The sequence below is a fragment of the Dreissena polymorpha genome, chromosome 13 (genome assembly GCF_020536995.1).
Source record: "Dreissena polymorpha isolate Duluth1 chromosome 13, UMN_Dpol_1.0, whole genome shotgun sequence".
Taxonomy (NCBI): Eukaryota; Metazoa; Mollusca; class Bivalvia; order Myida; family Dreissenidae; genus Dreissena; species Dreissena polymorpha.
Window position 1 is genome coordinate 23785687 of NC_068367.1, and position 72089 is coordinate 23857775.

General features: G+C 33.8%; 3 protein-coding genes, 1 long non-coding RNA gene and 1 other non-coding gene across 5 annotated transcripts in view; 3 read left to right on the forward strand and 2 right to left on the reverse strand.

The window, feature by feature from the left end:
• The window catches only part of LOC127854517 (QRFP-like peptide receptor), an 8721-nt gene extending 4338 nt beyond the window's left edge, over positions 1–4383 (forward strand). The window contains exons 2-4 of the mRNA XM_052389582.1: positions 2905–3353; positions 3729–3833; positions 4109–4383. Of these exons, the coding sequence (XP_052245542.1) occupies positions 2905–3353; positions 3729–3833; positions 4109–4282 (728 nt within the window). The 3' untranslated portion in view covers positions 4283–4383. The remainder of the gene's footprint in view (positions 1–2904; positions 3354–3728; positions 3834–4108) is intronic.
• Positions 4384–22175: 17792 nt separating this feature from the next.
• LOC127854518 (uncharacterized) lies at positions 22176–43095 on the forward strand. The gene is made up of 7 exons (XM_052389583.1): positions 22176–22476; positions 25081–25122; positions 27514–27575; positions 28642–28695; positions 30529–30735; positions 31107–36933; positions 42003–43095. Exons 6-7 carry the CDS (start codon positions 35987–35989, stop codon positions 43093–43095), a joined length of 2040 nt encoding a protein of 679 aa, XP_052245543.1. The 5' UTR covers positions 22176–22476; positions 25081–25122; positions 27514–27575; positions 28642–28695; positions 30529–30735; positions 31107–35986.
• Positions 43096–52107: 9012 nt separating this feature from the next.
• LOC127854488 (uncharacterized) lies at positions 52108–59326 on the forward strand. The gene is made up of 4 exons (XR_008037090.1): positions 52108–52235; positions 56633–56843; positions 58892–58954; positions 59174–59326. It is a non-coding gene; the product is annotated as an uncharacterized LOC127854488 (long non-coding RNA).
• A 1438-nt stretch (positions 59327–60764) lies between these two features.
• Trnal-aag (transfer RNA leucine (anticodon AAG)) lies at positions 60765–60853 on the reverse strand. Its single transcript is given in 2 exon segments — positions 60765–60800; positions 60817–60853. It is a non-coding gene; the product is annotated as a tRNA-Leu (tRNA).
• A 10307-nt stretch (positions 60854–71160) lies between these two features.
• Positions 71161–72089, reverse strand: part of LOC127856333 (perlucin-like protein) — a 2315-nt gene continuing 1386 nt past the window's right edge. The window contains exons 4-5 of the mRNA XM_052392470.1: positions 71671–71893; positions 71161–71352 (exon numbers count right to left, since the gene is read on the reverse strand). Of these exons, the coding sequence (XP_052248430.1) occupies positions 71313–71352; positions 71671–71893 (263 nt within the window). The 3' untranslated portion in view covers positions 71161–71312. The remainder of the gene's footprint in view (positions 71353–71670; positions 71894–72089) is intronic.

A 72089-nucleotide genomic window follows, 5' to 3' on the forward strand; every position in this document is an offset into this window, starting at 1 on the left:
TTTTTGCAGTTCTTAATTGTCTAATAAAACCCCCAAAATATAAAGACGTACACTTAACAATTATAACAGGTACCAGTTTTTGAGTGCAATAATCAATTATTATAAAATGTTATTGAATATACTTATCAGTATGTGGTTCATAATTTGGTGTATACTTATTTGATATTGTTGAAAAATCTAGTCTTTGTTAATGGCGTTTGAACAATCACTTTGATAAAATAATCCTGTATATTCAATACATGATTTTGGAACATTATCTTTTGCCCTTCACTGCCATGACAAATAAAGGGAGCTTATTGATCCATTTGAACCGTCCGTTTCCACTGTAATGTCGTAATATAGCTGTTTATTAATGATTATGACATAGTATTTTAATCTAAACAACCGTTGTTTGTTCTAACACGCAGCGATTGGTCAGTGACTTTGCAGGGGTTACGACAACGCCGCTATACTATTGACAACCGATTCGGAACAAGGAATCCCTTACTGAAAGCATTTTGTCGTTCTGATTGGACTAGACCGTCAGTGGGCACATCTTTGAAGTGAAACTTATGGGAAATTTCATTAATATTAAGTGCACTCAATTATGATAAATACATTTATTTTATATCACATATACAAGCTTGTTACTGCAGAACATGGTTTTTGAGTGTTTTACAGTTCAATATTTTGTAGAATTTATGTGGCTAATCATATGCCATTAATATATAACAGGTGAAACTATAGGTGGAACTGAAATAACAAGTTTGTTGGAATACGTGACAATCATGTTTACATATTCACGATATAACTCGATTCTTTTACTTATCGCAATAGTTGGAAATCGTGTTGATTTCGCGGAACAAACCAATACACACAACTCACTTTTTTCTCGTCAACCTTGCTGTGTCTGACCTTTTAGTTACTGTATTTTGATATTAAGGGGGGGGGGGGGGGGGGTTCTACTTGTGGATGATCGTACCGAGGGATGGGTATTCGGAACGACTTCTCTAATGTCAACTCATTTGGTGAAGATAAAAAGGTTATTATAATTTAATCGTAAGCAAATAATAAATAATTTTCAAACCTAAACAGCACGTTATCTTCATATTAATTGTTAACACGAATAGTTCCTACAGAGGAGCTTTTCACATTGGCATCTATAAATACACAGGATTATATAGGTTCGTTATATAATAATATGGAATGATTTATAAGATTATCACGAAACTCAAGTTTTCATAGTATTTTTCTTAATTGAAAAGTGTATAATACAAAGGATTATAAAATGGTTCATATTAAGGTTAATGTAAAAAAATATGTGAAAGATAATGTCTAAACTTTTGACATTGACAGGGGTATAAGGGTTAAATAATGAAATATCCAAAGTCTCATCTTATATAACAAAGCATAGAGGCAATTATCATTTTACCTAATGAACATATTTATGTCTCGTTTGTTATGGTTTATGTATTGTAATTTCAGATAAGCTTTTAAATATTACAACTATATTTGCTAATAAGGTGACTTATGTGTCCGTTGTTCTTTTTTTTTATATATGTTACTGCTAATTTACATGTAACTGTAGTACACGATTCACGGTTATAAATATGTACTTACTTACTTACTTACTTACTTACTTACTTACTTACTTACTTACTTACTAATAACTTAATTAAAGTACATGTATATAACTTAATTCAATTATGAAGCTGATGTTTCTATATTACACAATTTGCAAGAAGAGTTATTTATCGGTATTTTTAGTAGTTAGTAGCATAACATTATCATAGAATTAAGCACATTTTACGAAAACGATGACCATGCAAAGTTTCAATCATTTTTTAAATTTGCACGTTATTCTATGTTTTGATGAGGCACCTCGACAAGATTAAAGGGACTTCCCCTGTTTTTGAAAAAGAACTTATGTTAATCTGTTTACTGAAACAATCTTTAATATTTCGTAAATTCTAAATTCTATAATAAGAATGAAAAATAAAACCTTGTTCCTTTAGAAGCAAAACCATGTAGTACTACGCTAACATTTAACATCTATTGTGTTTGAAATGAACAGTGTATTTTAAAAGTTATGTCATAAGTACACGTATTTTCTAAAGTATCGATTAAACAAATGTTACATACGTTTAAAAAATAATTTCATAGTAATCATTATTATAAATAAAATAATAATTTATAATAAATACATTATAATAATTAATAATAATAATGATTATGAACATTATAAACGAACCGATAGTAAAATTTATCTTTCTCAACATTGTTTTTATCTGCCCTTATATCATGAGAAGTTTGAATATGATTGCAATTCATGTATGAAAACCTGGGTTGTTCAGCCAACTATATACTTGCTTAAAACCATCAAATAAATTTAGAAGTGTTTTCCAAGATTTATATTTCATATTATTTGAATGCCTTTTTCATCATGTAATCTTAATCTCCAAGAATATATTAACATGAAGTGTTGATGATATTAATATCACACCGAACTGAAAATTATGTCTAGACCAGGGTAGACATTTACAATCTTACACTTGTACACTTATCCGCATTGAATTATAATTAAAAAACATACATTCATGTATTTCGTTTCGATAATATCAGACATCATTAATTCTAGCACATTATAAGTATCATAATTGAATCATGATTAATCCCTACTTTGTATTTATCCAGAAATATGGTTCATATCGAAATACTTCATTTTTCAAATATTCACTAGTTTGATACTGAGCTGCGATTTAACTTCTTGGGACAACGAGTCTTGCACAGCATTATACTCATAACAAAAACATGCAATTAAAACAAAGAAATATAAAAATCAGGTTTATGCCTACGAAAGGCCAATTTAAACATCGAACTTAAGTATCAATATATCATGTTTATCATGATATATTTTTCTTTCAGTAACTTCAATGGTAGCCGGGATATTTTCACTCGTGCTGATCGCCTGTGACCGATTCTTCGGCATCGTGTTTGTCATGAAAGCACACATCATCGAGAGGCGAGCCAGCTACGCTATAGTCATCATATGGATCTGCGCAATTGCCGTGGCATCACCTCTTCTGTTTGTCCGTCAAGAAGAGTCTAGGATCTGGGCCAATCACGTTGAGATTTGGTGTGGTGACACATGGCCAACGACGGAGGAAATGGAACCGGCGACAGGATTTATATCGATGTCATTTCCGGGACGCAAAGCATACTACACGTTTGTGACTGTGGCTCTGTATTTTATCCCCATAATAACAATGACAGTCATTTATTTCCTGATCATTCACACTGTGTGGTTCACTCGGACGCCGGGAGAAAGAATTTCCTTTAAAGAAATAAAGGTTCAAAGGAAGGTGAAACGAAGGGTAAATTGCATTCACATGTTTGGTATTCTTCCTAGTAGTTCCTTTAATACTTAAACTGTTTATTAATTATATGCTTAAAAACTTATTTTAGTTACATATTTGTCCTTAAAATCCCATAGCAAATCAAGATTGACGGACGATTTTAAATTTAAAAGTAACAACTATTGAAACTAATAAAAACACCATTGTAAAAGAACACATACTTTTATTTCACGGAGGGTAAAGTTGTGCATTAAATATATTTTATTTTAAGTGATGGACACGCTTCACCATCGTATAATTTGAAATGGCAACACATACGAATAAAACATTGTTCATGTTGAGTTTAGTTGAGAACAATTAAACTAACGTATACATATGGTTTTTATATTTAAGGTTGTTATTATGCTGGTAATAATGTTGGCCACATTTGGACTGTGTTGGCTGCCCCTTGAAATTGTGATATTATACTCAGAGTATCGACCACACCAGGACGAACAGGTACGTTGTCACAGTTTAGAGGACATGCACCAATTCCAATTTGTTGTATACAGCGTTCGAAACTTTCAGCAAGGTGCGAAATTCGAAAAAAATAGCAATCAATTAAACTATACATTTACACCTTAAATATATTCGATGTAATATGTTAATTGATCTTGTATATGTAACAATATACGATGCATATAAAACATGTGTTTTTCATAAGCTGTTGAATACATACTATCTTTAAGTTACAAATTTATAAATCTTTTGCAGTGTAGATTTGTGTGTTTCAGCTGCCGCATTGGTACAGCATTCTGGAGTTTGTATCCTACACGCTTGCTTTCGCCAACAGCGCCCTCAACCCACTCATATATGCGGGTTATAACGAGAACTTTAGAATAGGTACATGGAGGAAACAACGTATGTTTACCGTTTCAAGCTCTGTCAGGAAAATAACGATAAATTGAAGATAATTATTAACAATTTTAGCACTTGTATGTTAATTGATGTGTTGTCTATTGTATCATTTATTGTATAGATAATAGGTAACTTGCCTTGTTTGCATGACTAACCGTTGGTAACACAAATGTGTCTTGTTCTGATAATACTGGGCTTAATACATGTGCGTCAGGTGTCGTCCCAGATTAGCCTGTGTAGTCCGCACAGGCTTATCAGGGACGACACTTTCCGCTTTTAATGTATTTTTAATTTCACGGAAGTCCCTCCTTACCGAAAATCAAGTTTAGGCGGAAAGTGTCGTCCCTGATTAGCCTTGCGGACTACACAGGCTAATCTGGGATGACACTTTCCGCACATGCATTAAGCACAGTTTTCTCAGAACGCGACTCAAATGTTCTTTGTGATATAATGTTTCTGGAGTGTTATTAAGTCAGTCCTTGCTTATATCAACATCTTTGCAGGATTTTTGGCGTCATTTGGAAACGAAAGAAAATTATACACCGGTAAATATCGGGCATATTAAATGTAAATCACTTCGCGTGATGATGACCAAGCATAATAAACTGTGACAATCAATCGCTAAAAACACTAAATAATGATTTTTTTGAAGTGGTATTGTTTGTGTAAAGGTAGCATCCAATCATCCAAAGAGCTGTGATGACCCTTTATAACATAAGGAAGTGTTTGAAAAGAATTATATACTCGAAATGGGAGAATGTCTAAGTAAAACAAATCCGTTCGATGCGAACAAAACCACAACGATAGTAAATGGTTCAATGTTTCACAGAGGAACAGAATTCATTGCAACTTGCAGATGCTAAGTGTAATGAAGTAAACAGACGTATTAGATTGATACGTACTTATGCCAAGATTTCAAAACACAGTTTGAATGACAGATCTTCGTCCTGTACATAAGAAGTAACAGTAATACGAAATGAAAAGTGTCAGTTAGCTTGGGGTTATGGGCTAAATATTCACAACTGAAATGATTGGCATTGTAAATTCAATATTAAACTGAAAATCAAGCCATTTGATAGACAAATTCCACAACAGAGATTATTTTTATTGGGCATTGACTAAATGTTTAACCATCAATTATTTATGCAGTTAAATCGTATACAATAAAACTTTATACCATCTATATTTTTACTAATTATTTATTTAATTTATATTTTTGAACATTGAGCATATCATCGTGACTTCAATCGAAATCACGACATCTGCAGTAGACGTAACCCGCCCGATGTAACTAGCAGAAACTCTTAAAGCATAGCTCTCATGCATATTATCGACATATGTTCATGTCGTTAACGTGATGTATACCAATTAAAAAAGCATCATGGGACACAAACTACTAGGTGCTTTCAATAGTGCAGATAATCTTGTTTTGCACGAACCATTTTAACTCTTCGTACTAATATCTTCCTCGCATGATGATGAACTTATATTTTATTTTCTAAATTCGGATACAAACCTGTTTATGTTCTATTGTGAATGGAATACAGTTTGCAATTTTGTAAAATCTTTTGAAAATCTTTTTTGAAACCAGAAATGTCTTCACAAGCGACAATCGGCATAGAAATTGATATGAAGAAAAGCCACACATAAAGACCAACAATACTTATATTATCGGTAACACGATTTCTCAGCCCCAATGATATGCTAAATACAAATAGAACTTGTCACAATAGTGACAACACTATTATCAACACCGCTTGTCGAAATACCTAGCAACTTGATACGAAAATATAAGCCCTTAGGCGTGAAAGTTTTGACAATAGTTACAGGGTATACAAACATTTTGTAGATGACCAGTTCACTATGTTTTGTACAATTATACATTGCGTTTTCAGAGCAAAATACGTTTTGAAGTTATGAGTATGTATACGTTTATATAAATCTTGTGACTCTCGGGATGAGACCAATTGTGACCCTAAGGCACGATTTTAACGAATAGTATAGAGGGAAAACACATTAAACATCTGGGCCTTTTGGATTGTATTACCACCAGGATTTTGCCAGTTTTCAAACCAGGGACATTATTTTGGATACTTTTATATTGGACTGCTTTACATTATTACACACCAAATTTAAGATAAATCTAAAGCTTAAATTTAAAACATATGCACACAGTTAATAAACACTTGATAGAGCTTAATTTTGTCGGAGTGAATTTATATTCTAGAAACTTGTTAATGAAAAGTATATATTTTATCAGAACTGATATCAACTTCATATATACGATAACCGTAATAACGCTAAGGTTTCGGACACTTTAAAAAATATTTTGTTTCGTGTCCGAAAATTTTGATACGAAAAATATTAAAAAATTACAGGGGTCCGAAAATTAAGAGACAAAAATTAAGGTATCCGAAATTTACAATTTTATTGAAATCAATGCAATAAATCAATGAACAATACTTGTCTTCTGCTTAAAAAATAAATACAACTTTACAGCTTTGCTATATCTTGCCTGAAATGATATAGAACAAAAAAGTAAAAACAAAAAACAATTTGTTTCCTTAATAGTACAACACTGTTTCGAATGCGGTTGGGTGATCAATTATTTTCTTCCGGTTTACATCGTTATACAAAATGACGCGACTGTTATGGTAAATTGCCCTCAGGCATGCATCTGTCAGGTTTTATGACCATAATCCGGTTGTAAAAATCCATGATCGAAGTGTCACCAGATAAGCGAAAAAATAACCAAAGTCTGTAGAATAGCGCGTTAAAGTATTCTGTCCGAAAATTTAGAGACATTAATAATGGAGGAAACACCGTATGTCCGAAAATTAAGAGTCACGAAAACTAATTATTTCTGCTAAAAAAGAGTATTCCGAAAACTTAGTGTGTCCGAAAACTTAGAGTAATAACGGTAAATCGATAAATCGAATTGTGATATACATGTACTCTCAAGGTAAACTATCTGATAAACGTCTACATTATCGAAACATATAAATATATATATATATATATATATATATATATATATATATATATATATATATATATATATATATATATATATATATATATATATATATATATATATATATCGGAGGTTGCAAGAGTACAAATACTATAACATTCCATGTAACAGTCATATAGAATCCACCCGAGCGTTCATGGGTTGTTTACACAGGTCATAATGTAAATAAAATATAAAATTGACACTAACCAGTATGCCTGTATAATCGCTTAAACTTGCTCTTTCGGCGTCTTTTGCAGAAATGTCCAAACCATACAAAATAAGTTCAACAGTGATGGGTCTGCATTCACAGCCATTGGAAAACTATTTTACCCCAGCATCCCAGTCAAAAAAATACACTCAGACATTGACATTGACTTAGACTACATAGGAGCTGTAGGTGTTTAGGGCTCACACTTTGTTCTTGCTTTGCCAAGACCCAGTCAAAATTCTGGAAACAAGAGAATATCTAAACGTAAAATATATATTAAATATAATCTGGCGAAAATATGGCAATCCTAATTGTTAATGAAGATTTCTACTTAAAAGAATATATTGAAAAAAGCTGACTTAATGTATATAGAAACTGTCGACTAGTTAAAAGACAGTGCAGACTTTTAATGAAATTACATGTCTGTTATAATGGTGTGATGTTGTTTTATGTACATGTAGATAGCGGGATTTGTTTATAGTGTATGCGGTGAAATAAATGTGATCAATATGTATTACTCTATTGATCTATTTTGATTAACATGTGCTTAATGTGATTTAACTGTAGTGATGTGAATTATAACATGAATGATGTTCTAACATGTATTTATTTAATGAAGTCTTATACTTTGACATGTACAATTGTTACGAGTTTCTATATTAAAAAACTAAGCTGTATATGAAATTATGATGCGTGGTTTGTGCTTTCTTATAATTAAATGCAATTTTAAAAGGCAATATTTAATATATTTTCAATAACAATTGCTTGAAGGCTACACAAATGAACGTCCAGTTACGTAGCGCAGTGTACGTAGTTGAAAATTAAAAATATCAAAATGTACAGTAAAAAGCATATGTTATTTGTTAGTATTTATTAAAATTATTTTTTTCTTTTTTTAATGATATAAAAATAAAATAAAAAAAATAATAATACAATAATACTATTTTTTTTCTGCACCATGTATTTTCAAGTTTCACTCTCAGTAATAAAAAAATTGAACAAACTACACTGTTTAGTATGTATTAAAAGATAAATGCATACTTTATACACATATGATTGTTTATAATATGTGAGAAAATGAATAAAGAAAATATAAACACACAAGTGATGTCATCATCCTTCGAAAAACGAGAAAAATCACAATCTCTATTCACAAGTCTTTTTAAAAATAAATTTTCAAACAAACATGGCCAAAGCAAATTACAATATTTGAACATAGAACTCTTCTACAATGTATGCTTGAATAAATCAAAGCGCTGAAGCACCGAAGTTGTTCTCTATTGCTTAATCTTAGACGCAACTCATTTGTCAAAATTAGGTTTTAGCTTTTTAAATCGCATGTTTGAAATGAACACAACCCATTCAAATTGATTCAGAATGTGTCTTAACGGACGAGATGTGTGTGCACTGTTTATCCTCATATTTATGTAGTAAAGATAACTTATAAAAAATAACAACATGTCTCTTTTTGACGTTCTGAAAGCATGAAAAATATGATGAAAATGGTAAAATGATAATCAGTTAATATAAAATAAAATTTGCACTCGCCATCATATTAAATGAATATTGTTGGAATATCGAATACCTAGCACTCTAAGAATATAATTTCATGATGGAAATTCCCTTTACAAACATTTTGATATCATATTCCATTCAAAATATAAAATAAGATACTTGATAAAAATAAAAATAAATAAATCTGCGAACGGTAGTTTTAACTTACGAATTAGGTAGTCATAAAGACAGCGCCGTATGTTGGTTTGTTCAGAGAGACCTATACAATAGGCGCAGTGCATAATGGAATCAAACATTGGTGCGTTGAATAAATTAACGCGATGGCAAGATGTGAGTTTCATTTAAGCACAAAGCAACATAAAAGCATGCATGATACAACACAAAATTGACCGTCGTTCAAAAATGCCATGGATGACAACGGAAATAAACGGCTTATAACGAACATGTTATATTATGGCATAAGTTGCGCCCCTTAAGACATAACTAGTTGGTCCTTATTTTGCAAGGTAAATTAGATAACTGAAGTTAAGTAGGGAAACATTTCAGCACTATCGCCTGGTTTCTTATTTTATTACTTATTTTGTTCTGTGTTTAATTTAACTTTGAGATTTAACCTATGATTTGTTGTTTCCATCTGTATGTATCTAAATTTCGATTGTTTTCCCTAACGAAGGCGGATTGAAATTATTGACCGTTCGTCCCTCTGCCCGTGCTTGTTAGGTGCTTTTTCCCGGTAACATGCATGGAATATAATTAAACTAAAAAATAAATGTGTATTATCGCCCCCGCGAGTCTCCCGTGATTCGACTTTGTGTTCGCACGTGAGTCTGGTCACGATCGCCGCGTTCGTTCCGCCGAGAGAACGCGGGGCCAGCCGGTCGGCCGACCGACTCACCCACCCATTGGGGAGCTGCTATGTTAGAGGCGGTCGATTCTTCGCAACCGCTGCTCGTGCTCCCTCGTATGATTGACTGGTCGCCGCCCGTCTTCGATTAAAAGACCGCGCCGAGCTCGCATGACACGTCAAGGCTCTCCATATCGAAGGCACGGAAGCCTGACTGAGCGTCTCGGGACCGACTAGTTTGAGTTTGGCACCGCCGAGGGCAGTCCTGTGGTTTCTTCCGCTGGCTGTGTATGCGACCGGGACCACTGCGAGTCGCTTCGGCCGCCGTGCTTCTTGCTTTTGCTAAGTGGTTTTTCAGGCTGCCCCCGCTGGGAGGGATTTGGCCAGGTTTGTACGGAATACCGTTAAAGCAATCGTGGTTACACTTTAAAATCCAGAGGGCGACAATGTGATAGTGCGATAGTACGATGGTGACAATGCGCAAGTACGATGACGACAGTGCGTCAATACACTGGCGACAATACGATAGTACGATGGCGACAATGCGATTTTTTTCGTATCCGAAAATTTAGCTACGGATTATATTCAAAAATTACAGGTGTCCAAAAATTAAGAGACATAAATTTATGTCCGTCCGAAAAGTATAATTATATTGAAAAAAAAATCAATAACTCGATGCAAAATAGTGTTACTACTTTGGAATAAATACAGCTTTACAGTTTTGCTAGCTCTTGCCTGAAATGATACAGAACACAAAAAGTATAAATCATTTAACGTAATGCTTCCTTAATTTGTATCATTTAAAATGCTGTTGGTTGAAGCAATTGTTTTCTACCGGTATACATGATTATTTACGCTCGATTGGTCGTTGTCGGCTCGGGTACTACCTACATTTACCCCGGGTACACTTAAGTATGCTTACATGTACCCCGGGTACGGTAAATATACTTTAACGTACCCTGTCGATATAAGACTGTACCCGAGTTGTGTTCCCGCCCCAAATCCGATTTCGTAAAACGCGCAACCGATTACCGTAAACGATATTGTTTATCTAAAACAAACTTCTCTTAAAAAAAACTGCATCAACATGTTTTTAGTATATGAGTTTCGATACTATAGTGGACGTTTAAAAGAAAATTTGACATAAATGTGCACATCATTAATACAAAAAAAATAGCCGACAACGACCGATTTAGCGTTAAAATTCCCGGGTACGTTTAAGTATATTTACCTCACTCGGGGTACATGTAAGTATACTTAAGAGTACCTGGGGTACATGTAAGTAGTAACCGAGCCGACAATGACAAATCGAGCGTTTTTTACCCAATTAATAAAATGTAAAGGTCCATCGCCCTCAGGCATGCGTCCCCCAGGTTTAACGACCTTCATCCGTTTGTAAAAATCCATGATCGAAGTGTCACAAGATAAGCAAATACAGTGCCGAAATCTGGTAAAATAGCGCTGAAAATATATCGTCCGAAAAATTAGAGTCATTAATAATAGACGTAAACGCACATGCCCTAAAATTAAGAGTCACGAAAATAATTATTTTGGCCAAAAAGGGAGTGTCCTAAAACGTAGAGTAATTACGGTAATAAGCCTGTGTTCTTGTTGAAAAATTCCATGTATAATGCACGATTCTGCTTCACGTAACTTGAAATTTTGTCAGCAATTTCAGACGTATTCCATGATTATTCTTATAAAGTATAAATACTTTAAGATATCGGCACACACTGTAAGAAAACTGTTTTTTATTCACTAAAGATTTTTGAAAATATATATCAATAATGTGAGATATTTGCAAAAATAAAGCTCTTAACGATCTGTCCAGCCCGTGTGTAAATCCATGAAAACCCCGTTGATACTGCACCCTGCTGTTACTAACTGCCGATGTTATTATGACACTTAATGGCAAAATCATGACTGGTTTCAGAGTACAGTTTCAGCCCGTTTGTTTGCGTTTAAAAATACATATTTATGCCAGCAAAACTATATTTAATCACCAAGCATGTTGCATCAATCATCAAGTATAAACGAATAGACAACAATCATTTTGTAATCGTCAGGAAGCATATTAAAATCAACATCAATAATAAAGTAAATATTCACCAGAAATGGTGTAAATTTTACATAAATATCCTGCCATATAATTAAATGAATACCGTTTTCATTTGTGCTTGTTGCCGAGATTTCAAAACCAATCACACAGTGTGTTTCATAATATGTGATACACTTTCAAAGTATTACACCGGGTTCAATAAAACTGATATATACACAAACATTGTTTCTTAATGACAAATAATATTCACCATTTTATATAAGACATAATGTACGGGAAAATGTTGACGTCATGACGTCACATGTGATGTCATTAAAAGTTGTTATTTTCAAGATGGTGCTTTCCACAGAAAAAAGTCAAAACATAATAAAATTATATTATGAGAGACAATCAGTAATTTTTGTCATAAGAGGAATGCGAAAGCTATATCCTTTGGATAAACCTATTACCAGATTACAAGTAAACAGAGTTGTGAAACGGTTTGGGCAGTATGGAGGGATATCAGACCAGAGAAAGAACAACACGGGGAGACCAAAAAGCAGCCGCAGCAGTGAAAATGTTGAGCAGGTGAAGCGAAATATTGACGAAACACCAGAGAGGTCGGTACGAAAGGTATTTTCTGGCATTAACCATTCTTCCAGTGCCACCAGTGTATACAGAGTCTTAAAAATTAACTTAAAACTAACACCCTACAAAGTTCCGGTCCTCCAACAGCTGAAAGAACGTGATGTAAACCAACGTCTTGACTTTGCCACTTGGATGATAGAACACGTTCATCTTCTTCAAAAGCTGGTGTTCAGCGACGAATCTCATTTCTACACTGACCAACATTTAAACAAACAGAACCATCGTTACTGGTCACACACTAAGCCTAACATTTTTATAGAAAAATCATGCCATGACAATGTGGGCTTCTCTTAGCGCTGAAGGTTTAATTGGACCGTTCTTTTTCGAAGATAGTGAAGGCAATACCGAGATCATCAACAGTGAACGATACCTAGTTGATATTAGGAATAATCTGTCAATTGTAATTGGTTTTTTTTCGGGAAGAGGACAAATACAGCGAGCGATGCATGGTATAGGGGAGATAACCCTGGGTTATGGTAAGGTTAGGTATAGGGTTAGGGTCGGGTTATGGTTAGGGTAAGGGTTAAGGCTAACCCTAACCCGAACCCGACCCCTAACCCTTACTCTTACCGTTACCCTCTACCCCCCCCCCCCATGCGCATTACAATACCATGCCTCGCTCGTTGTCGTTGTCCGCTTCCCGTTTTTTCCGGGGGACATATTATTAACTTTGAACCAATAGAGAATGTCACAGTGGTGACGAACTACCCGCCAAACCGTTAGTGGTAGTAAATTGCTACAAACGTGCTTTAGACCAAAGCGACACGGTACTAAATCATTCTAAAGACGATTACATTTGCATTTTACAATATTTGATACCAAAGTCTACAGTTTGGTCTCGGTGATAAAAGAAGTTTTTACTTTATTTTGAATATAAATCTAAATGAATCATGTTAACAAAGGGATATTGCCATTTTTGACCATACTATGATATGAAAAGATCTAAAATTATTTTATAGAAGACAATAAAACGAAGTAAACATCTGGGTCTTTTGGAATGTATAATGTATCGTTATTGATTTAACCATTCGGTACCCCTCGCAGATTATCATAATCGGACTCGGGAGAAATACGGGTTGAAAGTAGTCCGCCCAAGTGATACCATTCTAACAATGTTACAACAACAAAAACAATAAAAACGATGGCGTCCATAATTCCTGTAGAGTTTGTACTTGCTCTGGCTTCAGAGCATAGAAAATCCCCATGTTCATCTTTGCAAAATGTAAACAACTCGCAAAACCGGCCATGTTTGTTTTTACTATGTAATTTTGATTCGCGTAGGCCCGCGTAGGTAGACCGCAATACCGCTTCCGAAATGTGTATTCATACTATCTCCTTCGAGGTACTTATCCGATGTTTGACGGAAAGGGCCGAGAATGTGCGATTGTGATTTAACAAGACAAATTCTACTCGAACATTTTTTCATTGAAATGTAATATGTTGGTTTATACTTATTTCTAAACAGATAAATGGTACGGACGGGACCCCAATAGATACAAAGGATCTCGTAACTGTAAGAAACTACTCTAATAAAATAACAACGGTCTGAATCCTATACATAACTTAATGCACACATTTTGTTTACTTTTAATAACGTGTAGTCAATACAGTTCTTCCCGAAAATCTGTGAGCAAGTACATTGGGTAAGTGCACGCTTGTTAACTCTATAGGAAGCTAAACTTGATCTTCACATGTTATTGAAGACAGGTTATGCAAACGTTAAATTATGACTTACTCATTCCATAATATTATTGAATTCTCGGCTGGTTGGTTTGTTCGAAGTATGATTGTATACAATAAATATTAAATTATATATTTCATAAAATTACAATAACCCATTTTGGCATATGATATACAGATGTACGACTACGTCACAGTGAACCAGTTTTTACCTCCAGGTTACGCCAGCATTTTTATTTTATTTGTTTTACGGGAAATTAAAAAAAATTGAGTCGGGGGGGGGGATAAATAAAAATAAAAATAAAATTATGAAAAGTGCGCAGTCTACCAAAAAAATAAAAATAAAACTGTCTAAACTGATTATTTATTTTATTTTTGAAAATTTAAAATTGAGCCAATTTAACCTTATGTATACTTGCATTAACCTTTAAGTGTTTTATATATCTTATTACACTGTTGTAGAAGCTTTTTATAATAATAGTCAACATATTTATATATATACTAATATGTAAAAGCACCTTTCGCATGTATTATACTATATTGCTTCAATAGAGACCATTAACCACGCCAGGTGTGTAGTGTATTATAGTGATCGTTAAACTTTTGTTGAGTGTTAATCATATGTATGTTTATAACAAATATAGCATGCATTGACTTAAATAAAAAAGAATTGAAAACTTTTTAAATTTTTTAATAGCTTTAAATAACAACCAACTTTGTAACTTTCATCCATGGAAGGAATATGCACACTAAAAATACTATTTAATATACAACAGACTTGATTTATATCATGATAATTTGTATCAATCATGAGAAAAAATGAGCCAAATAACAGGAAATTGGACCTTAGGGCGATTGCGACCAGTTTGGTTCCAAAAGAGCAGTCTGATCAGGATCCAAACTGTTCAACATAATTGTCATTCAGTCAGTACTTCTAAAGATGTTAAGCGAACACTTTGGATCCTGATAAGACTGCGCTTGAATTGATCTTGATCCAAACTTTGTGTAGTGAAAGTTCTAGTACATAAAATGTGAATATTTTATTTAAGAAACCGTGAGTTATAGACTTATAAAAATATGTGCTGCATTTCAATTTATATTCAAAGAGAGTTATAGTGTTTATATATGTAAAGTGAACACAAGAGGCATGACTACAATATTTGGTGTGTAACATCGTTATGAGGTTCTCTTTGAAGTTTGTTCAAATCATGCAGAAAATTTGCCCTCCCTAGTGGTTACTGTTTTGCTTATAAATATAAATAATATAATCATCCTCTAAAACCGCAAGGCCCTTTGGTTTGTTGCATGCCAACCATATAGTGGTTCTTTGCTAAGTTTCCTCAAAGCATGTCTCCGTGGTCAAAACTGTTTGCGCTTCAGGGGTCAACTGATTTATATAGATTAATGTCTTTGATAATCCCTAACAACACAGATACCGCAAGGGTCAGGGGTTCAATATTTGGTGTGTAACATGTTAGTGTTTTCTTCTTCTAGGTGTGATCAAATCATACATTTGGAGTTAAAAATAACCCGTCATTGTTTCGCATGCGTAATATTTACTTATATAATAAAGAGTTAAACAATATTATTCTCTCAAAACGCATGGGTTAGGTGTTAATTATTTTGTATGTGACATTGTATGGCGGTAATCTTCGTAGGTTTTGTATCAAATCCATTGGCTTCACATTAGCCCCAACAAAATATCGAGGTAAAAGACACAATATACCTAGAAACCTAGATTTATTTCATTGACCATTTTCTTAAGTATAAAGAATTAAATAGCACATGTACCAAGGATTTAAATTGTTCAAGTAGAATTACTCTGCTGACTTATATAACTTACTCGCAAGATTAATTATATATAGAACACAACTTTTGAACTATGTAATTGTATATTTTAAAATAGTATTTGATTTTAATAATTTCGTAAAAGACTCACAGTATTGTCAGAAAAAAAATGGTGTAAACGTTTGCACATATTATTTTGTTCCTCTCTTATTCACAGTTTAAGTTCAAATGAAAATTTCTATGGAATGTGTTGTCTGTATTATTTTAAGGAGAAACAGCTTTAACATGTTTTGGATATATAATAAACAGAGAGAGCTGTATAAATGTGAAGATAATTATAACCCTTGGAACAAATACATAGAGCCGATTGATTACCAGGGCCCTTGCTACACTTTGGGGGATTGGGGCCGGGGCCCTTAGAGGTGGGAATTTTACGTCGTTTTCGGCGAAAAGGTGAATTTTACAAGATCTTTTCACCAATCATTCATAATATTGCTCTATTTTAATGTAATTTACATAAATATACATTAATCAAAGGTTTATAGCAAGATACCAGCTGGCAACATATGTATAAAGGTAAAAAAAATATATTTTTTGTTTTGGAGGGGGGCAATTTTAGGTGAAATAGGGAAAAAAGTATACTATTTTAAGCTGGGAATGGGGCCGACTTTCGGCCCCCAAAACGGCCAAACGAGGGCACTGAGCACATTTATCAACAGAGCGTGAGGTGTGATAAATTTATTTGCATTCCTTGCAGTACAAATCTTGCAGTATGTAAACATTATCTACAGTTGATAGAACATCATATTTCGGCTAAATAATAACTCATTTTTGAAAAATAATGTCAAGAAAAAAATAAATAAAACTTTCTTGTGACTTTGACGGACATACGAACATCTGGACCTAATGTTATTTTCTTCAGAAGCTGTGTTGCATACTTTTTTTTTAAGTAAAGAATATATATATGGGTGGGTGGGGAATGGGATTATTGATGCAAGTACCTGTTGTTCAGTCCTCATGTTCATTATAAAGAAACGTAAAGTAGTACTTCTTGGACATTTTCGGGATGTTGATTTTTATCTATAAAAATATTACAGGATATGCATTTTAATAAATACGCATATTTATTAAACCTACCCAAAACTTTTTAACACACAGAAAGTTATCGATGGTGACACCTCTACATCATCTGCCAAAACTCATTATTATTTTGAATTTCGTATCACATAATATGACATGATGTCAACAATGGTGTTCTGAAGATTATCTTTTCTAATTGAAATTGTTTTTGCTCCGTTTTTAATTAATTTGATTTTAAAATATGCTACATTTGTCTCGTTGATGTTATTGTCCGCCATTTCGGAAATGCAATATGAAAATCATTTGTTAAATACTCACCGATTGGCTAATAGCTTGTGGTATTGGCTGCAATAGCCAATGAAAATCGCTGACGCTTTACAAGTCGAATTGGCACAACGAAATAACCCGTATTATAAACAAATGTTGATCAACACTTTAGGCAATCTGCGCAATTTTTTTCTAGTATTGGATAAAATACTAGGTCGGCGGGTGAAATGTTAATAAAAAAAAAAGAAAGTGACTTTTATTTTTATTTGTATTTGTCAAAAAATAGGGTCGGTCGCTCCCGTAAAACAGATAATTAAAAAATGCTGGCCGGATATACTTTTGTACTTTTGAACAAGACTGCTTAACGATATTTTTCCTTGCTTTGAACACTGTCAATATAAAAAATGTCTCAATAGAAAAAGGCTTATAGCTTTTATAACTTTTAAAGATTGATGATAACCATCGCAAATGCACTACTTTATGTCATTTGGATTTAAGCTTGCACGTTTGAATATTTTACGCTACAGTGAACAACGACTTCGGAAAAGTGTCTGCGGCCAGACGCTCATGGTGTTTCTAGTATACGGATTGTATTTTGTTGAGGGTGATATAACTAAAATACGTGCAATTTGATGTAAATAGTTATTTCATGTTCGCAAATGAAGGATTGCAGCACTATTAAACGTATAACACATGCGCCAGTAAACGCATCAATGTCGGAATAAAAATAATAAACCCAAGAATTTCAATAAAAGATGTTAAAAATGGTGTGATAAATGTTGTAACCTTTCTATAAATATTCATTTATTTTGGAAATATGACGGTATATTATTACGGTTCTTTTATGTCGTTTTTGCCAGTAGATATAATTCCATGTGTCAAGAGGTTGTTAACTTTTTTAATTAATAATACAAAGTTGTCTCAAAATACATGTATAATTACAATGCGATGTTTTAAAAATGATTAATGGCATCCGCAACGGTTAGAGCGGGGAACTTGCTATACGAATTTCATACACGTAAACAATAAAATATTAAATATCAGATCCATCGTTTTTGCTAGTAACTTTCGAATTTTCAAAAAAAAACAAAACATTCTAAACTAAAACACCACCAAAGTGTGTCAAACAACAGCAACTATAAAATGCTGCTGATAGGCAATCCTGAGCTAGCCGCGCAAAGAAACCGCAATGTTCGACTCGAACACGCTTCGTGCTTGCTCTAGCGCGATCACACAGGTCAAATAGTTTAGTATTTTCATTCTGTGAATGCATATTTTATCATGTTTATAACGTAACATGTGGGAAATTATCATCAGGTCAAGAGTTTATGTGTTGGCCACCCATATAAGTTTACTTTCACAGCTTTGTTGAAATAAATGTTTTAATTGTAATCTCTCGGAAGAATACAAAAGCTATTCGTAAAGCTAAAACAATTGCAGTACGTTTGCATTCCCTTTATTTAGAGCATGTGTCTAATTCGATTGGCGTTCGATGTTGGCGCTATATAATTCAACGCAAGTAATCTTAGTAGTCAAAACTATTCCTCGATAAATACTTCTCAATCACACACAAATACATTCCCTGCGCGAATATAAACGGTTAGTGCTTAGTTGCAATTCACAAAACAAAGGACGCGTGAGTTGCTAATAATGGAGCTCTTATAATGTGTTTATTCTTTCGTTGCTTAACCGAGATCCTGCTTCTGTATCGAATAAACTGTTTTAACTGTTTTCTTACATAACCGATAATATTTTATGAACACATACATTTCGTTATGTCACTGAGAGCCTTAAAAAAATAATTACGGCGAGCATGTCTCTGCCACTTTTTCAGATAAAATGTTGGCATGATTATTTGAAAATGTGTTGTTTTAAGAAATTAAATCCGAAGTTTTCACGCAAATTTCCATTGTATGCCGGCTTTCAAGATTTCGCGTCTATGACGTTGGGGACCCAACGCGTATCTAAAGCACAATTTGGCTACACAAACACACCGTCTCATACCCACAACGTCATTTCATCTTCAGTCATAATTTGCATAGACATAGAGAATAATAGGTTAGTGTTGATTATAGATCAGGTTTATCATGCGAGGCTTAGAAAACAAAAAGCACGAGCCTTGGCGAGTGCTTTTTCGTTTTCGTGCCGAGCATGATAAACCTGATCTATAATCAACACTGACCTATTATTCTATTTATCCCACTTTTTATTCAGTAAACTTTTTTTATTTAAACAAAATAAGTTTTCATGAGTGTTTGTCGTACTTTGATAATGACTGTAGTGTAACCAAGGCGAGTGTATTACTCCGCGTTCCAAAAATAACCGCTGATCAAATAATCTTTTTTTAAATCAGAATATCGTTCTGTAACAAAGTGTCGAGGGTTATTAATTACAAGTTTAATCATATTGAATTGCAAATCTTAAAGTTTTATGATATCAATATGACATTAAGTTGTTATATACAAGGAACTACATTTGTTTACAACGTAGCCTAACACCACACACAATTCACTTTCGATAACAAACCATCAAGTCGATCACGAGGTGCACAATATTTGCTTCTTTGTTATAATATTGGTTATTTCGTGACGAAATAACAAAGATTACTTGGATTTAAGCTTATTATATACATTTTGAATGTTGAAAGTGGCACCAAAGAATTGTGAGGCAAAGTTGTTCGAACTAGAGAAAGACATTTGCTGGTGAAGTGACTGGGTGGGGCGAACATCAAGATCAACTTGTTCGACGGTAGACAGTGGTTGTCTAGGCTGCATTTCGGCCATAGTTTCGGTGCATGAAGGTGAACAAGAGGAATCTGTTGGATTGTTACATTTACTGGACTGAGCAAGAATGAACACTTTTGCTGCTGTTCAACAGATATGTTGGAATAATTGGTTATGGACTGGACATTTTTTGCCCTGTTATGGCCATGGTTTCAGTGGGTGGAATGTTTGCATTTCGATGTTTTTTGACCAGGAATTTGCGAACTGAGTGGTTCGTTATTCTCTTGTGCTTGAGAAAGCCGGCGTCTTTTGCCATGGCCTTCAGCATCTGACCTAGCTTGTTGACACCCAATTGTTGACGCAAGAACCACTGGGATGCAGTGTCATTTGTGCGTATTGCCAGGTTGGAAAGATGCTTTGAAGAAAAATCAGATGGACACATATCCGAGTACAGCTTGTAAATTAACACAGGATTTCTTGGTCCAGACGATTGTTTTCTACGGTCAAAGGGGAGCAACTCGAACTGACTTCTTCAAAGGGGAGCTACAACAACAGAACCTATTTGCATAGTGTTAAATTTACCTAATACTAGGTTTTAATGACAATAAATGACAAAAAACTCGTTTTTTTGCTACTTTCCTTTGTTTTAAGGTCATTAAGATTGACAAACATTTGAGATTGTTTTTATTATTGATGCACTTGGCAAATACAGGTGACAAGGTGCGTGGGAAAAAGTAGTCCCGGTTCGGCAGTTGATGACGTCATTTCGTGCCATTGATTATAGCCTTGCCGTTGATTATAGATGAAATTTAATCAACGGGGCTTTAATCAACCGATTTCGCTGTAAAAGTGGGATAAAGAGATATTTGTTACATTTGGAATGAATTATACATTTAAGGCTGCAGGTAGTAATCCATCTTTAAATCGGTACCTGTGATTTGTGCCAATATTTGTTGGTGTCTTACGGTTTAAGGCCGAATCTCCATTGTTTTTGTGCATGATTGCTTGGAAAGTGTATCGGTACAGTTTTATTTTACTTGTGTTTTATTGCTTGACATGTTTATGTTAACCTGACAGTTAAAAGCAACATGTACCTTTTCACCTGTTTACCAGCGCCTTTACTTTAGGCCAATATATGTTGTATATATCTCTATTGTATGACGGTTTAAGTCCGCAGCTCCTTTGCTTAACTTGAAGTCGGACTTTGTCACCTGAGAACTCTGTTCATTTTTCACGGCAGGTTTCATAACTCTTTATGACATCCCTTTAACAGTATTACGAAACATTAATTTTAAAGTAGTATTCAATGACATGTAAAATATTTTAGACCTTTTTCTAGTCTGACAGTTTGATGGTGTTAGGCCATATACAGTCTAATGAATCATGTATTCGTTTATGCTAGGCTCACAACTTGAGATTTCTATTCAGCTAACAATTTCTTTTTTTGTTCTGTAATACCTTTTTGTTATTGTAAGGCTACGTAAATATCCATTCAGGGTACTTTACCTTTTTTTGAAAGTTCTGTTGTCTCCCTTACCCTATGGGAGGCGGGTTTACCGTTTCGGTTCCCCTTTTGGCGTGTTTTGAAACCCATTATGTCATTGAAGAAAGTTAAGAAAGAATATGGCCTATGTGTATCTTTACTGTAGCATTGAATACAAATGCTCTTTTTGAATCAACAATTATATTGCAATTGTTCTTTCCTTTACGACATACAAGTTCGTCCGATCCATTACCTTTTCATTACCAGAAAACATACATATATACATAATTTTTGTATTAGGAACAAACGTCCCACACATTGAATGATATTTAAATACTTAAAACACAACTATCGACATTTTTCGCTCAGCTGAATAGCTTTCAAGTGATTTTATCGACTTGCTCAGATAACTGAGTGCAAATATCAGTTAAACGACCCGTTTTGGTACGAGTTGACTGTGCATGTTGCAATTATCGCTGTCGTAGATCACTGGCATGTTATAAATGTTTTACATTGAACGCCGTTTATTATCGCATTTACAAGACACAAGCTCGTTTTGATAAATTGTAAATATCACCTGAAAACTAAGAAATAGGTACTAAATTGGTACTTCAATTCATTATGACGTTAAATTGAAAGTAATGCTGATTTGGATAGTGGTGGTGTTAACGGCCGGGGAAAAAATTAGGGAAAGTTTATTCAAGCGTACTAGTAATACGGTGAAAACGAATACATAACGCGTTCGCATTTTTTTCATTCTCAGTCTTACATTGATAAAATGAATCCTTTTCATGGAGAAAAACTACATTTATTTACTTAATGTGTGACAAAAGATAAGAACTGGATCAATAGACAAAAAAGGAACTTGCCAAATAAGTTAATTGTTTAGATCGGACACATTTATATTAACGAAATACGGATGTACATAGTAGTTTATACGAGTGCTAGTGTAATGTATGTTTTCTACGCAACCGTTAACTTCTGATTACATGTCACTTTTCAAATAAAGTCGAATGACATTGTCGATTCGTTTGACATAGAGATATTGCCGCCTAAACAAAAATTCTGACAACGACTAAGAGCTGTGATGCGAAAGCATTTACAAACGCACTACATAAAGTTTTTTAATTAGGCGATAACAAAAACAAAATCTATAACGTGAACATGATTTCGATATTTATCTTTTTGATAAATTTTTGAATGGAGATCATGTATGTTTGAAATTGTGTTTCGCTGTTATTTAGGACTTCTCTTGCCTTATGCATTGTTATTGAATAGGATTACATCGATTAATGTGTCATTTGTCTGTTGACAAAGCGAGAATGAACACTTGGGTAACCTTATAGTGGGCCGGAATTGTATGTTGATTACTTCTGAGTCGATCCAGTCGTAGGTATACATGGAAAACCATATTAACTGATAAGGTGGGAATTCAGTTATCTTTTTAAATACCTCAGTCGCACAGAAGTGCTTTTCAATGAACTCAAGCGGTTCGCTGAATTAAATCATGTGATATTTATCAAGCATCTTATCAGTATTCGCAAATTTAAATATGTAAGATATTTGCGTGAGTAGAGAAAATAAGACCTGAAAGTGCTCCTTACTAAGAACAGTTAATAAATATATAAACTTGTTTATTAGGAATATTAACGAGGGATGTTGTAGATAATATTGTCCTCATAATTAAGATATATTGCTGAAATCCTTTCTAACAAATTAAGTGTTTCAAAGTGCATTATAACGAACTTTTTATTGTAATATGACAGTTAATGAACAAACTTGGGAAAACCCATTACTCAATTTAGGCGGAATACAATTGTTATAGGACCGAGATTTATTATTACTAATCAGGAACATATGTAAATATTAAGAAACTGCGGAAAGCTTCGAGTACAATAAAGTACAATTTGTAAGTTTTTAAGTTGCATCATGAGTTTAACGTGTACGGTTTTACGTTTTAAGATAATATCATGATACTTTTTCCAATTTAAAAAAAAACATAAATCAAGAAACTTGTCGTTATAATTAAACGTAAGCATACTTTATACAGATACTGCGGAAACCCTCGAGCAGTTTTTACAAATAAGCATGCATAAATATCTTTTAATTAACTTTAACAAATAACGTTAACACTTTGCATTAGTCATGCACTACGGAATCCTTAGGCACAAAAAAACTTGGTATCAGACATACATTATGTCTTTATCAATTCTTGTTATGGTATGTGTTTTATGTCTTTTGATGCTTCGTGAATGAGACGTCTTTTTGCGACGAAATATAGGCGTCTTTTTATGATTGCTTTTTGGATTTTTTTTCACGTCCTTTTCAATCATGAATATGACTTTGTTTTTATTTTATTGTTTGCGATGCAATTTATATAAATTATTTTAAATTAATTATTTCTTTATTAATATTTTTAGTGGGAGTTGAAGGGTCGTTACATCTTTTTCGAGAAGTAAGATGCAACGTCCTTTTTGTCAACTGAAACACTGCCCATTATGGTTCCATAACCATTTCGACACGTTTGCGCGCGTTATACCTGTTTTGTTTTGTTTACAGTAAAGCAACTGAATTCACGTAATATATGTCATAATAATGCAACATGTCTTTCTCAATCAGATATATATTCGCCAATTTTATATGGCCAAAACTGTGTGAAAAAATAGCAGTATAGATAGTGTAGACTATTGTCAAGTTGAGCAGGAATCTGCCCAAGTATAGTAAACATAACAGAAGCCCATTGGTTCATATAAATTCAAATAAGTATGTCACCACGCTTTGTTATTTAACATAAAGCTTATAAAATGATGGAAGTTTTAATAACGAACATACATCACATATCACGCATGTTGAAGCGGAAATAAACCGTGTGATTCACACCATTAAGTCTTTTCTGATTGTTCATTGTTTAGTTTGTTATTCTTGAATCAGGTGACTTTGTGCCAAATTAATATAATAGTATAACAACAAATGTTCACGTAACAGCCTCATAGTTCGCCAGACTGCTTATTTTATCAACGGTTGCAAAGGCGCATGCTTGTACTAGCACAATCGTAATAATTTTTTTTACATAATATGACTAGTGACTCTTAAAAATCTAGTGTTAATACATGCTAAACGGAATAAATTCTTTACAAAAGCAACATTCTATTTGATTACTTTAGTAAAATAGTTCTTCGTGAATGCAAACCAATTACATCAAAACTGTTTTAGGGGAATCTATTCCTGCTTTACGTAATTTACAAGGTGATTGTGTCGTATTGTGTTGCTTCCCTTGAAAATTAATATTACAATACTATACACATGTGTTTTGATCACAGTCTGTGTCTTGTTTACGACGAACAAATTATTCTTAATGAACAATAAACATTTTTAAAGATCTTGACAGACCTGATTATAACGTTGAAACGACGTATTTCAAAGTCGCTTATAAACGTTTAAAAGGCGTTGCTCTGTGTTGACGATGTCGCGACCGTTCCACAACAAATTACAAACGTCTTCATGGTGTTTTTTTCTTGTTAGGATGTTGTACTCTTTTTTATTGTTGTTTCATTGCAGACAAAAAACAAACAAAAAGAACTACAACATGAGTACAGACAGGTAGGTGATTCAGAAACATGTTTTGCACGATTTCTTTTAAATCATGGTGGTGTTAAAATATAATTTTGACTATAAGGAAGCTAGCAATTAATGTTGATAATGAGAACATCTATCAATCTAAGATAATGCATTCCCTTATTGTTGTCAATTAAACCGTCGTTCCGCCGGATTCTCGTCTTCCATCGAACAAAAAACAGTATTAGTAATTTTAGTAAAAGCCAAAACCTTTATATAAAAATCATGCATTTGTCACAAATATAACCAAAACCGTCAAACAACGCGGTTGGTCCTGTAATATATTTTCTTCGCGCGGACGCTGCGTTCTCACTACGTTCTTAGCAATTTCATTATGGTATACTGCGATCCCTCTGCATTCACGCATTGATCTTAAGCGAAGTCATGGCGTCCACAGTACGCTATTGGCGTCACTTACACGACCCTTGTCGTTTGCAATGCGCCTGCACAACGACCATTGCGCGTTAGCAGTGCTTGCATAAAACGCGGATAAGTTTGTGGAAATATTCATTAATTCATGCGCTTTAAGGTGTAGGGACGTCATTTGACTTTTAATAACACTAAAGTGATACATAAAGAAGTGAAACTCCAGCTGCTGCATCAGTATTGCATTCTTATTATACACAATTTCGTGGTCCTTTCTTTAAATTAAGTGACCAATTGCCAAAACAGTACGGCACAATACGAAACAACATACACACATAGTAGAATAAAGCTGGGGTCACCGCCTTGGAACGGTCAATGCAAAGCACTGGGGGTTTAAACCGGTTTAAGAGCGCTCAACCTAACACTTGACCAAGCAATATTCATGATACATATAAGTGTAAATAAAATTTTACCTCATAGCATTGCAACTCAAATTAAACAATTTTCAACCGCATTGAAATTTCAAATAAAGTGATATGTCATATGTTCTTAGTGGTAGTCGGAAAAGTCAAATCACATACATCATCTCCTTTTAGAGGCGCAGGGTTGAACTCACAGTTTTCTAGCGGTGCCAGACGTAGAATAAGCCAAAAAGCAAATCTACACAAGCTACACATTAAGTAATTACATGTATAGCATACACTATAAATCCCATGGAACTCTATTTTTTTAAGTTGTCTTGATATCCGGCTGGTTTGCGAATCGATCTTTTAAGTCTAATCGGCTGTTCTTTTCTGTGTGCTGTCGATTGCCAATGAAGCTGTCTGTATGGCTTCAGCCAGTTATCGTTCGTATCTCCTAGGTCCCTGATACGTTTCAAGTATTAAGATCTGTTGATCTTTCGTCCCTCAATGCTTCATTTAACACTTTCTTCGTATGCGGTAGTATATTATTTCTTTAGTTGGCTCACAAGCACATTGTCACCAACTTTGTCAGCCATGTTGTTTTCACGATCCTTTCCTTTTTGCCGCTTTACATGTCGTGTCCGATTTGGTGCTTTATATATACATCTTTGAAAATTCTGGCTACTAAGCAATCAGCATCAATTTGTGTTTGGATATAGTTTATGTTCACAAGCGTCTATGCCATCGCGAAATGGACTGCTTTCTTTATTCTCGGAATTTTGTGTGTCGTTTCTGAGCTGTTTAACTATATGTTATTGATGATAATTCTTGGTCTTCTTGATACCGTTTCCACTTGTAAATCTCTATCTCTCGGTATGGTCCATCAATATCATTGATATCAGGTCGAGCCTGAGATTTATTGTTTCCATCCCACTATTGTATTATAATAATGTCAGCTAAATTCAGGTTAAATAATCTTCACTTAATGTTATATAAAAACAAAAACAAAAAAGACTCATATGTACAATTATATTTGTAGAAAAACAACTATACACTTGGAAACGGCGTCATTAGGATGACGTGCAACTTCGCTTTCGATATTTCACATGTTTGTCAGCAACATAAATTCAGAGTTTAATTAAAAATACATTTTATAAACACGACATGTTTTGCCTAAAAGGCATAGAAGTACCACGTCAGTTATAGTTTCCTTGCAGTAAGGGAATGACGTCCAATTTGTGTTATATGAGTATCTGAAATGCTAAATTTTCATTAAGATATTGAAAGGAGTTTAGTGATAAAAGTTTGTAAGGTGTCAAGCTCAAAATTAGTTATTAAGTATTTTATCTCTGAAAGTTTTATTGTTACTGTATTCTACTTATAACTCATAGTTAATTAATTATTTTTTTGCATACGGCATCGAAGTTAATACATCACGGATATTGTCAGTTGTTTAACTTCCTATGAATGAGGTTTGGCTTGACGAATATTTGTTTTATCTAAGGTGTATGTATGCCGGTATAACAAATATATGTATCTACATTGTCTGAATAACCCAGTTACTATATTTTCAAATGTGTGTAATCTTCTTTTCCTGAAATTTCAGACTGCCATTGACTGACAGAATAAGAAAGGCTTACCGATTAATGCTGACAAAATTCTTCTGTAGTAAGTTATTGTCATATTTTTTTCAATGAGCATATAGTGCAATAGGAATTTCAAGTACATCTTTTGTTGCAAAACTTTTAATTAACATAATTCTAAGCTTGCGTAATGGTTAATGAAATAGTTACCGTATTTAGTAATTGTTTTCCAATATTAGAAAATAGATGGAAAAAATAATATAATAAACTTTAGTGCGTTTTTCTTAAAAAAATAAATGCCTGACCATTTCTTTCTTGGTTTGCCCAAAAAGGTCTCAAAATGCAATTTTTGCACAATCCTCTAACCAACTAATATTAAGCTTTAAGTGATTCAATGTTCAGAATAAATTTTAAAATGTTTTCATAGACATTCATGTATCAAATTCTGTATCTGTATTTGTTATCGTACCATGTCAATAATGAATATCAAAAACGTGTCAATATTGATACGTTTTGTAGCCCGATGATAAAATCTGTATAGCTTTTTTGCAGTGGTCGAGTATATGCAGTTATTTGCTTTTGTTAGTGTCACAAACAGACAAGTATTTATTGAATCAGTTGTTTCATCGATAACACATGAATAATGAACTTACAACAAATATTGTATTTAAACAAAGTTTAGACGTAAAGTGCAATTTCCGTAAAATTCCCAGAGATAAGAAAGTTTAGTTACTTAAATATCTAAAAAATGTATAATATACGACAATTACCCTGAATAAATCAAATATGGGTACAGACGTGCAAATACAATACATTTTGGCAAATAATACTAAAACATTATCATATGGAGATAAATATAAAAGTAATGTAATTGTGCAAATCAATTTATTTGAGAAGCAAAGAAGGACAATGTGTGGTTTTAGAACCAGGTGTATTATCAAAGGTCAAAGGTCACGACAATAGCAGAAAATTAAAGAAATAAACTACATAGTACAAGTATAGTATCCGTAAGAAGGCCATATGATATTTATTGGTAGAAAGACGCATTGACCGAGGTACCAACTGATGTTATACACAAATAATACGCCAGACATACTTTCTATATAATTATATAAGAGTATATAAGGATTGTATACAATTTTTATTTTCAGTTATATTCGTTGTTTTTATTGGCCTGGTGTTAGCGGCAGTCAGACTGGGTTGGGGTAAGGTCAATAATATTGATTACTTTATCATATTTAATCATTATGAGATATATAAATGATCTTTAAAATCAATGCTTGTGTTCGGTGTAACATTTTGCACTTTGCATGCAATAAATACGTTTGCGTTCAAAAGGATTTTATTAGATGTATGTTTATCATAGAAGACAATAAACTTGTAACTAACTTTAACTAATAGCTTTAGCTTGCATATAATTATGTTCGTAACTAACAGTAAATAAAAGTAACCTATACCCAACCATTAACAGAAATGATGCTTCAAATTAAAATTTGTTTTATATTTATAATCAATGTATTAAGTTAAGCATATATTTTTTTCGGCCGCCCAACTCAAAATACGTGCAGTATTTTTTGTTTAAATTTTAAACGTATACAGTTAGCCAAAGGTAACATGAAACAGCGACAAAATAAGTTCCCTACATATTTCATACAACGTATTTACATATTTTCTCATTTAAAAAATGTCACTAAATGTATGTACTAACCAAACTTAAATACTTTGAATATTTAAACATAATTACCATAACAATAAAATAATTCAATTAAAAGTTTGCCCCTTCGTTATCCGTTACCGTTAGAGAGACAAATCTTATGCGCTAGAACTGCAGCAACCAATATTTGGTACCAAACAACTTCATTCATCGCGAGTATTTACGATTTTACTAATTTTTGACAAAACATGTTATAACTGAAAAAAAAACACAGTTAAGAACCAGAACTTAACGAAATTAAAGTTGTGAAATATTGCAATGACTTTTTTTTGTAATGTTGCAAACTCAATAACATACAATAAACATATACCCTGTTGGGAAATTCTCACTTTTCCGTACTATTTTGTTCATAAAACACATTTCCGATTCTGAAGTAAGAACAATAAAACCTGCCGGAAAACCTTGTCGTTTCGAGTTTTGTTGAAGTTAACGCGTTTTGATTTATAGAACCTTGGAAAGATAGTGAATTAATTTTAATTAAAAGTTATTGTTTATATTGAAGAGTTTGTTTATTACTAAGAAAATAAAATGTAAGTTGTCATTAAAATCGTATATACACACTTCTAACTCAATTGGTTATAATACAGACGTAATCAACTTTTAGATGAAAAGCATTGTGCAATCACTTGGTTATTTAACTGATTTCGATTGATGATCGTCTACAAACACACCGATATTGTTATCAGTTTTCTTAAATATGAATGTTACATTTCTCGTTCCTAGACTATAATACACTTATTCTGGTTTGAAATTTTAACATTTTGTGACAACTTCAACTTTGTCCAACAGTAAACAACACACTTTTAAGGGACAATGGCTAGGAAACACTGAATTCCTACTGTTATGCAAATTATATTGTTTTAAATTAGTTCACCTTACTAAAAAATCTTTATTTATTTTATCAAATATAATACAAAATGAGAAATTATCAACGCGTATTAAAACAACAAGTGGGCATCGAACTATGGACATACAATCAAGTGACAGTTGACTTCCCTTTAACCAATTTTATAGTAGGCATGTTCAATTGTGTAAAAGCCGTTGGTTCAAAGAATTATCGAAATCATTACCTAACATGTAAATATAAAAAGGGCCCTTATTATGGAACGATTCTCATTTTAGAATGCATGAACTATTTTTAACTATATGAATTGACTTTTATCCGTTAGTTCATATTTTTTAGGAGTTGTATCTTTTTGGTCCTTTTTAAGTCATATCAAACCTTAAATAAAAAAATACGAACAACACATTTTTTGACATTCACAATTAAGTGTCGCTAACTAATTTGGGTGTAAATAAAACATGTGTTGTTGTTGTTTTCCAGGAGTAAGAGAAGCGCACATAACCGGATGTTATCTCGACGAAAGAGTCGCAATCGTGTTAGCTGTTAAGGGTGGTCTAGAACTAATGTTTTGGATACCTCTTCTCGCGTTTCGAATCTGTAATGTTATCGATAGGGCTGGTGAGAATCGTTGTTTCGAAGTATTTACCTATACGTTTGCAGTGATGCAGTTTATCATTCTTATTATTGGTAAGTACAGTATATAAAGACCTTCTATGGAATGGACTTGATAATGGAAAATCTATTAATTTGTAGGTGCAATCAGGACTGATGCATTCAAACTCTATTTTTAATTCCCATAACGCGTCCGTTGGTATTATTTGTGTGCAACTATCGATGGTGTAAAAGAGGGGTTTGCTTTGTTTATACCTACATATTATATGGATTTTCTTTCTTTTTTATACTTGTAAAAATTTAAAATTGATTGACAATTCACTGTTGATTTAAAATAATAAGACAAATTTTCAAAATTTACTTCAACGTTTAGTCAAACTTCGAAACCCAGTGTAATTTGCATAAAGAAGAAATACATTACGATATGATATCGTCTATTGTTTCAGAATTTGTTTGGTGTTTTGGTAACTACCATGACAAGAAGACAATCTGTCCTTTGATTGATCCGGGCTGGAAATACTTCTTTGTCAACTTTGGTATCGTCACGACGGCTATAGACCATGCTGCATGGATCGGCGCCATGTTTGCATTCGGTTACTTAATGTTCGAAACGTGAATATAATGATGGCCGAGAACAGAAAGAAGTATAAAAAACGTGTAAATGCCTGATACATACACACAATTACATACCCTGCCTTCTTTTACGATTAATTTTAGCATGATTAAATCACAATATCAACATAACGTATACGGTGAGGATAAGAATACTATTGGGTCGCACAAATCCACACTTATATTTAAAATGATGTTTGATTTAATACCAACATACAAATCAAGATGTACATGGCATGATAAGCGTTCTCTCCTGATTTATGCAATTAAATTACATGTAAAATGTGTTAATATATGTGTAACGCACTTTGCTGCACAACAAAAGGGGGTTAACATTACTTAATAAAACACTAGAACCAATGGATGGTTTAGGCGTTTAAACAATATTGATACAATTTTTTTTCTAATATACGTGCAAAGTTAAATTTTTCTTAACATGTATTGATGAACACATTCTAACAAATACGTCATATGCGATGTATCACTACATGTTCTTTGAATATGTCTTGCCGCCTTATTCAGAATGTGAACTATATTATATCGCAACTATGCTATATATGCAATATTATTATTTTTGATTTGAATATTAAAAGTAGATTATAATTGCAATATTTAGTTTACATACAAACTCCGCTTGAAACCCCATTTAATGTCTTATGTCGCTCTTTTAGGTCGACCTGTACGAAATGTTCCGCCCGGAATCGGCACGGAATCGAAAACTAAATTCCGGGCGCAAAAAATATTTCCGGGCGTATTTTTCTATATATGATATTAAGAAGAGGGGCGGATTCCGGGCGTAATCCGGGCGGAAAACAGTGACGAAATATGTAAATGAGGTGGGACGGAATTTTAAATTACGGGCGGAAAGCAGTTTACGGGCGAAATTCAGATTACAGGCGGAATGTTAAAATTACGGGCGTAACTTAGATTACGTGCGAAATTTAGCTACCGGGCGGAAATCGGATAACATGCATATTGTAAATATACCCATATAAGGACAGGCCATTTGAAAAAAACAAAAGGCGATCGCAAAAGCTCACCATGAGCACTTTGTGCTCAGGTTAGCTAAAAAGTAGTCAAAATTATGATTAGATACATTTAACATAGTATCTTAAATTTATATTTATTTTAAGATAATACATTTTAAAAACACGGATCACCATTTTATACTTTATACTTCTGCAAATGCGGAACAAATGCTGAAAATCCCCGCATTTTTTCCGCAGTCGCAAAAAATGTGGAACTTATGCGGAAAATGTACGCATTTTCGTTCCGCATTTTGATGATACTTTTAAGATACAATGTAGCTTTTAAAGACATACAACAAAAATATTCAATATATATACATAAAAAATAATTTGATAGACATGCACTTTTTAAAAAACAAACTGTTCTTATACACGGCCAAAATAAAAAAGTTCACTCATTCACATTAAATGCGTTTTTTAAACTGCTTTCTTGAGTAGGAATTCCTCTCCGAATCACAGTTACTGTATTGTTCAGGTCCACGATTCTCCCCCATCCTAATAGTCATAATCTGAAATGCAATTTGATATTTAGTACAACTACAGTTCACCTATTTCAAATAATGTTAACACCTTATGTAGAATTAATTGCTTTTTAAACTTGTTATCTTATCCAGGGCCCCAGCTAGGATTTAAAAAAAGACAGGGTCCAAATTTGGCAATAGTATACTTTTAAACGTGCGTGGCCTGTGGAATATTTTCAAATAACATGTGCTATATATGCATATTATTTAATATTACATGCATTTTCATTTAAAAGAATATTTTTTAATTGATAAAACTAGTTTCACTGTTAAAATAAAATTAGTATATTGAACATTCATTGAATATTCTGTAAAATAATGTGATCAGAACCAATTAAAGACATGTTGGGGGTCAAAGGGGGCAGGTTTGGATCTTAGTGCGGCAAGGTACTGAGACCCCCTGTTATTCAGACCTAGCCATGAGGATCACAAATCGTATTATTCGAATTTATCTTTATTTTGAACTTAACTATTTCAAACTAATAATACAATAACTTGCATAGTAAAATTGTGATTTACCTATCAACAAATCCAGCTTTCCTTTGTCAAGGACCGCTTTGTGCTCATCATCCTGGCGCGGCACACAGAGCAAATATAAAAAAGTTCATTTTTTCACAACATGTTTTTTTCAACACTGTGCTTTCTTGCAAACAAATTCTTCAATTTGTGATGTGGCTTTTGAGGTCCGAGATGCCACCAGCAACCTTTCTCCCTAATACTACGACATAATCTGAAAATGAAATGTTTATTTAAGTACTTACTATATATTTTAAAGAAATTTGTGTATTTCATTTTAGTTTCAAACTTTGTTGTTTTTCCTTCAGATGCCCGTCTACTTTTTATCATCCTTTTACATTTCCCACTGGGACAGTACACAATTACAATAACAATTATTTCAGTTAATAATCTAAATAAAAGAGGAGTAAAAATACAAACCATTTATGCTGTTCTGCAGTATTCCAAAAACACAGGAATTTGGTGAGACCAAATCACAGTTAAAATAGCCAATTTGAACCTCTTTTACAACAAACTTATTGTTCATTTCCACATTATATGTATTAAATACAAATTGTTTTTGACACAGTACTCCCCGCAAGACATTTTTTCACTACAGTTTAGTCCTCATTTTGCTTAAGCATTATACTGAAAATTTAGTTCAGAGTCAGTAATTTGCTAAACTGCTCTAATGTTTTCAAACAGCAACTTCTGCCACTCACTAATTCCTGTACCACTAACCAATCCACTGAAGCCTGATAAGCATAGATGGTTTATAAACATGAACAGATGTGACTCACTCACTGTGTTCAGTGAGTATTGAATGGGCAGCACAATACCAGATCAACTCAGCTGGTTGTCAGTGTTTATCTGAGATGAAATTAACATTGGTATATTTATGTACATGTTTATGGTCGTTTCAGACTGGGGAAATCTTAACTACTATAAAAAAAATATATTATAGAGTAACATGCAGAGAAACCGCATTCATATTGATGATATAAACAAATAATATTAAACTAGACTTGTGTGTTTAATGTTAAAAGAAACCTTAAAATGATGAAAACATTACCAAGTCTCGTTCTTTATTAAACTTTACAGTAATTATTGTAATTATGAAATAATTATTAAAAAGGAGCAAATTTTTTTAAAAAGAAGAAGAATTAAAGGAGAAAATTAAAAGAAATAAGTGCAAATAGATTTATAATGCATGGTCATCCCTCAGACTTAAAATTATAAGTGGAAACTGTATAAGTCAGCAATAGATAAAATATATTTAAAGTTAAAATGTGTTATTGTTATCACCTAATATTTTTTTACCAGCAATGCCAATAATAAAATCTAAGAGTATATTCATGATCACAAGTTCACAAGTCTGTCTCCTTTTCAGCTTCTCACAAATTAAGTATAAAAATACTACTCCATCATACAAATTCTAAGTATAAAAATACGCCCGGATTTGTTTTCGCTCGAAAAAAAAAACAGTTGAATTACGCCCAGAATTTTTTTTAGTTCCGTGCGTAAAACTCATTCCGCCAGTTGTACGGGCGTAATTCAAACATTACGTGCCAATTCCGCCCCGATTACGCCCGGAATCCGCCCCATTATTTCGTACAGGGATTCATGACGAATCAAATCCCAACGCAAGACATTGCAACGCGACACAACATATCACAATGTAATTATTTACCGGTGTTTTTTAATGTCCTAGTCGAGTGTCGATATTGATTACCGTGTTTCGATTATCAGAGAATACCTAGCTGTTAATCTCTTAAGATTTTTAGAATGTATATGTATTATAATATTGTAAAATTGCGTTCATGCCAGTAAATGTGATAAATTACTTTTAATATGCGTTTTATGAAAATATTCACAGAGAATTGCACAGATACAACATATAGAGAGTAATTTACGATAATTCACATTTAATTCGCAGTTCAGGATCGTGTGTTTATTTCTAATCGAAGCTTATTGATTGTATGAAGTGAAAAAATATATTACAATCCAAAGCACCAGCTGCATTAAAAGGAGAACGTTAGAGCATTTGTCAACATGGCATTAATGAATACGAACGCTTCTATAAACAAAGCATCAACACTGTTACTGTTATACCCTTCCAAAAATATGATTAGCTATGCTTAGATCTTGAAGGATCTACTGTTATTGTGTACAATTTCGTTTATCATGAACAACGTTATAAAAAAATTTTACAACACGAAGTTATGAATCAGCATAAATCACACTTAACTATCAACCGTATTTGCGCTTTAAAAAATATTGTCTACACTACATTTATTTTTCGCGTACTAAATATGCAATAAACTACAATCGACAGGTTTAAAGGCTTTGTTTCTAAAACCGTTTATTATCGTATCTAAACGTATCGTTTGACAGTAAGAGTAACAAAGGAACAATGCTAACAAGTATCGTTTTACAAACAAAAATCAAGTTTCAGTGTAACGAGTTGATTTAAATCGGTACGTTAAGTTGATTTAAAATGTTAGTTTAATTTAAGTTTTACCTTAACATAAAACAGAAGCGCGTAAGAAACGCTTATTTATATTGCCTTAAAGTTACCATGATCAGATAACAAAACGTACATATACGCATGTGAACAAGTTTAAAAGGTTGTGTGTTAATAAAACTTTGGAGTTTTTTTTCTACTTTAATATGAATGCGGACAAGACGTCCCCTAAAACTGTTCTCTGTGAACCGTGTTCTAACGAAGGAAAAAAGAATGCGGCGAAATGGTACTGTACTGACTGTGACGAACGATATTGTGAGCAATGTACCAAGGGTCACAAACGATATAAGGTGACCATGGGACACCGACTTTGCGATCTAAGTGAAGCACCGTCAGTTAATCTGAAAACTTTGCTACAGGATTTGACGATCTGCGCCAAGCATTCTACAGAAAGTGTTGAATTCATTTGCATAGATCACGATGAGGTATTTTGCAACCAATGCGTAATCACATCTCACAAAAATTGCGGCAACGTTGAAACAATTGAACGAGTAATGGATAGCAAAAATTCATCTTTCAGAGAAAGTATTTTATCAGAAGACGGAATAGAATATGATATAAACTCATCATCAGGATTTTCGTGCAATACGCTCATAGCCGAAGATTTCAGTAAATCAACGCTACAGAGGCTGGGCAAACTCGCCGAACGGTTGTTGAAAACGAAACAGCAGTGCGAGGAGAAGGAAATGGAAATTGAAAACATTTCTGAAACGGCTAATGAATATTTAAGCACTGTGCATGCGAAATTCGAAGCTGCATTCGCTATTCTTAAAGCAAACGTATTAGCCTCAATCACAAGTAAACTTGGATTCAAAAGAAAGGCTATGAATGAATGCAAGAGAAATTCTAAAATGCTTCTTGATACCATAGATCAGTATCGCAGGAGTTTGGATACGATTCAAATACACGGCAATTCTAAGCATGTTTTTCTGAAATGCCGCGAACTTCATCGTGAAATTCACTCTCTGCGTACTCAGCATGCAGAACTGGACCGGGTTGCATCCCAGAAAATCCATGTAACGATCGCCAGTGTCACAGATCTTAAGCAACAGTGGATACATATCTTGAACGACCATGTAGAAAACAATACTAACTGATCAGGCTATATTACTCAAATTTGAAGACATGGCGACTCCGCTTTTAACATGTAGAATGACAATTACTCATGTACTGATGACTTTAAATGATATCAAGTACCCGGAATGTTGCATGCATCATTACTTCAAGCGCATACTATTTCTTAAACCATAAATGTATGGTATGCTTAGAAACAAAATTCAACGTAATTAATATAAATATGAACTGATATTAACTACAAAATCCGAGCTTAAAAACTCATGTTGTTATTCAGCATGACATAGTATTGTATATGTTTGTATCGCTTTGCATCACGTATATGTTTTTCAAGCAATGAAGAAGCATGTGTTTATTTGTTGGTGTACTTTGCAACGCAATATGGCATTATTCTCGAATAACTTTTCTTCAGCAGGTAATTGATACACGAACATACGCATATATGGAACATATATATATATCATCGGAACCTAAACATAATGTTCCAGTATCCTTGAAATTCCAACTTCGGCGTAGAAAAAAATCAATTATTTTTGCTAACATATATCACCAAAAACAACGATCAGTGCGTTGATTATCCCCATGAACGTTGAGACGTTCTTCAAGTTTTGTTAAAATTAGATACTCTCAAAATATATGGTTAAAGCACAGTACAAAAAGAAAGATTAATTAGTAAAACGTATTGTCTTAAAGCAATCTGATCACTTTTTTGTTCTAATTTTTGTTTCTATATACAGTTTAAAATGCCTTCTGTGAATTGAATGTGTTTGGTCTGTTTGATAATTTAGCTGTTAAAGCACCGCTGAGAGATACTTTGGCAGGCACGTATTACTATGATGACTGTGATTTGCACATAACGGTGTATAGTGTTCTTACATTTGCAGTTGTTATAGCATTATCCGTTTTGTGTGTGTTAGAATTACACTTGCGTTTCTGTTCATATGTGTTATAAGTTGGTTGACGCTATACTAGTATTATGATGAGGTGGTTATTTTATTGTTGTTATTGTTATCGTGTTATTTGTTTATATTGTTGAGACGCTTTCTTTCGTTTGTTAATATGATGAGTTATTTTGATGACTTATGATACTATAATCGTATTTTTGTTTGTTATGCCAGAATGACAAAGTATAGATTGTTGAATTTAAAACAATATACATACAGATTATTGATACAATATATAAACGAAAAGCATTGTGTTTGTAAAACGAATTCATCTTTATTGAATGAAGAAATCGTTAAACTAATTAGAAAAGATACCGGTACCCCATGACATGTTAATGCATGTAAAGGAAAATCCATATAATATCTGTGTTAATCACATCGTCTTGTGTTTGCAATACAATATATTTGGAATAAAATAACTTCTTTAGGAACGGACAAGGGTACACTAATTGATCACTTGCTTTTATTTTACTAACAAATGATAACGTAATTTCACAAACTTACGCGCGATCATTTGCAAGTTGATTGAATCTGATATGTTTCGGCATGCTACTGTTGTAACAGTTGTTAACCACATTCATTATCCCCACGCTTTGTATTGATCCCCGCTTTCTGTCCGTCCGTCCTGACCACTATATCCTCCTACACTATTAGCACTAAAACCTTGAAACATATACACATAGTAGCTATGAGCATATGTGCGACGGTGACGGCGAAGGAATTTTGATCTGAACCCTGGGTCAAAAGTTATGGGTAAATAAATGGGTAAAATGGGTAAAAAAACAACTTCATTTTATTTACAATAGTGCACCGTCGCACATATGCTCACAGCTACATTGTGTGTAAGTTTCAAGGTTCTAGTGCTAATAGTGTAGGAGGAGAAAGTGGAGAACCACGCCCACCCAAAATTTTGTTTTAACATAACTTCTTCATTTATTCACCAATTGACTTCAAATTAATACTGAACATCTCTTATGACAACACGGTCTATCTCGACCATCCATGTCCACATTACCCATCCCGGGGCCCCACCAACATAGGCCTTGTCCACCCAAAATTGCCTTTTAATGTAACATCTATGCGGCGTCGGGATACGCGTCGGCCTCTGCCGCGCCATTTTTCTAGTTAGTGATGACACGATTTGATATATATAGAACATATAATGGAGATGTCTGGTAAACGAATGGTCATGGTCTGTCCGCGAAATTGTTTTTATTTCTTTATTTTATTAAGTTCTTTTAATCAGTACGCGAATGGGCATTTTAACTCCTGGCGTTTAATGTAACTGACTAAACTGTAAACATTTCTTCTGCACTTGGGCGGATTCAGTCATAAGATTTTATCCCCCCAAATCTCGAATTTGCACATACACTCATACTTCAATTCAATGTTGTATTATCACCTTTAATTTTAGAATGTTTTTTGTTCTCGTAGACTCGTCTTGTGTAGTTAAACATATGTATCATTTTATTTAAATATGCATGGTTAATTATAAACAATACACTTCATATTAAAAAAACCTGTTGTAGTTTGACATTTGACTTTTTAAGTATGACCTTGACCTTTAAGGTAGCAGTATTGTTATTGTTCACGAAACACAGGCTAATTCAGTTGAAACTATATGCGCGTTATTTTAAATCCGTCAAGGCACTGTTAACTGATATATCGGACACGTACCTTTCGGACATTTGAGTCATGTGTCTTGGCATCGATCACACAGGTCAAGCTTTACATTAAAGGCAGCCACAAGGTAGTTGCGCGTGGCATACATTCTTGTACAGAAATAATCGTGAAACGTAATTTCAAATTTTTTTAATACATGGTCTAGTTAGAAAAAAGGATAGGTCATTTTTTGACGTCTACGACTTAAACCTTTAATGCAGCTACGCGGATCTTGAACGTTACACACCATCTCATTTCGGTTAACATTTAAGAAGTCGTGTGCTCGACACAAATACTCACACTACTGAAATTGGTGTTATTTTACAATCCGTTAATGCACTTATAAGTTAAACAGGGTACAAGTTTTTCTATGATAATACTGTTCGCTTTTTGACTCGCGACATCAAAGTGTGACCATGACCTTAAGGGTAGCCACGGGGTCTTTCGCGCGACTCACCGTCTGATGTAGATGAGCAAGCCAAGTTATTTTTAAATCCTTCAGTTAATGGGGAAATGAAGGTCCGCAAAGCCCTACTTTGATAATGAAGCTCTCTTTGTTGACCTTTGTCTACAAATTGACACATCGACCTTGAAGATAGCCTCATGTTTCTTGCTCGTGACATACCTTCTCATATAGCTTTACATTATAACCGAGTTATTAAGACATCCTTTTCAGGTTGCAGGATCATCCGGGTTCACAGGGGTTTACACACGAGCTGGACAGAATGTAAACACATCGTTTAGAACGTTATTTTTGCAAAACGATTCAAAATATTGAAATATATTTTCATTTATTTTAGTTCATAACGACAATTGTTCTTGCAGTTTGTGCCGATATCTTAAGATATATTCCTTTATAAAATACGATTTTAGTCTGAATGCAACTTTTGACCTTTAAGTAACATAATAACTGCCTCCATGTGATGCGTATTAATTGTTTCATTATTTACTTAGTTGTATTTGTTGTCCTCAGTTTACTCGAGAGGGATTTTTTTCTTCCATAAAATCACTTCTTCGACTTTGATGTCATCTATTCTGTTCAATTTAAAAGTCAACGGCGCTATTTTCAGACTCTTCACACGATTTTTATATTATATTATTTTCCCTATGATTTCTAAACAAACATGTTACCAAATGAAACAGCGGAAGTCTACAATGTGTATTGGCAACCTGATATACTGATCACTATCTTATCCTTTCCTAGTTGTGAAAATACACAGAAGAAGTCATGTACATGTATTGTCAAACATTTCTTCAGCAAATGTTGTTTTATATTGCAATGTAAAAGCTATTGATGGTAACATGTATATGGTGTGATGTATTATGCATATTGATTGCAAACTCTGTACACTGTGAAGTGGGATGCCCGCGACCACTCACACCTATTCACGAGGTAAATTAAATGTTTTGAGCGGAAAAAATCTGATCTATTTCAGCGTTATCTCATATAGATCAGACATCGGCCGGTTCCCTTATAACTTGGTCTAACTTAAATTTTCTGTCGTAAAGTGGCTAAATTGTTAATTAGAAATCGCAAGGAGTCATAAATGTGTGATGAGAATGTGTGAAGAAACAACTGCGTGTTATCGAAATACTTAAATACCATAATTATAGTTCAATCGTTATACATAATATGCCATGTGAGGACGCATAAAATAGGGCTTAATGTTGTATGAGTTATATGTACGCACACAAATGTGCAGTTTTAATTTACGTTTACATTCATGTACTTGATGTTTCCTATATGTGTTTGTTTCTGCAAAAATACATAAAAAGCGTATAAATATGTGATATGTACTTTTTATTGATTTATAAATTGCATCAGCATGACTTCAGTAAATTATGTAGAAACGTTTCATTTCAACCTTTATTTTTACAATCAAGATATACGCCGAGCACCTTTTAACAGATATTTCTTGCGACCATTATCGTAATTTCATAATAAATTATTAAACACATGTAATTGAGTCAATTGCTTGGGTATATTAATAACTTTTTTAACAATTTATGTAAAATCTTTAAAACAAAGACAGTCACACTCGAGTTAATTAAAATACTGTTAATATAAATTGTAACAAAGAAAGAGTCAAATAAATAAGCTGTGGCATTTGTTACATTGTAACCTAGAAGCTGCACGCGCTTTTTGAAGACGGGGAAAAATATTGAAAATTTTAAGAAAAACTTACAGATTAACAAGTTATATAGTAGTTTATTATAGGCAGTAAGTGGTATGTGACATTGTGCATCAAGGAAAAAGTGGTATTTGTGCATGGTAGTTTGTGTAATTGAAGAAATATAATCAGTTTGCTAGAAGCGGACCATTTGGACGGGAACTTTGTACCTGAGCACCGGATAATCCGAAAGTGTCATCAGTTTTCGTGGTTCAGATATTGTCGATTATTATCCTCTACACACTGTATCCGTTTTAACTGCTGTCATTATAGTGTTCGATAGCCCATAAGCAACCTGTGTAAACCTGAAGTTGTTTCAGTATGGCATCTTTAGACACTAAAGAGTCACATGAGTATGTCGAGTCGACCATGGGCCCGTCCATCACACAAGTAGCAGAGTTCACACCTGTCAAACAGAACAGGAAGCGAAACCACTCGTCCCCAGTTCATGGATCCGCGAAGAAGGTAAAGGAGGATGTTGCTTGTGAAAGTTCTTCTAGCGATAAAATGAGCTCCCTGTCTGAGCCGGTGTCCAACGAACTTCATCCAGTTAACTCTGATCTCAAGGCCCTATTATCAAAGCTCTCTACTGACATATGTGCCATGAATATCTCGATAAACAATCGTATTGATCAACTTGAAAGTTCCATAGAGCAAAAGTTGACCCATAAATTTGCACAACTGTTGGACAAGAGAGTTAACATTGAGCTGGGTCGTATTAAGACGAATGTGCAAGAGCAACTTGACTCATTTAAGGAGAAAATTACTGAAGAGTTACAAGAAGTCAGTGAAAAGTGTTCCTCAGTCACGGCTGCAGCTGGCGGACCCAGTGGTGGTCAGGATATCTCAAAGAATTTGGTAATTCGTGGCCTTCCCTATCATGAGGGAGAAAATCTGAACAGTAAAGTGATATCTATGTTCAAAGACGTAATGAAATGTAATGTGCAAGTATGCAACACACAGAGAAAGACAAGTGCTAACAGTTCCAAGCCGGGTGTTGTTATTGCCACCATGCAGTCACAAGAAGATAGGCAGAAAGTGTTGAAAAACAAGTCAAAGCTGAACGAAAGCAGAACTTATTCTGATGTTTACATCCAGTGCGATCAATCGCGAGAAGAGCGTTTGATGATGAGTAACTTTAGAACCTTAGTTGGCGCAATGAATGCCGAGGGGGTGAGTGTTCGAGGGAATCGTGTGGTGCGAAACAGGCCAATGTCGAGTGATGACAGGCAGAACCAAGGAACTAGTCATTCACAGGGTGATGGCTCACAGCGCAACACTGGGTGGAATGGTCCTCGTGGTGCTCCTCGACGCGGTGGGTCTTCTGGGCGTGGAACCAACAGTGATCGGGGATGGCAAAGAGCACAGCAGAACAGAGGAAGACGAGGAGGAGACAATTATTAGTTAAAAACAGGCTTTTGGAATGTTCATGGTTGGAGCAGTTCGAGCTCTAGTGACAATTTTATTTTACGTGAACAATGTATTAAGCATTTGAACCTTGATTTAATTGGGATTGCTGAGTCCCATTTAAAGAACTTTAATAGTATTGATGTTTCTGATTATACATGGTTTGGTAATAATCGTAAAAATATTCATGTGAATGCAAGAACTGGTTCTGGTGGAGTTGGGTTTTTGGTCCGTAACAGTGTTCTAGATGTTTTTGATGTATCTATTTTAAATGACTCCACAGATGGTATATTATGGCTGAACTTTGTACACAAAAATGATAACTTTTGCTTTTTACCATGTGTTTGTTATCTTCCTCCAGAAAACTCTGCTAGGCATGTAGATGCAACTGCCTTTTTTGACACAATACTTGTAAACTTATATGAATATCAAAACCTAGGTCTGCCTTTTATTTGTGGAGACTTTAATAGTCGTTGTGGCGATTTGGAGGACTTCATAGCAGGTGTTGATAATATTATTGAGAGAGATGTGATAGACTTTAAAACAAACAAATATGGAGATCTTTTTATTGATTTTTTAATTAACTGCAATTTTTGCATGTTAAATGGACGTAATACAGTCCATAATGATTACACGTCAATTTCTGTAAAGGGTCAATCAGTTGTAGATTATTGCATAGTACCTTATGAAAACTTGTCATTATATAGTCAGTTCTATGTGCATACAGTTGTTGATGTTATGAACAGTATTGAATTGCAGGATAGTATTGCTCCAACATGTGTCCCTGACCACTCTATTCTCACATGGGTTATGGAAATTGAATCCACTGACTTGGAATTTGCTACAGATAAGACTGGGTCAGTACAAAGTACAGATAAATTTGATTGCTCCAGAATTCCTAATGATTTTCTGCTAAACCAAGTTCTGGTAGGTCAGATTAACGACTGTATTTCTAACCTTGAACAGGGTTACAGAACACAATCAGACATAGATCAGGCATTTGGAGATTGGTGTGGTATTGTACGGGATGAAATGTATGATAAACTTCCGTTCAAAACGATTATTCATGATTCCTGTAGAAGAAAGCGCAGGTCTGGTAAGCCATGGTGGAGTAATGAATTAAGTAGTCTATGGTCAGATATGTGCAAAAAAGAGAAGTTATGGTTAAGATGTAACAATAAGCATTTAAAAGTTCAGCTTAAGACTGACTATATAAGGTCTAGGAGGTTTTTTGATAGAGCGGTACAAAAGGCCAAAAGACATTACTGGTTTTCTACACAGTCTAGATTATCTAACTTAGTTTCTGATAATGATGTAGAGTTTTGGAAGACTATTGGAACTTGTGGTGTTGGCCAGGAACGTAAGAAGGGTATTCCTCTTGAAGTTGTGTTAGACAATGGGACAGTTTCTTCAAAATTGGAGGATGTGTTGTTGAGATGGAAGAATGACTTTGCAAATCTTTTGAATCAATCTGTTAATTCAAATGTCGGCCAGCATACAAGTAGTTTTGATAATGTGTACCATGAGGAGTTGGATAGACCTTTTTCAGTTTTTGAGGTGAAAGCAGCTATTGACCGAGCCAAGTTGAATAAAGCGACGGGCATTGACCAAATTCCTAATGAAGTTCTTAAGAATGACATGTCTGTCTCCTTTTTGCATTCTTTATTCTGTGTATGTTATGAAACTGGTATGGTCCCATCAATGTGGGGTAAGAATATCATAAACCCTATCCCTAAGTCGAGCACTGCTGATAAGAGAGATCCTTTACAATACCGTGGTATTAGTTTGGCTTGTACTATGTATAAATTGTATGCAAGTATTTTGAACCATAGGCTGTCAAGCTGGTCAGAACTTAATGATAAAATAGAGGATGAACAGAACGGCTTTCGCAAAAAGCGCAGCACTTTAGATCATATCTCTGCACTGACCAATATTATAGATGTTCGCAAGAAGTTACATAAATCTACGTTTTGTTCATTTATTGATTTTAGACGTGCGTACGACGGTATTGAGCGGAATTTACTCTGGCAGAGGTTGAATAGTATAGGTGTCCCAACAAAAATGTTAGATGCAATCAAATCCTTGTATGCGTCGGTCTCCTCTTGTGTTCGTATAAATAGCCATTATACTGATTGGTTTGCAGTTACCACTGGTTTACGGCAAGGTTGTTCGTTGTCACCGTTGCTGTTTAATCTCTTCCTTAATGACTTATCTGTGCAGATTAAGGCGGTTGGTAAAGGTGTTTTGATTGAAGACGAGCCAGTTTGTATATTGTGCTATGCAGATGACCTTGTGTTGATTGCGGAAAACGAGCAAGATTTGCAATGCATGTTAGATGTATTAAGCCAATGGTGTACCTCGAATAGTATGGTGGTCAATGCAAATAAAAGTAACATTGTGCATTTCAGGCCAAACTCTGTGCCCAGATCTGAATTCAACTTCAAATGTGGTGTTCATGGATTAACTTATGTTGACAAATACTCCTATTTAGGTTTATTACTATCAGAACATTTGGACTTTAGTATTTCTGCCAAATCTGTTGCACAGAGTGCTAGTAGAGCACTTGGCTTACTTATTGCTAGATATAAAAGTATGGGTGGTATGTCATTTGCAGTTTATAGCAAGATGTACAATTCTACAGTATGGCCAGTTATCTCATATGCATCAGCTATATGGGGCATACGGACATATGCATGTATAAATGCTGTTGAAAATAGGGCCCTACGCTTCTTTATGGGTGTTGGTAAATATACTCCATCAGCTGCAGTAGCCGGTGATATGGGATGGCAACCACCTCTAGTTAAACAGTACAAACATGTTTGTAATTTGTGGCATAGATTTGGTAGTATGAATATGAACCGGGTCAATAGGAAGGTTTTTCAGTGGACTGTTAATACTGCTGGAGTTAAGTGTAAGAACTGGGTGTTCAGTGTGAAAATGATGTTTAAAGATTTGAATCTTGAAGAATTCTGTATTTATCCAGCTACTGTGTCTAAACAAACTTTTAGTGACAAGGTTGATAGTGCTATGTTCTGTAAGTTTAAAAGTGATTGGAAAGATACTGTATTACAACCAAATGCAATAAGAGGGAATGGCAGAAACAAGCTAAGAACCTATTGTCAATTCAAGAATGAATATTGTACAGAAGAGTATTGTAAGATGATATTACCATATAGACATCGTTCTGCTTTTGCTAAATTTAGATGTGGGGTAGCCCCAATTATGTTGGAAATTGGGCGTTATGCTAATGTGCCTGTTGAAAATAGATTCTGCCCTAATTGTACAACTTGTGTTGAATCAGAAACTCATGTTATGCTATACTGTCCACTTTATTCTGATATCAGGACCTCCCTTTTTGAAAAATGTCATACCATTACTGATTTTAACTCTATGTCAGATATAGAAAAGATGGTAGTTTTATTCTCCAACAAATTATTGATAAGAGATACTGCCAAAGCCTGCTATAATATTTTAATGACCAGAAATGCTTATTTGTATAGATAGGTTACACATTCTATATGGCATTTTAGTTTTTAGATTTTATCAATTATTTGTAGATAACATAAACAAACTACATTTTTGTACAATAAGGGAATAGGACCTTTGATTGTTGCTTTAAATTATTCCAACATGACACTCTGGAAGTAAATATCTTAACTAATACTTTTAAATTCTACACACAGGTTTCATGAGATTATTTTTATATTGAAACTATCAAAGGTCTCAATATTCCACTTATGCAATATTGTTTTATTGTTTTATAATCCATGTTTTATAATTTTAACATATTTGGTTAACTTTTAACTGATGCATAGTAATTGTGTTCTTGACTACTGTTATGTCTCTTATAAATCCATTATATGATTGGCACTGTAATTGATATGAATACTTTTATTGTTGTATATACTTGTACAGTGATGAGACAGAAATAAAGATAGAATATTTGTTTTCGCAGTCTCGTTTTGTGTAACAATAGAAGATACAGTAATCACCATTATTAAAAGCGGCTTTATCACATTTTGGGTCCAATTAACAGGAAATTGTAGCATGATACACCGACATCTTCTTGACGATATCATCAATCGATGTTTAACCTTCATTCAACATTTATTTTGTATTAACGTGGCAGCATTAACATAATATTCATCTAATATAAAATAAAAATTAAAATGCACATAAACGACATCAACAAATAACGTTCACTGACTAAACAAGAAATAAATGTGATATAAAAGCAAAGTTTTTAGTCCAATATAAAAATCACTTATATAAGAATATGAAAAACTCGCTAAATTTAAAACACTTTAAAACAATATGTTTGCAATCTCTTTCCAAACCGTGCAAAATAATTTGCAGTAGTTTGAGCATGTAAAAACCTAGTACAATTCAGGGTCTATAGGTATAAGAATCAAAGAAAATTAAGGTACGAATGAATGCATATAAACACATACATAAATACATAAATACATAAATACATAAATACATAAATACATAAATACATAAATACATAAATACATAAATACATAAATACATAAACACATAAACACATAAATACATCAATACATCAATACATCAATACATCAATACATCAATACATAAAGACATAAATACATAAAGACATAAATACATAAAGACTTAAAGACATAAATACATAAAGACATAAATAATAAATTTACGAATTAACGCATTAATGAATCAATGAATCAATGAATCAATGCATTAATGAATTAATGAATGAATGAATGAATGAATGAATGAATGAATGAATGAATGAATGAATGAATGAATGAATGAATGAATGAATAAATGAATGAATTAATGAATGAATGAATGAACGAATTCATTAATTCATTAATTCATTAATTCATTAATTCATGCATGAACTATCTAGCGAGCGAGCGAACGAACGAACAGATACATAAATACAAGAATAAACGAATTGAATTTAATAAATAAATTAATTAATTAATGATTTAATTAATATATTTAATGAATGACGAAATAAAACATGTACTGTTCAAAATTCTCTTTCGTTATTAATTTTGGTATTGCATACTTAAGTATAATGCAGCTTCAATAAATCCGATTTGTTTTCCAAATATAGAATATATTGTACATTTCACAGGTATGACAAATAAACCACGCGGTAGCAAGATTCACTTCAGTATTATTATATTCAATCTTAAAATGTTCCAATTTCCTTGAATAGAATAAATATAAATAACCAATGTTTCAATTCTTTAGTGAGCTCAATACCTAAAAAGGCGTGTTTCTTGCAATATTTTTTAGAAATTATCGAGAAGATCACGATACCGTAGCGTTTGTATAGGACCCTGCGTAGCCTAATCCATGTTCATTCTTCATCTATAAATAAAACCGTTTATTTATAGATGTTTAAGCCAGGTTATCTATTTTAGAGGCTTTAAACCTAAGGCCTCTTGAATAGTATAGCATCGGGTGTCGCAACGGGTCGTATCGGTTCTCGCAGGAAGCGACTCTGATTAATGTTCTGTGTGTGTATTTCAAAGTTTATTTAAAAGTGCATCAGAAGTTCTTTCAATTCTTTTAATTGGTTGATAATTTTTCTGTGATTAGAAATAAGTAAAGTTTGAACACTGGTAAAGTTCTTATTTGCAGGTATGTGTATAAGAGGTATCCGCAACTCGATTTTAAGCCAAACATGCTGTCGCGCAATGCTCGCGCATGCGCACTCGTCTGTAGCCGAAAACGAAAAAAGTGCATCAGACGTCTTTCGTTATGTAAAAAAAATATTTAATTCACCGTTATTAAACAGGCATCGAGACCAAATAGACAAAGTATAATCACAGGTATGTTTTCAAAATCAGTTACGCATGTTTATTAATGTTAGAATATGCTGATTAAGTCATTAATTCGGGTTAAAAATATTTGCCTTCGGTAGAGGATAGATTTCAAAATGGCGGAAATGTATTTTTAACAAGCCGACATGTACCAATTTATAAGAATCATCACGTTTATATTAGATTATAATGATTGTTAAAATTTATATAAACCGATGGATAATGTATCGTATGTTGTCTTGGAAATATTTGAAAGGCAGATACGATATTAATTATGTTGGTTTTCTTGATTGAAATTTGAGGGAAAATGGCGGAATTGTAGGGGTAACAATAAGTTTATGGTATATTTTGGACGAAGCATCAAATGTATTTAAACATCTTTAAAATATAAATGGAAGCTGCAAATTTACTAAACTGATGTTACTGAATGGTTTGCAAAAAAAAATGTGAGTTTCTACCGAGTAATTTTAATGCTATTTAATTTGGAATGTGGGATTTTTTTAAATCCAAATGCACATTTTACAATTTAAAACTAAATTATGTTTACATCTATTAAAAATCAGTTTCATGTATTACTACTAGTTAATTCTTCTCAGGTTGCATTTATAGATATTTTGTAAACCTTTTCACAAGAAAGAAGATGATTATGTTACCTTACATTTCAGGTTGATGTTCACTTAAGGTAGCGCACCTCTAACATATCCAAATATAATTTAATTAATTATTTTCCTAATCAGCATCATTTCACTGATTTACATGCAAATGTGTAGGTAGGCTTTCCATGCTTTTTAAAAAAATATACAGATTTTTTCAAAACCACCCTCACGTTCGGCTTTTGTCCAGTTTATTTTCACCCCTGGGGTATATAAAATTCATTCAGTTTTCCAAATATGGGCATGCATTTGGTGTGTACAGATGCAGTAAAGGTGTTTAAAGTTTAAACAAGATGAAATAAGTATTCTTTTACAGACATTTATTATTTAACAATGTTTTATCTATGGAATAGCGCCATGAAATGTAAGTGATTTCAGCCAAGTAAAAATTGGGTCGGTTTAAAACAAAGTGTCATAAAATTCAAAATAGTATCATTTAAGTTATATTTTAAACTATTTTTTTATAGAAACACTATATACAGCAAAAATACCAAGAAATAGACAGATTTACCGTTTACTTTTTGAAATAAAAATAAAAATGCAACATGCATCATTCGTATTTTCAGCAGTAAATTACCCAATTTAGCCATAACGTTGTTTTAATTTTAAAAATTGAAGGATGTTCTTACAATTTTCAACATATTTGACAATAAACATAGCTTATATGCTATATTAAATCAAATTACGTTAGAAAAGAAATAAAACGCGGCGCAAAAAGTATGCGATGTCGGCAGGATTCGAACATGCGCGGGAAGATCCCAAAAGATTTCGAGTCCATCGCCTTAACCACTCGGCCACGACAACTTCACAACAGTGCAACCTTAAATTAGATATCCATAAGTAAACAGGTAAAAAGGCTCGTCGATCTTTGAAGAAATCGCGAAATCGTTTTTTTTCAGATGATAATTGGATCAAAGTCAATATTTTTAGTGAAAATAATGTATTCTAAATGAATTAGGTAAACACATATAAACATTCGAAGTTTGAAAAAAATATAATGCATCTCTCGGAAATAACCGATCATTTAACATCGGCAATGATCGTAAAATAAATCGCGGGAAATCATTAGAGGTGCGCTACCTTAACCATGAAGTGTTGACTTTACTGGAAGAATATTCAAAATGCTTTGTGCGAAGATGACCACGCATCCAAGAAATTGAAGCATAAGACCTGTCACATTCATCACATTGATACAATGTCTTCTTATGTGTCTTTGTATCAGTTATCTCTGTATTCCTACTAGACTTGATAGATTTAGATTTTGGTTCCTGTTCTACTCCAAAGTCACTATCACTAAAACAGTATTCACTTTCTGTAAAATCACCTAATATCTTTTTAAGCTTCTCAATATCTGAGAAATTAACAAAATCATCTTTACTTTATGCCATACTGAACAACACTGAGATTGTACATAAAAACTAATGAACATTATATTTAAGGTTACATTAACATGATAATTGTGATTGTTTGATTTTTAGTGCAATACCGAAAAATGAAAACGGCGTGAAAACGGTAAATGTCGGAACAATTTAAGGATGCATGCTAATTATCATGATGAAGCAATTTCTAAACTTGTTGCAAAGATCTATTGTGATTGTACTTGTTTGTCAAATAAAGCGGCCTATCAAAGGTCAATATGTGATAAGTTGTTAATGTGTGTTGAATGTTTGACAAATTTATTTTGAGAATATTCCTGTACTGATTGAATAGTGTAGGCTAAAGACTTGTTATTACAGTAGACGCACGTGTATTTTTATACACTTTAATATAATTAATCTTTTAAACAATTTAATTGATATTTGTATTACGTAATCCATTTATATAAATAAACGTCTCTTTGTGAATAGTTTTTAGCAACTGATGGGAAATCACAGATGCAATATCTGACGCGATTGAGAACACAACAAATCGGTATCGCGATTTCCGTATTATTTTTTATCTGTTTTTTAATTAAATTTCTTAATGTAAACAATCAACTTTCAAGCTTTCGTACGATGGTTACTTCTTAAATATTTAAATAAAAATGGTAAATATTTGATGATCTTAAATTGAAGATCGCGTTTCGCAGCCGCTTAAATCGACCGCGATTGCTAGTACTGTTGGTTTTAACTCGGCGCAATAAATTGAATAGTTCAAATAAACAATTGACAATAACAGAAAAAAAAACGCCAAAGTATAAACTTTCTAATGAATGTTATTTGTTAAATTTCGGACTAAAAATGACAGAGCAATAATATATTTTTACAGTGAAGGTAACGATATTTTTTACCCGAAACTCAGCCGCAGTTGGAAGACAAACCGTAATTACGTTGTGTTTAACTCGTCATGTCTTTTTTAATATGATATGCATTGACATATAAATTAGATATTTAGAAAAAGCAACATTTTAGCTTTCTAAAATGGGTAACATTTTAAATATTGAATAACAAATGACGTGACCATCGGAATTTAAATTACCAAGGTAAACTATCATCTCGGTTAACAACGTGAAGCTATTACGCGTTATCGATAAAATCAATAATTATCGGCTTATCTGACTGGGTTATCAGCCACGACAGCATATTGCCGACGTTATTGGATTTATGCATGGAGTTGCGGATACCGTTAATACACATACCTGTTATTTGTGAAACCGGAAATTATTGTATATTTCGCTTCTTGTAAAGTAAGTATATTTGCTTATTTAAGTTGTAGAAACCTCGAGTAACAGCTCTTTTTTTAACATACATTAGAGTCACAACAAAAACGCTTTAAACCATACTAGTTCACCCGCGATGAAACGTTACCAAAATCGAATTAATATATTATTGTGATAATATTGCAGTTTGAACGATATGCTCTGAAAATATGTACGCATAATGTTTCAATCAAGTCTAGATCAAACTAGCAACTAAATTGAATAATACTAAGGAAAACATGAGCAGTTGAAATCGAAAGTACTGTAACGAACGCAATCTCCACGCAGAGTTGTCGTTCCTTGCTCTCACATACAACTCTGCGAAATGCTCAGCTTGCCATTTTGCCTATAAAGTATAAAACCGAACAAACGCATACAATGTATATTTGATTGGAAATTTAAGATCGCATGCATTAAATTAAGAAATATGACTTTTAAAGGAACGTCGGTAGTTTCGGAATCGTGCCTTTCCGTTGCGATAGCTAGTGGCTTCTTCATTATTTTTTATCGAGTGCACCGGGATTGTCTCCCATATGGCCATCGCCCCCAGAAAGATGTGTTAGTTGGTTACGGGGGATAGTGCAAGATACAGGAGACACCTCGTTCCAGAGGTGACCCTAGGTCTTTTTAGTGCCCGGTGTATAGCACCCAGTACACTGCACCTCGGTTTAACGTCTCATGCGAAAGACGAGTTAGTAGGTTAGGTGCAGCGGGGGATCGAACCAGCGATCTCTGAATTGTGAAGCCAGTGTGTTACCACTAGACCACGGATCCGCTACTAGCTAGGTGGCGCTCTGTTCGCCAGTATATAGACTAGTTGACGAGTGACGTCACGCGCACCTGCAAATATTAGACTCCGCCCACTGGTTGGCAAAAAGAGGTGAAATTCATATAAGCGCATATAGAGAAGGTTGAAATAATCATGTTTTTTTTTTTATAATCATGCACTTTATCAAATATAATATTACTAACCATGTCTGAATAAAACATAAGCGTGCAAGGAAATGCATTTTTGGAACAGTTATATTGTTGTTTTTATTTGTTTTTACTATAAACAAACTCGGGAACGGAACACAATATACGAGCTCGGTATGTGGTGACCATACAAAATCTTTACTTGGCACATCTTCGCAACCATTTTTTTAGATAAAAAATTCTCAGATATTGAAATTCTTTCAGAATAAATCGAATTTAATGAAGGAAGACAAATAATGATTTAAACAAACAGCAAATAGATCGACTCTTCGTACGCAACATATAGTAACTGATTTGAGCATTTATACCTGTAAAAACTTACCTTGTTACACATTAAATAAATTTTCTTGAGAAATGTCATTGTTTTAATTTAATTATTCACACCAATTTTGACACTCTTTGTTTCAGCGTTTTTAACCCGGTGTTTTATTGCGCCTTTGTTCATCATAAACCGATTATCTCGTTATGATCGGATACTGTCCAAACAATTACAAAGAACACATGGTGTCATAAATATAGGGGCCTATTCTTGGGGCCCTGCATAAACCACATGTGGCATACAAGTGTCTGGTCATTAAACAAAATGTATGATACCTCCATGTCATCTCTGAGCATATTGAGCGATCATCGCAAAATTGTAAAGCCAAAATACGAAACAGTTGCTTTGATAAAATATTTTAACATATTTAAAAAAATGTAAAGATTTGTCCGAAATGGATTGACAGGAACTAGTGTATATATATTAGCCAGTTCAATCATAATAATACAGTGTCTAATAACTATAAAATAAAAAACATTGTGCAATTTCACTGCTACACAATAAACGTATTTAACGAGTACCGGCAAATGTAAACTCGGCCATTACGTGTTAAAATTGTACGTTACTGTAGTGTACGAAACGACATCATGAAAACAAGCAAACAACAAAAGGGTAAAAAATACTTGATGTAAATAACTAATTCGTATTTTTATACAGAGGAAATTATATTTACGAATATACATTTATTGGTACTAAATGTTATATTGTTGCACTATTATTTAAGAGTTTTACTGTTTATTTCGGATTTTTGTATTGTTTTATTGACTTAACAAAAGACAAGTATACATGTTACTTTAACCAGTTTTTTTGGCCAACCAGTCGGAACATCCCGAATGTAAACAATACCATTCAACTGGTCTATAAAAGCTTGTCTCTTGGTAAGTTGTCACTTCTCTTTTGGATGCGAGCAGAACAAGATCTGAAGAAGAAGGTACAGTCTATAAATATTACATGTCTGGATGTCAGACATGTAATATTGTATTATACCGAACAAACTTTTCAAACATGAACAATTTATAAGAACTATGAACAATTTTAAGACTCAATAATTGTAGTTAAATTCAGCAATGAATAACCATTTATATTTTTGCCCCACCCCCTACGAAGAAGAGGGGGTATCTCAACGGTCAAGGTCACAGTGACCCGAAATAGTAAAATAGTTTCCGGATGATACTCAAGAACGCTTAGGCCTAGGATCATGAAACTTCATAGGTAGATTGATCATGACTGGCATATGACCCCTATTGATTTTCAGGTCACTAAGTCAAAGGTCAAGGTCACAGTGACTCGAAATAGTAAAATGGTTTCCGGATGATAACTCAAGAATGCTTAGGCCTAGGATCATGAAACTTCATAGGTAGATTGATCATGACTGGCAGATGACCCCTATTGATTTTCAGGTCACTAGGTCAAAGGTCAAGGTCACAGTGACTCAAAACAGTAAAATGGTTTCCGGATAATAACTCAAGAATGCTTACGCCTAGGATCATGGAACTTCATAGGTACATTGATCATCACTGGCAGATGACCCCTATTGATTTTCAAGTCACTAAGTCAAAGGTCAAGGTAACAGTGACAAAAACCGTATTCAGACAATGACTGCCACTACAACTGAAGCCCATATGGGGGGCATGCATGTTTTACAAACAGCCGTTGTTTGATAACAAAAATAAAAGTACACTGGTTAACACAGTCAAAGTATTCTTTCTTTATGGTGCAGCACAATACCAAATGTCACTGGTCTCATGAAATCATTCAAACGGTCTTTGCCATAATGCTTCGAGTTTAGGGTTCAGTTTAGATAGGTACTTCTCAAAGCATCGGACTGGACAAAACGTACTGCCAGGCTGCTCGTAGATCTTTCCTTCTCATGTGATATCATCAGGCGTATCGTCAATCCTAAAAAGATGAAATAATTTAATCAGACACTGGTCTGACATTTAAAATTACCTGAAACCGAAAATAGATATTTTTGCTAAAAGATTATGCGGTTTCACCACTAAAATTCCATGTATTTATGTTTTTTTTTCCTCTGTCAAACAAATTAAAAGCCACCTTTTATAATTAAATTCTTTGCAGCCACTGCCAGCTTATAGTAAAGTTAATACGATTTGAAAGGTTGACATTATATATATATTGTTTAATTGAACCTATCCGTGATTTTTGTTTATTCTGCGATGACCTGGTGTATGAACCTTCTCCCGGTTGAAAAAGTTCCTATAGTAATGTTGACTTCGTCATTGACCCTAAATTTTCTTGACCTCTCCTCAGAAGGTAGTACATTAAGTTAAACCACACCCTGTTTTAAAAACCACATGGAGTGTTAATATGTTAATATTAAACGGTACACTGTTGCCACTTAATTTTTCCAGATCGCTGTCGGATATTACATGTTTGTGGTCGACACTTTAATGTCCACTTCGCTCAAGCTGCTTAACTTTTGACCTGTAGGTTTCATTACTTGATGAAAATTGCTGGTCTTTCAAATTAATGTTATACGTGCTTAAGAGATGCTTGGAAATTCCATACTTCAGACTGTCCAAAGATTTTTTCTTTAGTTCCTCGCCCTTTTTTTGACGCACAGATGCATAGAAAAAGCGTAACTCAATAACTGGTTGTTAAGTTCCGCTCGATTTTCCACGAGATCACCAATATCCATGTTATTGGAACGACGAAATTCGTTGTACAAGTTCATACCATGTTTAACTACACATTTAGTGTTTTTAGAGTCCTTGTCACGATCCAATGCCTTCAAATCCTCCTCGCTTATCGTTGATATACGTTTACTTGCCATTTGGTCGTCTGTTTACAGCAGAAAGGTAAAACTGCGTGCAGCGCATGCGCGAATGGGACAGTATAATTTTCGAACATTCCACACGTGGTTGCTAAGGCAGCGGGATACAGTATTTTTTGTACAGTTAATTTTTTCCCGCTGGTGGCACGTGATTGCCAAGGCAGCGGGCGACAGTACCTTTTGCTTTTAGGACAGTTAATTTTTTCCCGCTGGGTCTGACAGTATTTCTATGTCACGATGGCCTATGGGAGTTTAGCATTGTGAATAAAAGTGAGGTATAATAATATTAAATAATAGGTCTGGAGCATTTGGGTAATTACGTGTGCTGCAAGCTTCAAACTGTGCTTCCCGGGCTGCAGAATGCCTATTGTAGATGTTCTTCAGAGGGTTAGCGACGACGAAAGCGCGTTGGTGGAAGATTACCGAGGGCTTGCAGGACGTGGAGTTACACCTTCATCGAAGCAAGAAATTATCGAAGACAGAAGCTCCGTTAAAACAAGAGTTCCCTGTACGTCGCATTGTAAATATTTGTGGCGACTCTGTTACTCTTCAGTTTCCAATCATTAGGCAGGTAGGCTGAGAAAAATTAGTTATTCTTAATTGTTATTTGTTATTGGCCTTCCGAGCGTTTAGGAAGGGACATCGTAATTTTGAGGCCGCGCACATAGCGCTTGGTGACGGCCACAGGAAATCGTCCTCGCGCGACAGTACATTGAATTGCAGTTAAACTTTATTTACAATCTTAGTCAGCTTGAGGTATTTAAGGAAATCCACTGTACCATACACTTTGACCAATGGCTATTCACCCCCGGATTTTTTTTTAAGGAGGGGATATAGTAATAGTCTGTCCGTCTGTGCGTCTGTGTGTCCGTATTTCCGTCCAAACCTTTGTCCAGATTATAACTCAAAATCTATTTAATGGGTTTACTTTAAACCACAGGAGGGAATCCCGTATTTTTTTAAAATATATTTTTTTTGTATATATGCTGTAACAGAAACAAGGAGTGCAACTTCATTTGCCGAAAAACTAAGAAAAAAATACAAAAAAATACGGGATTCCCTCCTGTGCTTTAAACTTATAATATAAACAGATGGCAACTAGTAGAAGTGCAGAGACCAAGAACCATTACTCTTTCTACCTTAGTTTTTTAATTATATCCCCTTTGATATAATTTCAAAGTAAAGTTTTGTCCGGAGCATAACTCTAAATCTACTGAAGGGATTTACTTGAAACTAAAAATATAAACAGATGGCAAGTAGGAGAAGTGCAGTGACTAAAGACCATAACTCTATCTACCTTAGTTTTTGAATTATCTCCCTGTATTTAATTTAGAAGTTAATTTTTGTCCGGAGCATTAATCTAAATCTACTGAAGGGATTTACTTGAAACTTCAAATATAAACAGATGGCAAGTAGGAGAAGTGCAGTGACTAAGAACCATAACTCTATCTACCTTACTTTTTGAATTATCTCCCTTTATGTAATTTCGAAGTTAATTTTTGTCCGAAGCATAACTCTAAATGTACTAAAGGGATTTACTTGAAACTAGATATAAACAGATGGCAACTACGAGAAGTGCAATGAACATGATCCATAACTCTTTTGGTCGTAGTTTTGAAGTATCTCCCTATATTTATTTATTTTATTTATTTATAATTTTTAATTTTATTTAATTTAATTTCATAGTAAATATTTTAACTTTTCAATTTTTAATACCTCCCCTCATCTAATTTTACAATAATATTTCAATTTGAACACTGAAGTATTCACTGTAAAATGAGTAGATGAGTTTAAGAAAAAAATACAGTGATCAAGAACAGTAACTGTTTATAGTCTTCTTTTTTAATTACCTCCCTTCTTTCATTTCCATATATTTTATTCTCTACAGCATAACTCCAACACTATATAACTAATTGATCCTTGAATATATAAATAGATTACACCGGTGCCATGTTTTACAAATATTATTCTACTCTCTAAAACAAATGTTGTGTTACCAGCAAACACATTTCGGCGGGGATTTTGGCACTTCTGTGACAGGCTCTTGTTACATTTGAAAACAAGATAAGAATTGATGCAAAGCATCAAAGGTCGTCGGAAATTTCAGTGTAAAAGGCACTTAATGAAGTTACATGGAACGATTTTTTTCTACTGTAAATATTAATATTGTGACTGGGTCGACTTTCTCACGATTTGTTTTAGTGGTTTTAGCCCTGACCTATTATTTTAACATTATATTTTCTTAACTGTGGTCACATGACCAGAATGGGGCAAACGGTGGAAGACATTTTGTGTCTAAGCTTAAAAATTCAGTTCTTGTTCACTCTAGTGGTCAGTATTGGTTCTTGAGTTTGTATTTTATTTTATGTAATTGAAAACGGTTGCAATACATTGTTTTCTTTATATTTTGTTTGAGGTTTGAACGTCTTTAATGTTCAAATCACATGATTTCGCGAATGTTCAGAATGGCAGCAAATTTATAAATTCACTTATAAATAGCAACTTATACACTCAGTTGAAACACCATAATATATGTTTGCATGCTCTTATTTACAGCACGAGTATGTGGAAAGGAGAGAGACGGACGTGAAGTGAAAAGGGATTCAATTCCATAAATTGGTAAGAATTGTATGCATTGTAACGTTCAATCTGATTGTGTTGAATGAAATATGTTGAACTCATTTATTCGTAAGGTTGGTCATGCTGCGTTTCTGTATTTATGATTATTGTTGTACCTGAATCCTTTATGAGTATTTGAGTCATATAAAATACATGTTAAGGCCACTAGAACAGAACTATTGTTTATTGTTTAGTATGTTATTGCTTTGTTTATTTCAGATCCAGTCAGATTTACTCTGGAATGAACTGATAGATGAATATTGATCTGTATTATTATATAGCATTATTAAAGGAAGTGAACTGTGAACATTCTCATTTATGACCTTGTTTGCTCATTAAGGTTAAAACATACTGTAACCACGAGGGTTACAATATATTGGCCGATTATTTTAAACGAAATAGAAGAAAATACTGGTATAACCATTATCTATGATTTTGTGTTATAACCCCCAAATAACCATTATTTATGATGTTGTGTTGTAACCCCCAAATAACCATTATCTATGATTTTGTTTTGTAACTCCCAAATATTTCATAGTTCATTTTATTAACATTGGTTTCCTTTTTTTACTGGTATCCGTGTGCAGTTTTCATTAATGGAACAGAACTGTGTAGGTTTAAAGAAATCTTCTTCATCTTGTAAACGTAATTTAATATTTTTCTCAACTTCAATGGGTGATGATTCTAAACTTATTCTTACGTTGCTCATTTACGATAGGGGTTGAGTACTCATTGATATGAAAACACTGTAAAAGTTTGGGAAAAAAAATGAAAGAAAACTGTAAATTGTATAAAGAAGCTACATTTCACAATACTTTGGAATTCAGTAAAAGATTATAATAGATTTATTGCTCCGATATTCATCATTTTCAATAGGGTTCGAGTGATACTGATATAAAAACACTTAACAGGTTTGGAAAGATTCAGACGAAAGTTGATAAATCTTTTAAACAAGTGGAAATTGTTTATTTTGTCAAATTTAATAGAAAAAAATCTATCTAAACTTATTGCCCCAATGTTTCTCATTATAAATGAGGTAAAAATGCTCATTGATATGAAGACACTGTAAGTTTTAAAAGAATCTGGTGAAAAATGTTGACATAATCAACTAACCAAGCAGTTTTTCACTTTTATTTTTAAATGCAAAGAGACATCATTCTGGACTTATGGTCCGATATCGCTCATATAGAGTTTGGGTTGGGTCCTCATTGATAAAAACCTGTGAAAGTATGGGAACAATCGGATGAAAATTTTGGACTTCGAACAAGGATTTCAAAATTTCTCAAATTCTAAGGAAGATAACTATGGACGTAATGGTCGGATAATGCTTAAGGGGCCATACCACCTAGAAAGTAAAACGTGTCGCGCTTCGTGCTCTATATGTGGTTCTTAAAAAACTCAGAGGAGTGCTTGACTCTAGGGAAACGGGTTGCTGGGACACAGCTCCTCCTTGATAAGCGGCGGCTTCCTTTATCGCAACTCATTGTAACAATCAATAATACGTGTCGCGCTTCGCTTCGCGCTCTATATGTGGTAGGGATAGGCCTATGATAGACAACCATACAAATACATGGATAATAGATCTGTTGTTTGTATTTATTTGTTAATTTAAAAACACGTGCATTTTTTATAAGATATTTAAGTGATGTAAGAAATTTTAATTAACGTTGTTACCACGTTGCATCCATAAATTTTAATAAAAATGTCCAATTGTAGTAAAATGGATTTTAAAATGTCTACATAAAATAAAGCTTTATTATATTCATTAACCTGACTGAAAAAATTGTCAGCCGCCGAACTGTTCCGTTCGTGCCGGAACCCGGGATAAAACCAGGGGCCTTTAGATGACTGTTGCGTAAACAACTTAGTCTAACGCTCTCCCAACTAAGCTATTCCGGCTGACATTCACTTATGTACTGCTATTTGGTGAAGTTGTGTATAGCGATTGTTATTATATGTCTATAAATAAACTAATACATTTTACGTATCGTACCACTACGCCTTCCAATTAACTTGCTTGCGCGATAGGTCGTCAAATATCGTACTACATTGATTCTCCACTAAATAAGTAAATTAGAAAAAAACACAAAATAAATATGTTTTGATTATGTTTTGTTTTTAAACAACACATCATTTGTTTTTATACAAAACCAGAAAGTTTCGCGTATTTGCCCAGTCCCTGTGATCTTTCCCCTGTGATCAGTTGTGGATCAGTTATTAATTAAAACAATTAGGTTTTCATTATTGGCAATAAATGTTGTAATAAATGTAATAGGCACAAATGCAGTACTTATTTACACTAATTTACACAAAAAATCACCACTATGCAAGATATTCTTAAAACAAAAATATATACATTGAACCGTAAAATAACTTCTCCTCCCATAAGCGAAAAAAAAGCATTACATACTTGTCGCCGCCCCCAGGGCGACGCCAATTACATCAAGCATAAAGTCAATTTATATTGATTGGTGTGACAATGCTTTTAATAATGTATCGACGAACCCAAGTTAAATACACGCACTATCTACTCGAGTAAAGCGACTGCGGGCTAACAACCGTTTCACACTTAAAGACGAGAAACTGGACTGATATGTAATGTTAAGTATGTAATCACTTAAAATATGTCAAATGATACCACGAGCTTTGAATAGCAAAAGCGTGTGTTACCACAATTTCTCTATTGGTAAACGCATGTTTTACCTGTGCTTGTTTCTCTTAAACTGACCAAGTGATAGAGCGGGCGATCTCTATGTTGACAATAAAGTTATGTATTATGACCTTTGGCTTCTAAGTATGGCATTGACCTTCACGTGATTACAGCCTCTGATACTGTGTACACTATTGTTGCCAACTTATTGTACAGTGAATCAGTGTATTTTGGCGTTATAGTCCACTTTTGCCATATAAGTGATGTACTTCAACCGTTGCTCTAAACATATGAATAAAAGATACGTCGATTCCCTCCAATTAATGTTGGATCTATTGCGTTATGCACGATATTCCAATATATTTGCATGCATGGAAAAGTTATAATCCATATGGTTATAGTATTATATGTCTATTTTATGTTTTACAAGTATATGCATTTAAGGTCACTTGCATTAAAATAATAAAAAACGCAGCATTTCTGGTTTCGAAATCATTTGCTGTTTAAAGGGCAATACCACTTATTGTGATTTCAATCATTTACAAGCAATTAGTTTGTTCATTCCTTCAAACATGAAATGTAATTTAAATGCCCGACAAGGCCAATAATTAGAAAAATACTTGTCCGAAACAAAATTTAACTGCCATAAAGTAAATATTTCATAATCTGTCAATTTATTTGTAATTTGATTTACATAGGAGTTAATTAAGGCCTGTGTCAGGAAATAGTAATGTTTAATATCAGTTTGGGCATTGTTTATTCTATAATAGAAAGTAACTTTGAAAAATAACATAGGACATCCCATTGTCCGATTCATCTGCAATAATTGGTTCCACAGTAAGGGCATCACTTGACAGAAAGAACATATTAAACATGACAGACGTTTTGGTGCACCTTACTTTTACCTGTGTTAAATGTATCGAATGATATTTTACTGTTTGATATATTTGCAAATGCATTCCGAAAATGACGTCAAGCATTATTCTGTTGATATCTTGCTTGTTCTAGGCTCATGCTCCCTAAAGTCATATGTATATGAATCATATTTACATGATTTGCAAACATGGGATGTACGTATTGATCGAGTGACTGATAATACTGTGAACTATGAACGCGAAATGGCAGATGTAACGTGTATAACATGATGATACGAACTCAAAATGCTTTTCAAATGAAACTAACGAATATAAGATAAGTAAACACTCCAGACGATGTCTTTCTAAACATACGTTATGAAGTTTGTTTCATTGTAGGAGCCTGCTCGCCAAAAAAGTACTATAACATAACCGAAATTTAGACTACCGCAACACAACTTTAATAAGGCAATATAAACAAATCTACAAAATGGAAAAAAAGAGATTCAAGCTTTCCAAAAATGTATAAAAACCATTTCGAGAAAGTTGCTTCTAAACGTTACCTGCAAGAACGGTTATTTACTTGCCCCTGGTTGTTTCATTCGAACACTGAATGTGGTTTGATTTGTTCCTGGTAAAACCACTGTTTCGTCATGATATATTTAATAATTTTAGCTTCGTTTTGAAAACTATTAATTTTTAAATCCAACTTGATATTTTTATCTCTAAAGGACATGGGCGAATGTGAGCCGTGTTCATACGACGACATGAAATCCGAAGCTGAGATGCATTGCACTCTTTGCGATGAAATGTTATGTGCACAATGTTCACATGGGCACAAAAAGTACAAATAACCCGCAGCCAATCAATTGCGTAAATTTGTAGACGCACCTTATCCTCATATGAGAAAGATACTTCGAGAACTATTGACTTGTTCCAAACATACTTCCGAGTGTGTAGCGTTTGTGTGCTGTGAACATAATGAGGTTTTATGTAACATGTGCTCCATGACCGAACACAGAAAATGTGAAAGTTTTGAAACAATTGAAAAACTGGTAAGGCGAGGAAATCCAGAAGTGAATAGTGATGCAGTTAAAGATCGTGTATCTACTGATAAAGACGATATTGGGCAGCCAACTTTAAATAAACTGGATGTTGTTTTGGGTAAAATGGAGAATTGTAAAGAATACGTCAAACTTCAAAAGAATGAATTAGAACTTGAAGAAAAAAGAAAGAAGGAATGCTTAAATTCTGTTCAACAGTTGTTAGAAGAGTTATTTTCAGTTTTAGAGAAACAAACACTCGCTCAATTAAATTACGCCTTGGAAACTATAAACACGTTAGATAATAACATAGCTACAACCGTTAGAACGCTTAAAACTAAACAGACCATATTGAGCGATATCGGAAAATATGCGCAAAACACACATGTTTTTCTTCAGTGTTGTAAGCTTAACGACTTTTTAAAGAAAATGGAAGATGGTGTAACGACTTACGGAGCTGTTGCCAAATCAAAAACAAAAATGCCGGCAGTAAGTGTTGAAGGACTAATGAACGAAACAGTTGATCATTTTTCGAAGTTATTGTCTTTGAAGTAAAAAAACTCGAACAAGCGGCACTGATCGTGAGACACCAATACGAGTAAACAGTTATTTATTTTCTGTAAATATGTTACATCTTCGTTATTCCCTTTTGGTAGAAATGTGTTTTGTGTGTGTTATTGTTAATATTAATAAATACTCGAGCATAAAGTACAAGTATTAAGCACTACAGGACGTACCCTTCCGGAGCAATTCCTTATTAATTGCTTATTATAACCTTAACCTTGCATTAATATATGCACTTGTTAATTATCCTGATACAATCATTAAACGTAATCGAGGTATGTTTAATATTATTTACTTTATCTGCGGGAATCAAAACGAATTTTAAAAGCCATTACTCAACACACAAAGAGAAGTTTTATTGAGATTTAAAATGAAATTTAGTTTTTTGAGGTAAAGTTTTAATATTGTTGTAATGAAAGTTAATTTTTTTACGGCCACGATCGATATTTTATTTTAATGAATCGTCAAGCGACGAACACCAGTATATTATAGTGCAATTTTCTAATACTGTTGGCAAAATTGAGCGGTATACGTTTAGAAAATTCTTGCGAAGAGTTAAACAAATATGGTCGCTTTTTATAGCATGCCCAACTGAGCTGTAGACAAACATGGAATCAATTTTGAATATGAAGTTTGGAATGGACACTAATCTGCATTCTGGTTTAGTATATATAATTCAAACTAGCGGTGTTTCCGTTTTACGGAGATTTTGAGGTACTTATCTACGAACATTCTTCTCATTGAATATTCTAGGAAGATTTATCAGGTAAATTACTTTATTGCATACTTTTTTATGAATCTGTTTTGTTATGTAGACTATCAAGGATTTGTTAAAGTTGATGGTAAGTACAATATATTTCTAAAAGTGAAATGCAATCAATGCAGAAGGTACTATAATTTAGTTTTTTCTCCGCTGTGAAGCGTGCCTGTCTTCTTGGTACAATACTCTTTTTAATGTATGCTTTATGTTATCATTCTTCCTTTAAGGCTTATTTATAATTTTCTTAGACTTGTATGAGACTCATAAAAGACCTTTTTGACGAACCAATAACATGCAATGATCAATGTCAGGGTAGTTCTTAGTGATAACTTTTAATAATCGTCGCTTAACATCTGACACTGTTTTTGCGCTCAACAGTCTCAGTCTTTGCGCTCAACAGTTATGAGGAAGACGCAATGTCAGGGTGGTTTTAGGAGACAACTGTGCACAATTATCAACCAAATTCTGACACACGCTTATCTGTTAGCAGTTCTAACCTAACAGTAAATGGGGAGATACAATGTAAGTTTTTTTTTAGATCGCTGTTAGTATGGTTCTTGGATATAACCTTGATCAGAAAACTGTTGTCCTCCAACGTATGGCAATGTATTTTCGCTCAAAAGGTTGTGTTCAAGCCAAAAACTACAGCTTACTACATTGAGATGTTCATGAATAGCAGTGCGGTGTATTCGATTCAAACTTGAAATTTAAAATGTTATGGAAAGACACAACCGTGTTTTGTAACATAATCAGGGGAGACAAAAAGGGGATATTTTTTACGTCATTAAGCATGCGCATTTAGCATAGACGCCGCCATATTGATAATAAATGGTTAAAAATTACTGTAACGCCGTTTAAAAAATGTGACAGTCGACAGGCGATATTATCACAGCGATATTTGAACAGTACAAATATCGCGTGTCGCTTCGTGTATGGCGTAAAATATCGAGTGTCGCTTCGTGTGTCGTGTGTCGCGGTCTGAAATTAGACCGCGATACACGAGATTCGGATAATATGTGCGATATCTGAATAATACAATATCGTGTTTCGCTTCGTGTGTCGCACAAAATATCGTGTGTCGCTTCTTGTTTCGTGTGTCGCCCTTTGAACGCGATACACGATATTTTGCGCGATACTCAAAGCGACACACGATATTTCGCGCGATACACGAAGAAACACACGATATTTTGAGGGATTCACGAAGCGACGCGCGATATTTACCACGATATATCGCCTTTTGGGCTACCTACACGGGCGATATTTCGTGGAACATTCAAGCGCGTCGCTTCGTGTATTGCGCAAAATATCGTGTGTCTCTTCGTGTGTCGCTCAACATATCGTGTATCGCTTCGTGTGTCGTGTGTCGCCCTTGATGAAAGAAGGGCGAGATTATAGATGGATTCCGTATATAGTTGATACACCATTGTCGAATTTAGAGGCGAAAAGTCCCTTCTCAAAGATGCAAAGGAGACATAATGATATGTTTGTTCAGCAACACATAACTCTCTCCGAGGGCTGCTAATAGGAGTTTTAAACATGTTAATATAAGGATTGGAATGATATTTAGTAGAAACTGTGACGTGTGTCTGTCTTTCCCTTCCCATCTATACAATCACTATGGTAAGAGATCTTGCCCACTATGCTGAAACAGTTAAGTGCAGGGGATGAAAGTAAACAATTAGACCAAACTTGTGATATTTCAGTATAACTATTTGCATGATTATTAAGTAGCCGAAATATCATCAGCAACAACATCACCATCATCACCATCGTCATCATCATCATCTTCTTCTTCTTCTTCATTATCATCAGCATCAGCGTCCTTCTCATCAGCATCAGCAGCAGCATCGTCATAATCGTCATCATCATTATACATCATCGTCATGCCAAAATCTGACAAGTTGATATTATATTTGGGCGATATATAGGCAATGTTTACATTGATGATGTATTATTCATGATCTGAAGCTTTTAAAGTGAAAGTCAGACAGTTGAGATAAAAGTTGCAATTACATTAGAATATGTACACCATTGTTCATATTGGAAAGACCATTATTTTTACGACGCGGCTCGTATTTTAATGTTTTTAATCAAAATATTTATTTGTTTGAAACTTTTAAAAACTTTCCTTTATTTTTGTTGTGAATACCAAAACAAATTCTTCACTAGACCTGAAAGATTTCATTTGTTTTCATGCTTGACCACATAATTAATCCATATCGCAATCACTTGATACTTCATGAAATATATTTGCCACCTATGCTTTTTGTGGATATACAACGTGGAGTGAAACCAGCAATTTTGTATGTTTATGCCATATACATTTCCAACCCTCCTCGCAGCGAGTAAATCTTATTCAAACTTTGGTTTGTTTGTGCCATAAGATTCTCTTTGCGTGTTTTCAGTTTCGTCGTCTTTGTTAATAAACAGAATAAAGATGTTCATGATTTCTGAAAATTTCCCAAAATAAAAACAACAAAGCCACCGACTTATTTTCAGATGGAAAATATATCATATATGCACACGCGTTAACTCGGGAGGCGGAAAACTACAACGGGCGAGGCATGATCAGGGGTGATAACCCCAAAAAAGGGTTAGGGTAAGGGTTAGGGTAAGGGGTCAGGTTAGGGTTAGGGTTGGGTTTAGGCTAACCCAAACCCTAACCCGACCCCTAAAACTAACCCAAACCCTAACCCTAACCCTCTAACCCCCCCCCCCTTGCGCAATACCATACCATGCCTCGCCCGTTGTAGTTTTCCGCCTCCCCGTTAACTCTCCAGTCAACAGATAAGGAACTACTTTATTAACATAAAAATAAACTTTGCACCCAACGGTTCCAACATACACCTTACACACTGAAACACTATCATTCGCACTGAAATACTTGTACATAAAGTATAACGCGATGGCAGTTATTAACAGTTTAGTTTCTAAACTTTTTTCTGTACAAGCTCTAACACGTCACTCGTATCGCGTGTGATGCCACCGAAGTACGTACGTAGAGTTAAGTGTACAATCTATTCGCTCTCAGCGCTTTTAAACAAAACATATTTATTTTATATGTAATAACTTAACACAATTCAAAGTTAGTGGAAATAAAATGATTTTTTTTTGAGTATCACTGATTAATTAAAATGCCAACGGATGATACACTGATCATGTGCATGGCCCCCTTTCTTTGATCTTAGAGTAGTGCATATGACTAGAAACTAAGCAAACATAGTGACGAGTTTGGATAACGTTATATTACACATTGTGAACGTAAATATCAGTTTTAAAAAGTTGTGTTTTGCTTAACTTGTATCGAAAACAAGATGGCATTCAGAAAAAAAGCAACATGTGTGTTTCTTTCCGTAAGTAGTTTACTTGACTGCCTAACTTTTTTTGAAATGTTGATGAACACATACGCTTAAATATTTATCTCTCTTTACTATACATTTTAAACGAAATATATCAATAACTGAAGCGAAAAGTACGAGTAATTAATGCAACACATACAAGTATAATTCCGTTTAAAATCAGCTGGAAAGCTACACCCTTAGACGTACGTTGTATCTTATCAGTAGACATGTCAGACGTGGCGATATACGAACGTTTACACAATGGTGATAGCCGGAGACTAGAGTGTCGCAAACCAAAATCGTCAGCATCAATTTTGACCTTGCAATGAAAAATGTTCTCCACAGTATATTTCATTTCATCTTAGCACTGTTTTGTAGCCGATATTTTACCGCTTGCATTGCACTTACCAACTTAATATTGCGAAAAGTAGTTTAGAGTTGTATACTCACTCCCGCTGAACCACGTTACAATTAGATGTGCGTCTGTACGACAACGCGATACGGCATCATAACTACAACGGTTACGGCGTCTTTCCACAGTTTGTTGACGATACGGGATGTTGTTAAACAAAATGATAATAACGGTCATTTTGAATAGTTTTTGTATGTGTAAGCCAATGTTTATTTAAACACGGATATTGTGTTCCTCTTTTACAGCTTGCCATGTAATTTATTCCTATGTTATCAATAAAATGGAAGTTTTACATACCTGTATTGACAACTCGTACAATCATTGGAATATAATTCAAAGTCTGACATTTAACAGATGAAAATGCAAACAAATGTAAGCAAGAACGAATATTGAATCATTCTTATCAAGATCTGTCTCAAAATTAACTGCATGTACGTGTAATGAGATACATTTTGATGAATTGAAATGTTACGGCGTCTTACAGAGAGTGTTACAGTGCATTTACTACAACATGTTTAAGGTTACGGTATAGTATCGACGTTTACAAGAGGTTTCGGTAAATAACAAGTTCGGTAAATTGTATCTATATAGTAATTGTTGTGGAGGGTTCGGTAACATGGATCTTTATAGAGGTATACCTACAATGAGGTGTTAATGCCACCTATTATTGTCTTACATCAGGGGCATATATTTGCAAACTTGTGATACATTTTTAATTGATTAATTAATGCAATACCTACAGTAAAGAATTTAGGGGCACGAATGAGCTACCACTGAATTTTTTACAGGACTAATTTGAGGTACCAAACCAAAAAATGTAGATTAAATTTAAAATGTAACTTTATTGAAAGTAAAATTTACGATTTAAATAAATCAATACTTATTTTTTTAGAGATTTGGTGCATTTATTAAAAAAAAATAGTAATAATAAATGTTTATGTAAAGACTGAATTAATAGAAGATCTTCAATTTAGATTAATGCCTTTAACACATGTTCAAAGTCTTGTAAAATAGTGTAGTACTGATGTATTTATAAAAAAACATAAACAAATATTAATGAATTTTCGATTCTAAGATTAATTCAGTCTTTAACTGTATATTTTTACTATTATTTTATCTAAAAATAAATGTACCAAATCGTAGAAAATTGTAATTATACTGATTGATTAAAAAACGCCATAAAGAAATACAAATTAATATTACCCAATTGAAGTCTTGCTTTTAAATGACCTTAATATGTTATTGAATTCCACACTTTCGATGTGTAAAATATTTTCTACATTCCTGTTAAATTCTTTACAGTAATTGAGGTAATTAGTAACCGTTGTTGTTGCAATCAATGGCGACTTCCATACTCACTTTCAAAATGGTACTATCGTGGAAAGAAATCTCCATGGTTGTAAATTTGACTTCCTGCAGACGCTGTAACGCTGTAAAGAAGACACCGTAACATGTCTTAGTCGTAAACGAAGATACCGTAACATGTACACGGAGTTGACATGCTACAACTTTTTTTTTTGAAAACTGGGATAGAAATCACCAATAAAAGTATACACATGGGCATCATATGGTAGTAAATGAGTGAACTTGATACAGATCATTGAAAATAATCATCGTGACCGAAACTGCCCGCCAGAAACTACGAATTTATTGGATTTTCTATGTTTTGAGCTTGAACTTCTTTCTTTTATCATGATTTCACGCTAGAAAATGTCTCGATTACCTAGGTAGCGAGTAAAGAAACATTAATAAATGAAAATAAATGCCATATCACGTGTTACGTGTAAGTTTAAACAAAGAATGTACCCGTGTAAACGCGTGTGTATGTCTATAACTGTCAAGACGCTGTAACCGTTGTAGTTATGACCCCGTATCGCGTTGTCGTACAGACGCACCTCTCATTGTAACGTAGTTCAGCGGGAGTGATACTTAAGTGTATAATGAAAGCAAACTTTAGCCAGGAGCATTGTTTCTTTTATAAAATCTTTAATTAATTGATAGTATTTTTATTTGAAAAAAAGCATTTTTTCAGATGATTAAGTCATTTATATAATTATGACATCATAATACTACCCTTACAGCTGTATCTCCCGAATCCTCAAAAACTCTGTTGATATCTTTGGGTAATTTTGTTTACCCCGACATGATGAAAAGGCAATATTGAATACATTTCGAAACTGAATACGAATTAAGGTTATATCAGTTAATATATCCAATAAAATCAATTGGAAACAATCATCACAAACAATTCCTAACTTACAAGAACGCACAATTAGTAACTGTTTACGAGATGTAACTTCAGTACGAATGTCGCTCTATGCTGCGTATACATGCGCTAGTTTTAACTTTACATCCTTAACGATAATAACGAAAGAAAATATTTGCAGTATTTCTGTGTCTCACTAAAGTGTTACTGATGTAGAAAGCAGATATATTAGTGATGTTTTTGTTTTTCAGATACACAGCGAGCAATACAAAGCAATCGGTGAATATTGTTTGGAAATTAATAATGTGAATTTGCTTTGGTCTTCAGGGTTGACTGAGAATGGGCATGTCTGATGGCGGAAAACTGGTAATGTTCATACCATACTTATGTTTATTTATACCCATTAATGGTTTGCTGTTGTTTAAAGAATATAAATATATCGAAAATAAAACATTCAATTTTGTTATAAGGAATGCAGAGGAGGCGGTGACGAGTCGATCGGTGGTAAAGTCTTTCCTTTAGTATGTACTATCCAACAACACTAGGACGATTTCCATTTACCGGTACCCTGAAATATAATAAAGAAAAGGAAAATACCAAAGTGTGTTGAGTTTTCATCACGAACATAGAACCTCGTACTGTTTATAAATACGTAGACGAATGAAAGAAAATGTTTATATTCTTTGTGATGTTTAGATGTAAAGAATAATCACAAGGATAATCTAAATAATAAAACATTCGAGATAAATGTAGCCAATTCATTAAATAATTGTTAGCGCGCGTGCTATGAATGACACTCAGCTGGTTATGATATTTGATGATGTCGTGTTTATCATTTCCGCACATTTTGTTACTGACTAAAACAACGATAATAAAATTAACGTACGGCATTTTGCATATGGGGTTGAAATGGTTATTGCAAGGTTCATCAACCCAGTGGTAGTCGTGATCATTGAAGTAGGCGACACAGTTGGCATTAAGGCCGTCGTTAGGCTGCGGCCAAACGGGGTCATGGCTCCAATCTAAGAAAGTCGCAACTTCTTCGGAGGGGTAAAGTGCCCAGACGCCTTCATTCACCTCGTCCGTGAGACCAATCCAGTGTCGTGGAGCTTGATATAATGGAAACTAGGATAGTAATATTACCATTATATTTTATAATGTAATTCTTGGTCAAAATAAAATGTCCATGTTCTTGAATAAATATTTAAATCGATTTCTTATTATGTTATTATGAACGTTTATTGTATGTATTGCTTGGTATAATGTTTAATAACTCATATTGCGGTCGCAACGTAGTTGGTCAGT

What these genes read in the sequence shown, in the direction of transcription:
- LOC127854518 (XM_052389583.1), top strand. Translation starts at nt 35,987, where the DNA reads ATGAATGCGGACAAGACGTCCCCTAAAACTGTTCTCTGTGAACCGTGT. An exon ending in CATGTAGAAAACAATACTAA is followed by an intron (nt 36,934 to 42,002) that starts CTGATCAGGCTA and finishes GTAAACCTGAAG; the next exon opens with TTGTTTCAGTATGGCATCTT.